We start from the raw sequence: 56,463 nt of genomic DNA on the forward strand, positions 1-56,463 counted from the left end.
GTAGGTTTTCCCAAAACAAAGGTAAACGACATGCCTAAGAGGGCAGAAAGGGGGACCATGCGATGGATTCGTAAACACGACCTGCTCTTTGTTAAGTGGATGGATGCCAGAGAGGTGGTCATGTGCTCCAGTATCCACAAATCCTTCAGTGGCGATCACGTCAACAGGCGTGTGAAGGACGCTAATGATGCATGGACCACTAAAGATGTCCCCATTCCTGCTGCTGTGAAGGATTACAACAAGAGCATGGGAGTTGTGGACCTGTCAGGCGCTCTGCTGGGCTACAACAATGTTCTCCACAAGACAATGAAATGGTACAGGACATTGTTCTATCATTTCATCGACATCGCTGTGGTGAATGCATTCATCCTTCATGAGGAAATGGCTCAGAGCTGTGGACAGACCCCCATGACACCGCTAGCCTTCAGAGAGCTGCTCATCCAGGAGCTTGCTGACTGCGGCACAAAGTCCACTGCAGAACCTTCTGTCCGCTCTACTCCTGTCCGCTCTACTCCTGTCCCCTCTACTCCTGTCACCAGTGGTGTTCACCTGCCAAAATGCATCACTGCAGACCTGAATGTGCCTCAGGGCCAAAAGAGTAAAGCAGGCAGGCGTCGTTGTGTTCTGTGCCACAAGAAATCTCCCGTCACCTGCACTGTTTGTGCTGTTACCCTCTGCTTCACAGCAGAAAGAGACTGCTATGGGACTTGGCATCAGCAGCACAATCTTGTGTAGACGACTGTGGGTTTAAAAATCAAATTGTAAATTGTTTTTTTCCTTCTCACTTGTTGGCCCTTGTTGGCCCTCACTTGTGGTGCGTTTATGACATTGGGTCAGTGTTGGCTGCTAACTTGGCCCTTATCTTAAATAGTTCACACTTCTGTGTTGGGAGGCGTTGGATCACCGTTCTCGTCTCATGGATCAGCGTTCTCGTCTCATGTTAGTACCTTTTACGTAGGGAAGCTAATGATCCATCATGTATGACATTCCTGGGTGTGTGTCAACGTAATTTTTATTTTTTATTGCCATAGCATTTTAGTATGTTCTCTATAGTCATTCACTTTTGGGCAAACTCATGAAGGACACCTGGGAGAACGTCATACTAAAATATGATGTAGCGCTCTCATTCTTCAATGTATCAGTCTGACACTCATGAAGGACACCTGGGAGAACGTCATACTAAAATATGATGTAGCGCTCTCATTCTTCAATGTATCAGTCTGACACTCATGAAGGACACCTGGGAGAACGTCATACTAAAATATGATGTAGCGCTCTCATTCTTCAATGTATCAGTCTGACACTCATGAAGGACACCTGGGAGAACGTCATACTAAAATATGATGTAGCGCTCTCATTCTTCAATGTATCAGTCTGACACTCATGAAGGACACCTGGGAGAACGTCATACTAAAATATGATGTAGCGCTCTCATTCTTCAATGTATCAGTCTGACACTGTGCACACACACTGCTGCCATGTTGTGGACAACAGCAAAATGATCCTATCAGCTTCCTGTCTCAATGTAAGGCCTTTATTTTAATTTCAACAATTATCAAATAAAAATAGGAAACAAATGTTTTTCTGTTTGTTTTATCTGATTTTAGATCTATTGGCTCCCGAGTGGCGCAGCGGTCTTAGGTACTACAGACCCTGGTTCGAATCCGGGCTGTATCACAGCTGTCTACGGCATCTTGCTTCTCGGTGCGAGAGGCGTTACTGCAGTCCCTGGTTTGAATCCAGGCTGCCTCACATCCGGACGTGATTGGTCCTATAGGGCGGCGCACAATTGGCCCAGGGTTCGCAGGGTTTGGCCGGGATAGGCCGTCATTGTAAATAAGAATTTATTCTTAAAGGTTAAATCAAATATTGTTATTTTCTCCTACATAAACAGCTGGGGGCTGGAGAAATGTAACCAATCTGAAATTCATAGAGAAAGCTATTATATCAACCGTAACCCTAAACCTAGCGACCTAGTAAACCTAAACCTAGTTCAGACATTTTGGTGTTGACAGTCGCTGGACCCAGGTTTGAGTTCAGCTCAGGGCCTTGCTCTGAATTCACTACACTATGAATACAAGGACTGGCCATCCATGATGTCATAATGATTGTTTAACCAGGTTTCTAGGCTGTATAGTATATTCTAGAATTCATCCATGATGTCATAATGTTAGTTTAACCAGGTTTCTAGGATATATAGTATATTCTAGAATTCATCCATGATGTCATAATGTTAGTTTAACCAGGTTTCTAGGATATATGGTATATTCTAGAATTCATCCATGATGTCATAATGATAGTTTAACCAGGTTTCTAGGATATATGGTATATTCTAGAATTCATCCATGATGTCATAATGTTAGTTTAACCAGGTTTCTAGGATATATAGTATATTCTAGAATTAATCCATGATGTCATAATGATATGACCATCCATAAGGTCAAAATTATAGGTTTAACTAGATTTCGAGGCTATACAGTGTTAGTTTACCAACAGTGGCGATATGCCAGATTATGTTTTGGTTTCTGATGGGGAAATACAGTTAAACATTTGAGGCTATTTTAAGTTATATTCTTCAAGAATCAATCGCTATTATGGCTGAGCCCATGTAGTTGATTGTTCTGGTCGATAGGCGGCTGTTCGACCAAGATTTATGTTGTCCAACAGTCTCAAATATATACGTATGCACATACGGTCACTATATTCACACGTGTTAGTGTCCATTACATACATTTCCCCTGGTGGCATTCATACGTGTTAGTGTCCATTACATACATTTCCCCTGGTGGCATTCATACGTGTTAGTGTCCATTACATACATTTCCCCTGGTGGCATTCATACGTGTTAGTGTCCATTACATACATTTCCCCTGGTGGCATTCATACGTGTTAGTGTCCATTACATACATTTCCCCTGGTGGCATTCATACGTGTTAGTGTCCATTACATACATTTCCCCTGGTGGCATTCATATGTGTTAGTGTCCATAACTTACATACATTTCCCCTGGTGGCATTCATACGTGCTAGTGTCCATTACATACATTTCCCCTGGTGGCATTCATACGTGTTAGTGTCCATTACATACATTTCCCCTGGTGGCATTCATACGTGTTAGTGTCCATTACATACATTTCCCCTGGTGGCATTCATACGTGTTAGTGTCCATTACATACATTTCCCCTGGTGGCATTCATACGTGTTAGTGTCCATTACATACATTTCCCCTGGTGGCATTCATACGTGTTAGTGTCCATTACATACATTTCCCCTGGTGGCATTCATACGTGTTAGTGTCCATTACATACATTTCCCCTGGTGGCATTCATACGTGTTAGTGTCCATTACATACATTTCCCCTGGTGGCATTCATACGTGTTAGTGTCCATTACATACATTTCCCCTGGTGGCATTCATACGTGTTAGTGTCCATTACATACATTTCCCCTGGTGGCATTCACACGTGTTAGTGTCCATAACTTACATACATTTCCCCTGGTGGTATTCACACGTGTTAGTGTCCATTACATACATTTCCCCTGGTGGCATTCATACGTGCTAGTGTCCATTACATACATTTCCCCTGGTGGCATTCATACGTGTTAGGGTCCATTACATACATTTCCCCTGGTGGCATTCATACGTGTTAGTGTCCATTACATACATTTCCCCTGGTGGCATTCATACGTGTTAGTGTCCATTACATACATTTCCCCTGGTGGCATTCATACGTGCTAGTGTCCATTACATACATTTCCCCTGGTGGCATTCATACGTGTTAGTGTCCATTACATACATTTCCCCTGGTGGCATTCATACGTGTTAGTGTCCATTACATACATTTCCCCTGGTGGCATTCATACGTGCTAGTGTCCATTACATACATTTCCCCTGGTGGCATTCATACGTGTTAGTGTCCATAACTTACATACATTTCCCCTGGTGGCATTCACACGTGCTAGTGTCCATTACATACATTTCCCCTGGTGGCATTCACACGTGCTAGTGTCCATTACATACATTTCCCCTGGTGGCATTCACACGTGCTAGTGTCCATTACATACATTTCCCCTGGTGGCATTCATACGTGCTAGTGTCCATTACATACATTTCCCCTGGTGGCATTCATACGTGTTAGTGTCCATTACATACATTTCCCCTGGTGGTATTCATACGTGTTAGTGTCCATTACATACATTTCCCCTGGTGGTATTCATACGTGTTAGTGTCCATTACATACATTTCCCCTGGTGGCATTCATACGTGTTAGTGTCCATTACATACATTTCCCCTGGTGGCATTCACACGTGTTAGTGTCCATTACATACATTTCCCCTGGTGGCATTCACACGTGTTAGTGTCCATTACATACATTTCCCCTGGTGGCATTCATACGTGTTAGTGTCCATTACATACATTTCCCCTGGTGGCATTCATACGTGTTAGTGTCCATTACATACATTTCCCCTGGTGGTATTCATACGTGTTAGTGTCCATTACATACATTTCCCCTGGTGGCATTCACACGTGTTAGTGTCCATTACATACATTTCCCCTGGTGGCATTCATACGTGTTAGTGTCCATTACATACATTTCCCCTGGTGGCATTCATACGTGTTAGTGTCCATTACATACATTTCCCCTGGTGGCATTCATACGTGTTAGTGTCCATTACATACATTTCCCCTGGTGGCATTCACACGTGTTAGTGTCCATTACATACATTTCCCCTGGTGGTATTCATACGTGTTAGTGTCCATTACATACATTTCCCCTGGTGGCATTCATACGTGTTAGTGTCCATTACATACATTTCCCCTGGTGGCATTCATACGTGTTAGTGTCCATTACATACATTTCCCCTGGTGGCATTCATACGTGCTAGTGTCCATTACATACATTTCCCCTGGTGGCATTCATAAGTGTTAGTGTCCATAAGTTACATACATTTCCCCTGGTGGCATTCATACGTGCTAGTGTCCATTACATACATTTCCCCTGGTGGCATTCATACGTGCTAGTGTCCATTACATACATTTCACCTGGTGGCATTCATACGTGCTAGTGTCCATTACATACATTTCCCCTGGTGGCATTCATACGTGCTAGTGTCCATTACATACATTTCCCCTGGTGGCATTCATACGTGCTAGTGTCCATTACATACATTTCCCCTGGTGGCATTCATACGTGTTAGTGTCCATTACATACATTTCCCCTGGTGGCATTCATACGTGTTAGTGTCCATTACATACATTTCCCCTGGTGGCATTCACACGTGTTAGTGTCCATTACATACATTTCCCCTGGTGGCATTCATACGTGTTAGTGTCCATAAGTTACATACATTTCCCCTGGTGGCATTCATACGTGTTAGTGTCCATTACATACATTTCCCCTGGTGGCATTCATACGTGTTAGTGTCCATAAGTTACATACATTTCCCCTGGTGGCATTCATACGTGCTAGTGTCCATTACATACATTTCCCCTGGTGGCATTCATACGTGTTAGTGTCCATAAGTTACATACATTTCCCCTGGTGGCATTCATACGTGTTAGTGTCCATTACATACATTTCCCCTGGTGGCATTCATATGTGTTAGTGTCCATAACTTACATACATTTCCCCTGGTGGCATTCATACGTGTTAGTGTCCATTACATACATTTCCCCTGGTGGCATTCATACGTGTTAGTGTCCATTACATACATTTCCCCTGGTGGCATTCATACGTGTTAGTGTCCATTACATACATTTCCCCTGGTGGCATTCATACGTGTTTCCACGTCTTGAAAAGGAACAACAGAGATTTTTACTCCACACGAGGAAAGACAGACAATCAAAAAAGCCAAAGAGAAACGTGCTGCTGAAATGTAACAAGAAAGCAGTAAGTTCAAAGACAGATCACTGAACCTTAGAACGTGTGTAACGGATGTGAAACGGCTAGCTTAGTTAGCGGTGCGCGCTAAATAGCGGTTCTATCGGTGACGTCACTTGCTCTGAGACCTTGAAGTAGTAGTTCCCCTTGCTCTGCAAGGGCCGCGGCTTTTGTGGAGCGATGAGTAACGATGCTTCGTGGGTGACTGTTGTTGATGTGTGCAGAGGGTCCCTGGTTCGCCCCCGGGTATGGGCGAGGGGACGGTCTAAAGTTATACTGTTACACTTGTACAACATACACTTTATTAGAATCATGTCGAATTACTAAACTAGCAATGGAATGTTCCTCAAAATGGAAGAAGATGGGACTTTATAACAGGGTGTCCCAACTCTGTGGTCACTAAAGATCCCATGGCACTGATGAAGCTGGTCATCTGATTGGTCGAGGAGGCGGGCCTTCTGACTTTGTGGTTGTGGTTGCTAAATATCCAATGGCACTGATGGAGCCGGTCAGCACACACACTCTCTCATCTGATTGGTCAAGGAGGCGGGCCTTCTGACTTTGTGGCTGTGGATCCCATGGCACTTATTGAAACAATATGTAAGTGTGGTTAGGGAGCTGAGTTTCCCTGTACACTGTAAAGAGCTTTTGGGCGTCTAGAAAAGTGCGATGTAATTCCAAACAATTATTATGTTTTGCCATCTTCCACAGCTTGAAGATCATTCCTTTGTACAGAGACAGAAATTGATACATAACACTTCAAAGGTGAACTGCAAGGCAATATTAAACAGCGCCCACGTTATCTGCTTTCCCGGTTTGCAGGTAAATATGAGGAAGTACATCAACTTACTGTTTACTAAGTAAAAATCTCCAGATGTTAAATAAATGACTATAAGAAGGTGCCAGAGTGGCACATAAAAGTTAAAAGGTTTTCATCTTAATATCAGACAAAAAAAAATCTGTCTATTTCAAACATTTTAATTGTTGTGCACATTTTAAATAAAAATATATTATAAAAAAAACAATGCGGATATCAAATCAAATCAAATGTTATTTGTCACATACACATGGTTAGCAGATGTTAATGCGAGTGTAGCGAAATGCTTGTGCTTCTAGTTCCGACAATGCAGTAATAACAAGTAATCTAACTAACAATTCCAAAACTACTCTCTTGTACACAGTGTGAGGGGATAAAGAATATGTACATAAGGATATATGAATGAGTGATGGTACAGAGCAGCATAGGCAAGATACAGTAGATGGTATCGAGTACAGTATGTACAAATGAGATGAGTATGTAAACAAAGTGGCATAGTTAAAGTGGCTAGTGATACATGTATTACATAAGAATACAGTCGATGATATAGAGTACAGTATATACGTATGCATATGAGATGAATAATGTAGGGTAAGTAACATTATGTAAGGTAGCATTGTTTAAAGTGGCTAGTGATATATTTACATCATTTCCCATCAATTCCCATTATTAAAGTGGCTGGAGTTGAGTCAGTGTCAGTGTGTTGGCAGCAGCCACTCAATGTTAGTGGTGGCTGTTTAACAGTCTGATGGCCTTGAGATAGAAGCTGTTTTTCAGTCTCTCGGTCCCAGCTTTGATGCACCTGTACTGACCTCGCCTTCTGGATGATAGCGGGGTGAACAGCAGTGGAAGAGAATTCTCTTGGTAGATAATGCGGTCTACATTTGATTGTGAGGAATTCTAAATCAGGTGAACCGAAGGATTTGAGTTCCTGTTTCTTTCATCACACCATGTCACGTTAGCCATAAGGCATACGCCCCCGCCCCTCTTCTTACCAGAAAGATGTTTGTTTCTGTCTGCGCGATGCGTGGAGAAACCCGTTGGCACCGCCTCGGATAGCGTCTCTCCAGTGAGCCACGTTTCCGTGAAGCAAAGAACGTTACAGTCTCTGATGTCCCTCTGGAATGCTACCCTTGCTCGGATTTCATCAACCTTGTTGTCAAGAGACTGGACATTGGCAAGAAGAATGCTAGGGAGTGGTGCACGGTGTGCCCGTCTCCGGAGTCTGACCAGAAGACCGCCTCGTTTCCCTCTTTTTCGGAGTCGTTTTTTTTGGTCGCTGCATGGGATCCGCTCCGTTGTCCTTTTTGTAAGGCAGAACACAGGATCCGCGTCGCGAAAAACATATTCTTGGTCGAGTTGACGCTGATCTTATATTCAGTAGTTCTTCTCGACTGCATGTAATGAAACCTAAGATGACCTGGGGTACTAATGTAAGAAATAACACGTAAAAAAACAAAAAACTGCATAGTTTCCTAGGAACGCGAAGCGAGGCGGCCATCTCTGTCGGCGCCGGAAGTAAACCTATTTTAGGTTAGGACAAGTAAGAGCCAACATCATTTGGGTTAGGACAAGTAAGTAGCCAACATCATGATGAGTTTGCAAGCTGAGTTTGAATAAGACGTCCAATTACCATTTTGTATTTATAACGGTTGGTGTTATTATAGATAATAAATAACCACATCATTGATGGATCATTTATAACGGTTGGTTTTATTATAGCTGATAAATAACCACATCATTGATAGATCATTTATAACGGTTGGTTTTATTATAGCTGATAAATATCATTGATGAAACGCTGGATAAAATACATGCTTGTCTCTTGTCTGCCCCTGCAAGCCTGTCGGCATACGCGTCATCACACACCCTCATCTGATTGGTCATTTCCCGAGAGCAGTAAAGCGGTATTAGTGTCGTCACACGAGTAGGCGGGCCTTCTGACTTTGTGACTTTTATGGCCGATATGAACAAAAAGAAAAAGAGAATGGAGCCCTTTTACTGACACAATTTACAGGTGATTATGTACGGTGTCATTTTTTCAATATATATTTTTTTACCTTTATTTAACTAGGCAAGTCAGTTAAGAACACATTCTTATTTACAATGACGAACTAGGAACAGTGGGTTAATTGTCCGGTTCAGGGGCAGAACGACAGAGTTCACCTTGTCAGCTCGGGGATTCGATCCAATCTTTTGGTTACTCGTCCAACGCTCTTACCACCTGCCGCCCCAATACGATAGGAATACACACAAAATAAATGTTGACCATTTAGATAAAAAAATATATATACATAACAATAACAAATAAATCACATTATTTTGCATCATTTTCTCACTAATTATTCATTTAGAAAGTATACAGGGCAGGACTCTTATTCTGAAGGATTCTACATATCTGCGACCCGGAAGTACTTAGTTCATCTTACCTGTTTCACGACAGTCTAGTCAGTCACCTCTGTGGCTTGCTATCCAACATAGTCAAAACATTGGAGCTCTTTAGACGCTTTCGGTGTATATTTGCCTCTGTGTTTTAAACTTCTTTCGTGTAGCTAGTTGCCCCATTTAAGTTCATATTTACGTTGTTAGACAGTTAGCTAGCTAGCTAAGTTAGCTTAGCACCAGGCTACTCGTTAATGCTAACTAGCATCACCAACCATGAGCTCACTAAGCTACTCCCCTCTTGCTAAAGAAGAGGAGGTCTGCTGGACGGAGAAAGAAGCTCTGGGGCTGAACGTTGTCGTAAAAGAAGAGGAGGAAGATGTTTCAGTAAAAGGAGAGGAAGAAGCTTTCAGAATGAAAGAGGAGGAAGAGGTAGAGGAATCTTTTAGATGGAAAGAGGAAGAGGGGATAGAGGCTGTCACAGTGGAAGAAGAGGAGATAGACGTTTTCAGAATGAAAAAGGAGGAAGAGGAGGCCATAACATTGAAAGAAGAAGAGGAGGATGTTATAGTGAAAGAAGAGGAAGAACCTTTTAGAGTGAAAGATGAAGAGGGGATAGAGGCTGTCACAGTGAAAGAAGAGGAGGTAGAAGCTGTCAGAATGAAAACTGAGGAAGAGGAGGATGTTATAGTGAAAGAACCTTTTGGAGAGGAAGAGGAGGCTATCTTACATAAAGAGGAGGAGGAAGACGTATTGGGAGATGAAGAGGAGGTGGAAGGAGAGGAAGATGAGACTGAAGATCTGATTATCACCAGTGAGTACCGTCTTAAAAGCAGAGCCACAAACTGCCCTTGTTGAATTAATGTATTGTTTTAATATCTGGCTCTGGGCCTCGCCATTGATTCTGGGAGAATATAACTTATAAATGTCCACTGAGCTCAGAACCTAAAAGATAAGCTTGTTTGTAATATGTTATGATGTATTAATAGAATTGTAATACAGTGGGGCCAAAATAAGTATTTAGTCAGCCACCAATTGTGCAAGTTCTCCCACTTAAAAAGATGAGAGAGGCCTGTAATTTTCATCATAGGTACACTTCATCTATGACAGACAAAATGAGAAGAAAAAAATCCAGAAAATCACATTGTAGGATTTTTAATGAATTTATTTGCAAATTATGGTGGAAAATACGTATTTGGTCAATAACAAAAGTTTATCTCAATAATTTGTTATATACCCTTTGTTGGCAATGACAGAGGTCAAACGTTTTCTGTAAGTCTTCACAAGGTTTTCACACACTGTTGCTGGTATTTTGGCCCATTCCTCCAAGGCAGCAGCTACTCTTCCTAGGGTTTATTATGGATCCCCATTAGTTCCTGCCAAGGCAGCAGCTACTCTTCCTGGGGTTTATTATGGATCCCCATTAGTGTTGCCAAGGCAGCAGCTACTCTTCCTGGGGTTTATTATGGATCCCCATTAGTTCCTGCCAAGGCAGCTGCTACTCTTCCTGGGGTTTATTATGGATCCCCATTAGTTCCTGCCAAGGCAGCAGCTACTCTTCCTGGGGTTTATTATGGATCCCCATTAGTGTTGCCAAGGCAGCAGCTACTCTTCCTGGGGTTTATTATGGATCCCCATTAGTTCCTGCCAAGGCAGCTGCTACTCTTCCTGGGGTTTATTATGGATCCCCATTAGTTCCTGCCAAGGCAGCTGCTACTCTTCCTGGGGTTTATTATGGATCCCCATTAGTTCCTGCCAAGGCAGCAGCTACTCTTCCTGGGGTCCAAACACATTAAGGCACTTACATTACACAGAAAACAAAATATAAAACAGTACATCATATAACATTATTACACCACTACGTATCTACAACACAATACAGCAATATCACAATGCATGTGTCTCTGTACCTTTGTGTTTGTCTCTTCACAGTCCCCGGTATTCATGCTGTCCCCCAGCCACTCAGCAACAATGTTATTCATGCTGTCCCCCAGCCACTCAGCAACAATGGTATTAATGCTGTCCCCCAGCCACTCAGCAACAATGGTATTCATGCTGTCCCCCAGCCACTCAGCAACAATGGCATTAATGCTGTCACCCAGCCACTCAGTAACAATGGTATTCATGCTGTCCCCCAGTCACTCAGTAACAATGGTATTAATGCTGTCCCCCATTCACTCAGTAACAATGGTATTCATGCTGTCCCCCAGCCACTCAGCAACAATGGTATTAATGCTGTCCCCCAGCCACTCAGCAACAATGGTATTAATGCTGTCCCCCAGCCACTCAGTAACAATGGTATTAATGCTGTCCCCCAGCCACTCAGTAACAATGGTATTAATGCTGTCCCCCAGCCACTCAGCAACAATGGTATTAATGCTGTCCCCCAGCCACTCAACAACAATGGTATTAATGCTGTCCCCCAGCCACTCAGCAACAATGGTATTAATGCTGTCCCCCAGCCACTCAGCAACAATGGTATTCATGCTGTTTCATGTTATCTGTTGTGTGTCTCTCCTCCATGTTCTCTGTTGTGTGTCTCTCCTCTATGTTCTCTGTTGTGTGTCTCTCCTCCATGTTCTCTGTTGTGTGTCTCTCCTCCATGTTCTCTGTTGTGTGTCTCCTCCATGTTCTCTGTTGTGTCTCTCCTCTATGTTATCTGTTGTGTCTCTCCTCCATGTTATCTGTTGTGTGTCTCTCCTCCATGTTCTCTGTTGTGTCTCTCCTCCATGTTCTCTGTTGTGTCTCTCCTCCATGTTCTCTGTTGTGTCTCTCCTCTATGTTCTCTGTTGTGTGTCTCTCCTCTATGTTCTCTGTTGTGTGTCTCTCCTCCATGTTCTCTGTTGTGTGTGTCTCTCCTCCATGTTCTCTGTTGTGTGTCTCTCCTCCATGTTCTCTGTTGTGTGTCTCTCCTCCATGTTCTCTGTTGTCTCTCCTCCATGTTCTCTGTTGTGTGTCTTTTCCATGTTCTCTGTTGTGTCTCTCCTCCATGTTCTCTGTTGTGTGTCTCTCCTCCATGTTCTCTGTTGTCTCTCCTCCATGTTCTCTGTTGTGTGTCTCTCCTCCATGTTCTCTGTTGTCTCTCTTCCATGTTCTCTGTTGTGTGTCTCTCCTCCATGTTCTCTGTTGTGTGTCTCTCTTCCATGTTCTCTGTTGTGTCTCTCCTCCATGTTCTCTGTTGTGTGTCTCTCCTCCATGTTCTCTGTTGTGTCTCTCCTCCATGGTCTCTGCTGTGTGCATTTCCACATTTTGTTACATTACAGCCTTATTCTAAAAGTGATTCAATCGTTTTTTCCCTCTCATCAATCTACACAATGCCCCATAATAACAAATCAAAAACAGGTTGTTTATAATTTTTTTGTTAATTATAACAAAAATAAAAACTGAAATATGACATTTACATAAGAATTCAGTACTTTGTTGAAGCACCTTTTGGCAGCGATTACAGCCTCAAGTTTTATTGGGTATGACGCTACAAGCTTGGCACACCTGTATTTGGGGAGTTTCTCCCATTCTCTGCAGATTCTCTCAAGCTCTGTCAGGTTGGATGGGGAGGGTCGCTGCACAGCTATTTTCAGGTCTCTCCAGAGATGTTCGATCAGGTTCCAGTCCGGGCTCTGGCTGGACCACTCAAGGACATTCCGAGACTTGTTCCGAAGCCACTCCTGCGTTGTCTTGGCTGTGTGCTTAGGGTCGTTGTCTTGTTGGAAAGATGAGGACCCCAGTCTGAGGTCCTGAGCACTCTGGATCAGGTTTTCATCAAGGATCTCTCTGAACTTTGCTCCATTCATCTTTCCCTCGATCCAGACTAGTCTCCCTGGCCCTGCCGCTGAACGACATTCCCACAGTATGATTCTGTCACTACCATGCTTCACCGTAGGGCTAGTGCTAGATTTCCTCCAGATGTAACATTTAGGCCAAAGAGTTCAGTTTTGGTTTCATCAGACCAGATAATCTTGTTTCTCATGGTCGGACAGTCCTTTAGGTGCCCTTTGGCAAACTCCAAGCGGGCTGTCATGTGCCTTTTACCGAGGAGTGGCTTCTGTCTGGCCACTCTACCATAAAGGCCTGATTGGTGTGCTGCGGAGATGGTTGTCCTTCGGGAAGGCTCTATATAGACAGGTGTGTGCCTTTCCAAATGATGTCCAGTCAATTGAATTTACTGCAGGTGGAGTCCAATCAACTTGTAGAAACATCTAGGATGATCAATGGAAACGGGATGCAACGGAACTCAATTTAGAGTCTTATAGCAAAGGGTTTGAATACTTATGTAAATAAGGTATTTCTGGGTTTTTTTAAAACCTGTTTTCACTTTGTCACTATGGGGTATTGTGATGTCATTATGGGGTACTGTGATGTCATTATGGGGTATTGTGATGTCATTATGGGTTATTGTGTGTAGATTGATGAGGATAAACATTTAATCCATGTTTAGAATAAGGCTGTAACGTAACAAAATGTGGACAAAGTCAAGGGGTCTGAATATTTTCCGAAGGCACTGGAGGTCTCTCCATTGACCCAACTGTTGGCCAGACTATGTTAGAGCTGCTATCTGACCTTGTTACCTAACAGAACGCCCTGGTTGGTTTAAAACTTGTTCTGTAATGTGGACAAGACTAAATACATGTTGTTCTGTAGTTCTCTCCAGGATGTTTCAGATGGACTATATATTTATTCACTGGATGGTTTTCCCATCGATCGGGTTCCTATAAATATCTGGGCATTTGGATTGACAAAGACTTCATGTTTTTTTTTTTTTACATATGGATGAGATAGTTTAAAAAATCTCAGATTTAAAGTGGGCTTTTAAAAAAATATATTTTTTTTAGATCTTGCCTCTCTCTCCCTTAACAGCAGAAAGCAGATTGAACAGTGACCTCATGGCACAGTGTGGGTGGGTTTACATTTGTTTGTTTTATTATTGTTTATACATTATCAGAAAGCCTAAATATTCCCCTAAAAAAAATAGGATGGATGGAACTTTTAAAAGGCATTACCTGAGATTATCGCGAATATCAACCAATCAGCATTTTATAATGATTTTATATTGAAGGATCTAGTCTGGATTAAACCTCATAGGAAAACAGTTTAATCATTCATTCAGGTCTCTGTTTAACAAAATAATCTGTTTTTATCTTTGGCAGGAGAGAGACCAGACTCTCACTCTGACAGTGGGAAGAGTCCTTCAGAGAATCCAGACCCAGAGATTCCCAAACCAGCGACACGACACAATTGCTCCCAGTGTGGAAAGAGTTTTAAGTGGTTATCTAAGTTCAAAGAGCATGAGAGAACACACACAGGAAAAAAGCTCTTCCAATGTTCCCATTGTGAAAAGAGATTTAACCAGTCATCACTTCTGAAAGAGCATGAGAGAATACACACAGGAGAGAAGCCTTTCCAATGTCCCCAGTGTGGAAAGGGTTTTACATGGTTAAGGCACCTGAAAGAGCATGAGAGGATACACACAGGAGAGAAGCCTTTCCATTGCTCCCAGTGTGGAAAGCGTTATACCCGATTAGCACACCTAAAAATACATGAGAGAATTCACTCTGGAGTGAAGGCTTACCTCTGTTCCCAGTGTGGAAAGAATTTTAGGTGGTTAGAGAACCTGAAGCAGCATGAAAGGACACATACGGGGGAGAAGCCTTACCATTGCGCTCAGTGTGGAAAGGATTTTACCACATTAGGGAACGTAAAAGAGCATAAGAAGAAACACACAGGAGAAAAACCTTTACAATGTTCCCAGTGTGGAAAGAGATTTACACATTTAGGAAATCTGAAAAGGCATGAAGGAATACACACGAGAGAAAAACTCTACCACTGCTCTCATTGTGGAAAGCGTTTTACCCAGTTAGGGTATTTGAAAAAACATGAGAAAATACACTCTGAAGAAAAGCCTTACCCCTGTTCCCACTGTGGGAAGAGTTTTCGGTGGTTAGGGGACCTGAAAGAGCATGAGAGGACGCACACAGGGGAGAAACCTTACCATTGCTCTTTGTGCGGTAAGGATTTTACCAAGTTAGGGAACCTAAAAGAGCATAAGAAGAAACACACAGGAGAAAAGCCTTACCAATGCTCCATGTGTGAAAAGACTTTTACCCAGTTAGGGGGCCTGAAATATCACGAGGGGACACACACAGAAAAAAAGACCTACCACTGCACTCAGTGTCAAAAGACATTTACCCGATTAGGGAACCTGAAAAAGCATGAGAGAATACACACACTCAGGTGATAAGACCGTCCACTGCTCCCAGAACCTGAAAGAGCATAAGAAGAAACACACAGGAGAAAAGCCTTACCAATGCTCCTTAACCTCTTAATGACTTTAACCTTTCATGAGTGTGGCCGTGTCATCTGACCATGCCACCGATTTTAATCCAAGTGCCAAAGAACTGTACCCAGAACTGTACCCAGTACCACAACATTTTATTTTAGCCAAAAACCTGGCATTGCCAGGAAGCTGACACTTGAGGCCACTGTGTTCTTGGGAACCTTCAATGCTGCAGACATTTTTTGGTACCCTTCGTCAGATCTGTGCCTTCCAGCTCCTGTCTCGGAGCTCTTCGGACAATTCTTTCGACCTCATGGCTTGGTTTTTTGCTCTTACGTGCACTGTAAACCTTTTTATAGGTTGTCCTTCTGGAAGGTTCTATATAAACAGGTGTGTGTCTCTTTCCAAATCGTGTCCATTCAGTTGAATTTACCACAGGTGGAGTCCAATCAAGTTGTAGAAACATCTCAACGATGATCACTGGAAACAGGATACACCGCCGCTCAGTTTGGAGTCTCATAGCAAAAGGGTCTGAATACTAATGTAAAGAAGGTATTTCCATTTCGAATTTGTAATAAATTTGCAAAAAAAATGTAAAAACCTGTTTTCTCTTTGTCATTAGGAGGTTTTGTGTGTAGATTAGTAAAAAGTGTTTAATCCATTTTAGAATAAGGCTGTAACGTAACAAAATATGGGGAAAAAGTGAAGGGGTCTGAATTCATCCCGAAGGCACTGTATAGATAGATGGTGATGCTAGGAATTCTGGGTAATGTTTGTGTTTGCGGGTGCAGGATAGGTAGCCTACTTCCTGCTGGTAGCTACCCTCGCTAGCTGTATTATTGTGGTCTGGCCTTTTTGAGAGGTTTCGGAGGTTAAACTGATTAGCATCCTGTCTTGGGTCAACAGTGTCTTAACTTTACTGCAGAAAGACATTGTTTCTGTTTCCTGTTACCTTCTGGACAGCAGAGCATTAGTATAGCGAGTAGACAAGGTTATGTAACATTACTTAGTCCTAACCTGCTATAGTGGGTTTTAAATTCATTGAGCATTAGTATAGCGAGTAGACAAGGTTATGTAACATTACTTAGTCCTAACCTGCTATAGTGGGTTTTAAATTCATTGGTATTCACACATTTGTTGTTGAGGTAGAATTGTCATACTTGAATAAAAGTATAGATGCCTTTAATAGAAAGTTACTCAAGTAAAAATCAGCCAGTGGAAAAACTACTTGAGTAAAAGTCTAAAAGTATTTGGTTCTAAATATACTTAAGTATCAAAAGTAAAAGTATAAATCATTTCACATTCCTTCTATTAAGCAAAGCAGGCAGGACAATGTTCTTGTTTTCATTCTTTTGGAATGTAGTAAAGTAAAAGTTGTCAAATATATAAATAGTAAAGTACAGATACACCAAAAAACTCCTGAAGTAGTACTTTAAAGTAATAATAGAATAGGTCTGGTAGTCATAATAGAATATGGAGATCTATGATAATAGAATGTGGAGATCTCTGATAATAGAATATGGAGCTCTCTGATAGTCATTATAGAATATGGAGCTCTCTGGTAGTCATAATAGAATATGGAGCTCTGGTAGTCATAATAGAATATGGAGCTCTGGTAGTCATAATAGAATATGGAGCTCTGATAGTCATAATAGAATATGGAGAGCTATGATAATAGAATATGGAGATCTCTGATAATAGAATATGGAGATCTCTGATAATAGAATATGGAGCTCTCTGGTAGTCATTATAGAATATGGAGCTCTCTGATAGTCATAATAGAATATGGAGCTCTGGTAGTCATTATAAAATATGGAGCTCTCTGGTAGTCATAATAGAAAATGGAGCTCTCTGGTAGTCATTATAGAATATGGAGCTCTCTGATAATAGAATATGGAGCTCTGGTAGTCATTATAGAATATGGAGCTCTCTGATAGTCATAATAGAATATGGAGCTCTGATAGTCATAATAGAATATGGAGCTCTCTGATAATAGAATATGGAGCTCTGATAGTCATAATAGAATATGGAGCTCTGGTAGTCATAATAGAATATGGAGCTCTGGTAGTCATAATAGAATATGGAGCTCTCTGATAGTCATTATAGAATATGGAGCTCTGGTAGTCATTATAGAATATGGAGCTCTCTGGTAGTCATAATAGAATATGGAGATCTCTGATAGTCATAATAGAATATGGAGCTCTCTGATGGTCATAATAGAATATGGAGCTCTGATAGTCATTATAGAATATGGAGATCTCTGATAGTCATAATAGAATATGGAGCTCTCTGATAATAGAATATGGAGCTCTGATAGTCATTATAGAATATGGAGATCTCTGATAGTCATTATAGAATATGGAGCTCTCTGATAATAGAATATGGAGCTCTCTAATAGTCATAATAGAATATGGAGCTCTCTGGTAGTCATTATAGAATATGGAGCTCTCTGATAGTCATTATAGAATATGGAGCTCTGGTAGTCATAATAGAATATGGAGATCTCTGATAGTCATTATAGAATATGGAGCTCTCTGATAGTCATTATAGAATATGGAGCTCTCTGAATAGAATATGGAGCTCTCTGGTAGTCATAATAGAATATGGAGGTCTCTGGTAGTCATTATAGAATATGGAGCTCTCTGATAGTCATTATAGAATATGGAGCTCTCTGGTAGTCATAATAGATATGGAGCTCTCTGATAGTCATTATAGAATATGGAGCTCTGATAGTCATTATAGAATATGGAGCTCTCTGGTAGTCATAATAGAATATGGAGCTCTCTGGTAGTCATTATAGAATATGGAGCTCTCTGGTAGTCATAATAGAATATGGAGCTCTCTGATAGTCATTATAGAATATGGAGCTCTGATAGTCATTATAGAATATGGAGCTCTGATAGTCATAATAGAATATGGAGATCTATGATAATAGAATATGGAGATCTCTGATAATAGAATATGGAGATCTCTGATAATAGAATATCGAGCTCTCTGGTAGTCATTATAGAATATGGAGCTCTCTGATAGTCATAATAGAATATGGAGCTCTGGTAGTCATTATAAAATATGGAGCTCTCTGGTAGTCATAATAGAAAATGGAGCTCTCTGGTAGTCATTATAGAATATGGAGCTCTCTGATAATAGAATATGGAGCTCTGGTAGTCATTATAGAATATGGAGCTCTCTGATAGTCATAATAGAATATGGAGCTCTCTGATAGTCATTATAGAATATGGAGCTCTCTGATAATAGAATATGGAGCTCTGGTAGTCATTATAGAATATGGAGCTCTCTGGTAGTCATTATAGAATATGGAGCTCTCTGATAGTCATTATAGAATATGGAGCTCTGATAGTCATAATAGAATATGGAGCTCTCTGATAAAAGAATATGGAGCTCTGGTAGTCATTATAGAATATGGAGCTCTCTGGTAGTCATACTAGAATATGGAGCTCTCTGATAGTCATAATAGAATATGGAGCTCTGGTAGTCATTATAGAATATGGAGCTCTCTGGTAGTCATTATAGAATATGGAGCTCTCTGATAGTCATTATAGAATATGGAGCTCTGGTAGTCATAATAGAATATGGAGCTCTCTGATAGTCATAATAGAATATGGAGCTCTCTGATAGTCATAATAGAATATGGAGATCTCTGATAATAGAATATGGAGCTCTCTGGTAGTCATAATAGAATATGGAGCTCTGATAGTCATAATAGAATATGGAGCTCTCTGATAATAGAATATGGAGCTCTGGTAGTCATAATAGAATATGGAGCTCTCTGGTAGTCATAATAGAATATGGAGCTCTGATAGTCATAATAGAATATGGAGCTCTGATAGTCATTATAGAATATTGAGCTCTCTGATAATAGAATATGGAGCTCTCTGGTAGTCATAATAGAATATGGAGCTCTCTGATAGTCATTATAGAATATGGAGCTCTGGTAGTCATTATAGAATATGGAGCTCTCTGGTAGTCATAATAGAATATGGAGATCTCTGATAGTCATAATAGAATATGGAGCTCTCTGATGGTCATAATAGAATATGGAGCTCTGATAGTCATTATAGAATATGGAGATCTCTGATAGTCATAATAGAATATGGAGCTCTCTGATAATAGAATATGGAGCTCTGATAGTCATTATAGAATATGGAGATCTCTGATAGTCATTATAGAATATGGAGCTCTCTGATAATAGAATATGGAGCTCTCTAATAGTCATAATAGAATATGGAGCTCTCTGGTAGTCATTATAGAATATGGAGCTCTCTGATAGTCATTATAGAATATGGAGCTCTGGTAGTCATAATAGAATATGGAGATCTCTGATAGTCATTATAGAATATGGAGCTCTCTGATAGTCATTATAGAATATGGAGCTCTCTGAATAGAATATGGAGCTCTCTGGTAGTCATAATAGAATATGGAGGTCTCTGGTAGTCATTATAGAATATGGAGCTCTCTGATAGTCATTATAGAATATGGAGCTCTCTGGTAGTCATAATAGATATGGAGCTCTCTGATAGTCATTATAGAATATGGAGCTCTGATAGTCATTATAGAATATGGAGCTCTCTGGTAGTCATAATAGATATGGAGCTCTCTGGTAGTCATAATAGAATATGGAGCTCTCTGGTAGTCATTATAGAATATGGAGCTCTCTGGTAGTCATAATAGAATATGGAGCTCTCTGATAGTCATTATAGAATATGGAGCTCTGATAGTCATTATAGAATATGGAGCTCTCTGGTAGTCATAATAGAAAATGGAGCTCTCTGGTAGTCATTATAGAATATGGAGCTCTCTGATAATAGAATATGGAGCTCTGGTAGTCATTATAGAATATGGAGCTCTCTGGTAGTCATAATAGAATATGGAGCTCTCTGATAGTCATTATAGAATATGGAGCTCTGATAGTCATAATAGAATATGGAGCTCTCTGATAATAGAATATGGAGCTCTGGTAGTCATTATAGAATATGGAGCTCTCTGGTAGTCATAATAGAATATGGAGTTCTCTGATAGTCATTATAGAATATGGAGCTCTGATAGTCATAATAGAATATGGAGCTCTCTGATAATAGAATATGGAGTTCTCTGATAGTCATTATAGAATATGGAGCTCTGATAGTCATAATAGAATATGGAGCTCTCTGATAATAGATAATGGAGTTCTCTGATAATAGAATATGGAGCTCTCTGATAGTCATTATAGAATATGGAGCTCTGATAGTCATAATAGAATATGGAACTCTGATAATAGAATATGGAGATCTCTGGTAGTCATAATAGAATATGGAGATCTCTGATAGTCATTATAGAATATGGAGCTCTCTGAATAGAATATGGAGCTCTCTGGTAGTCATAATAGAATATGGAACTCTGATAATAGAATATGGAGATCTCTGGTAGTCATAATAGAATATGGAGATCTCTGATAGTCATTATAGAATATGGAGCTCTCTGGTAGTCATAATAGAATATGAAGCTCTCTGATAGTCATTATAGAATATGGAGCTCTGATAGTCATTATATAATATGGAGCTCTCTGATAGTCATTATAGAATATGGAGCTCTAATAGTCATTATAGAATATGGAGCTCTCTGGTAGTCATAATAGAATATGGAGCTCTCTGGTAGTCATTATAGAATATGGCGCTCTCTGGTAGTCATAATAGAATATGGAGCTCTCTGATAGTCATTATAGAATATGGAGCTCTGATAGTCATTATAGAATATGGAGCTCTCTGGTAGTCATAATAGAAAATGGAGCTCTCTGGTAGTCATTATAGAATATGGAGCTCTCTGATAATAGAATATGGAGCTCTGGTAGTCATTATAGAATATGGAGCTCTCTGGTAGTCATAATAGAATATGGAGCTCTCTGATAGTCATTATAGAATATGGAGCTCTCTGATAATAGAATATGGAGCTCTGGTAGTCATTATAGAATATGGAGCTCTCTGGTAGTCATAATAGAATATGGACCTCTCTGATAGTCATTATAGAATATGGAGCTCTGATAGTCATAATAGAATATTGAGCTCTCTGATAATAGAATATGGAGCTCTGGTAGTCATTATAGAATATGGAGCTCTCTGGTAGTCATAATAGAATATGGAGCTCTGGTAGTCATTATAGAATATGGAGCTCTCTGGTAGTCATAATAGAATATGGAGTTCTCTGATAGTCATTATAGAATATGGAGCTCTCTGATAATAGAATATGGAGTTCTCTGATAGTCATAATAGAATATGGAGCTCTCTGATAATAGAATATGGAGCTCTCTGATAGTCATTATAGAATATGGAGCTCTGATAGTCATAATAGAATATGGAGCTCTCTGATAATAGAATATGGAGTTCTCTGATAATAGAATATGGAGCTCTCTGATAGTCATAATAGAATATGGAGCTCTGATAGTCATAATAGAATATGGAGATCTCTGATAGTCATTATAGAATATGGAGCTCTCTGAATAGAATATGAGCTCTCTTGTAGTCATAATAGAATATGGAGGTCTCTGGTAGTCATTATAGAATATGGAGCTCTCTGAATAGAATATGGAGCTCTCTGGTAGTCATAATAGAATATGGAGCTCTCTGATAGTCATAATAGAATATGGAGGTCTCTGGTAGTCATTATAGAATATGGAGTTCTCTGAATAGAATATGGAGCTCTCTGGTAGTCATTATAGAATATGGAGCTCTCTGATAGTCATTATAGAATATGGAGCTCTGATAGTCATTATAGAATATGGAGCTCTCTGATAGTCATTATGGAATATGGAGCTCTGATAGTCATTATAGAATATGGAGCTCTCTGGTAGTCATAATAGAATATGGAGCTCTCTGGTAGTCATTATAGAATATGGAGCTCTCTGGTAGTCATAATAGAATATGGAGCTCTCTGATAGTCATTATAGAATATGGAGCTCTGATAGTCATTATAGAATATGGAGCTCTCTGGTAGTCATAATAGAAAATGGAGCTCTCTGGTAGTCATTATAGAATATGGAGCTCTCTGATAATAGAATATGGAGCTCTGGTAGTCATTATAGAATATGGAGCTCTCTGGTAGTCATAATAGAATATGGAGCTCTCTGATAGTCATTATAGAATATGGAGCTCTCTGATAATAGAATATGGAGCTCTGGTAGTCATTATAGAATATGGAGCTCTCTGGTAGTCATACTAGAATATGGAGCTCTCTGATAGTCATTATAGAATATGGAGCTCTGATAGTCATAATAGAATATGGAGCTCTCTGATAATAGAATATGGAGTTCTCTGATAATAGAATATGGAGCTCTCTGATAGTCATTATAGAATATGGAGCTCTGATAGTCATAATAGAATATGGAGCTCTGATAGTCATAATAGAATATGGAGATCTCTGATAGTCATTATAGAATATGGAGCTCTCTGAATAGAATATGAGCTCTCTTGTAGTCATAATAGAATATGGAGGTCTCTGGTAGTCATTATAGAATATGGAGCTCTCTGAATAGAATATGGAGCTCTCTGGTAGTCATAATAGAATATGGAGCTCTCTGATAGTCATAATAGAATATGGAGGTCTCTGGTAGTCATTATAGAATATGGAGTTCTCTGAATAGAATATGGAGCTCTCTGGTAGTCATTATAGAATATGGAGCTCTCTGATAGTCATTATAGAATATGGAGCTCTGATAGTCATTATAGAATATGGAGCTCTCTGATAGTCATTATGGAATATGGAGCTCTGATAGTCATTATAGAATATGGAGCTCTCTGGTAGTCATAATAGAATATGGAGCTCTCTGGTAGTCATTATAGAATATGGAGCTCTCTGGTAGTCATAATAGAATATGGAGCTCTCTGATAGTCATTATAGAATATGGAGCTCTGATAGTCATTATAGAATATGGAGCTCTCTGGTAGTCATAATAGAAAATGGAGCTCTCTGGTAGTCATTATAGAATATGGAGCTCTCTGATAATAGAATATGGAGCTCTGGTAGTCATTATAGAATATGGAGCTCTCTGGTAGTCATAATAGAATATGGAGCTCTCTGATAGTCATTTTAGAATATGGAGCTCTCTGATAATAGAATATGGAGCTCTGGTAGTCATTATAGAATATGGAGCTCTCTGGTAGTCATACTAGAATATGGAGCTCTCTGATAGTCATTATAGAATATGGAGCTCTGATAGTCATAATAGAATATGGAGCTCTCTGATAATAGAATATGGAGCTCTGGTAGTCATTATAGAATATGGAGCTCTCTGGTAGTCATAATAGAATATGGAGTTCTCTGATAGTCATTATAGAATATGGAGCTCTCTGATAATAGAATATGGAGTTCTCTGATAGTCATAATAGAATATGGAGCTCTCTGATAATAGAATATGGAGCTCTGGTAGTCATTATAGAATATGGAGCTCTCTGGTAGTCATAATAGAATATGGAGTTCTCTGATAGTCATTATAGAATATGGAGCTCTCTGATAATAGAATATGGAGTTCTCTGATAGTCATAATAGAATATGGAGCTCTCTGATAATAGAATATGGAGTTCTCTGATAGTCATTATAGAATATGGAGCTCTCTGATAGTCATTATAGAATATGGAGCTCTCTGGTAGTCATAATAGGATATGGAGCTCTGAGTCGTACTAAAAAATCATAACTAATCAATCAACACATTATTTTCTTTGTAAAAGTGTTAATATATTATTTAATAGACAAAAAATAAACATTCCCTCAACTGCGTTTCCTCCCTCCAGACAGCAGATGGCGATAGGTGTCTTTCAGGCGATGTTTCTACTGTGACGTATAATCTAGTGGACGGAACGCTTCTTCAACAACTGCAGCCACCTCGGTAGCTCGCTAGACAACAAAGTCAAGTTCAAGTTCTTTAGACTATTTCCTGGTTTATTTGCCACTATGTTTTACACGTACTTTTGTGGAAACAACTAGCTACCCCATTTAATTTCATATTGACGTTGTTGTCAGTCGGCTGGTTTAGTTAGCACTAGTTTAGCTAACATCCCCGACCATGAGTTTACTAAAATACTCTCTTCCTGCTGAAGAAGAGGTCTGCTGGACGGAGAAAGATGCTCCCGTGAAAGAGGAGGAGGAAGAGGAGGCTGTTACAATACAAAAACAAGTAGAGTGTGAGGCTTTTACCGTGAAAGAAGAAGTTAAGGGCGAGGCTGTTACGGCGAAAGAAGAGGAAGGCGCGTTCAAAGTGAAAGAGGAGGAAGACGAGGAGGTTACTGTCACAGTGAAAGAAGAGGATTACGATTTTGGAGTGGAGGAGGAAGATAAGGATATTACTGTCACATTGGAGGAGGAAGAAGCAGAAGAAGAGAAGACTGGAGATCTGATTAACTCCAGTAAGTACTATCTTAAACAGGGACACAAACTCTGCAGTTGTTGAACTAATGTGTGATTTTTAAAAGGACACTACACTTGGTTATGTTTTTCTGTATCGTAGGAATTGTTAAAGACGTCCTCAGGTGATTTTTTAAAACTTTTACTGTTGAAAAGCGATATATAAATACACTAAAGAACAACATAGTGTGTGATTTTTTTAAAGACACAATTGCAAATTTCAAGGAGTTTGATGGGAAGACACCAGCTAGAACTCCAGGCAGCGTTCTGCATATTCTCCCGACAGATTTCAGCCGGCGACTGGCTCATGTGAACTACAATCAAGAAGCGTGTGTTACAACCTGGCCTCAGAAGGGGAGGGGTTAGCTCACATGCTAAGTCGTTGCAAACTAGCTAAAAAAAAGAGTAGTAAGTAGTTCAAAAGTAGCTAATTAGCTAAAAATGCTGAAGTTATCCGTGTTGAGATTCGAACTCGCAACCTTTGGGTTGCTAGAGGTTCGTGTTATACGCTCACTCACCCACACCAGTCAACCACCATACCTTCATTTTTGCCTTAAATAACCATCTGTCTTATGTAACCAAACATCATACTAATTTCAGTGTCCTGGATGTAAATGTACTATGTTTAGTCTGAGACAAGCCGTGTGTGTTTTAGAAAGTCAATCATTACTTGCGACACGGCTTTTGAAACGGCGTGAAAGAATCCTTCAACTTAAAAATATACTTTGTGTAGCAGTTACAGATCCATACAGCTATGGAGCCTCCATCCTACTAAACTACACTGTAGCAGTTACAGATCCATACAGCTATGGAGCCTCCATCCTACTAAACTACACTGTAGTAGTTACAGATCCATACAGCTATGGAGCCTCCATCCTACTAAACTACACTGTAGCAGTTACAGATCCATACAGCTATGGAGCCTCCATCCTACTAAACTACACTGTAGCAGTTACAGATCCATACAGCTATGGAGCCTCCATCCTACTAAACTACACTGTAGCAGTTACAGATCCATACAGCTATGGAGCCTCCATCCTACTAAACTACACTGTAGCAGTTACAGATCCATACAGCTATGGAGCCTCCATCCTACTAAACTACACTGTAGCAGTTACAGATCCATACAGCTATGGAGCCTCCATCCTACTAAACTACACTGTAGCAGTTACAGATCCATACAGCTATGGAGCCTCCATCCTACTAAACTACACTGTAGCAGTCACAGATCCATACAGCTATGGAGCCTCCATCCTACTAAACTACACTGTAGCAGTTACAGATCCATACAGCTATGGAGCCTCCATCCTACTAAACTACACTGTAGTAGTTACAGATCCATACAGCTATGGAGCCTCCATCCTACTAAACTACACTGTAGCAGTTACAGATCCATACAGCTATGGAGCCTCCATCCTACTAAACTACACTGTAGCAGTAACAGATCCATACAGCCTCCATCCTACTAAACTACACTGTAGCAGTTACAGATCCATACAGCCTCCATCCTACTAAACTACACTGTAGCAGTTACAGATCCATACAGCCTCCATCCTACTAAACTACACTGTAGCAGTTACAGACCCATACAGCTATGGAGCCTCCATCTTACTAAACTACACTGTAGCAGTAACAGATCCATACAACCTCCATCCTACTAAACTACACTGTAGCAGTTACAGATCCATACAGCCTCCATCCTACTAAACTACACTGTAGTAGTAACAGACCCATACAGCCTCCATCCTACTAAACTACACTGTAGCAGTTACAGATCCATACAGCTATGGAGCCTCCATCCTACTAAACTACACTGTAGTAGTTACAGATCCATACATCTATGGAGCCTCCATCCTACTAAACTACACTGTAGCAGTTACAGATCCATACAGCCTCCATCCTACTAAACTACACTGTAGCAGTTACAGACCCATACAGCTATGGAGCCTCCATCCTACTAAACTACACTGTAGCAGTAACAGATCCATACAGCCTCCATCCTACTAAACTACACTGTAGCAGTTACAGATCCATACAGCCTCCATCCTACTAAACTACACTGTAGCAGTTACAGACCCATACAGCTATGGAGCCTCCATCCTACTAAACTACACTGTAGCAGTAACAGATCCATACAGCCTCCATCCTACTAAACTACACTGTAGCAGTTACAAATCCATACAGCCTCCATCCTACTAAACTACACTGTAGTAGTAACAGACCCATACAGCCTCCATCCTACTAAACTACACTGTAGCAGTTACAGACCCATACAGCTACGGAGCCTCCATCCTACTAAACTACACTGTAGTAGTTACAGACCCATACAGCTACGGAGCCTCTATCCTACTAAACTACACTGTAGCAGTTAGATCCATACATCTATGGAGCCTCCATCCTACTAAACTACACTGTAGTAGTTACAGACCCATACAGCTACGGAGCCTCCATCCTTCTGAACTACACTTTAGTAGTTACAGATCCACACAGCTTCGGAGCCTCCATCCTACTAAACTACACTGTAGTAGTTACAGATCAATACAGCTTCCATCCTACTAAACTACACTGTAGTAGTAACAGATCCATACAGCTTCCATCCTACTAAACTACACTGTAGTAGTTACAGACCCATACAGCCTCCATCCTACTAAACTACACTGTAGTAGTTACAGATCCATACAGCTATGGAGCCTCCATCCTACTAAACTACACTGTAGCAGTTACAGACCCATACAGCTTCCATCCTACTAAACTACACTGTAGTAGTTACAGATCAATACAGCTTCCATCCTACTAAACTACACTGTAGTAGTTACAGATCAATACAGCTTCCATCCTACTAAACTACACTGTAGTAGTAACAGATCCATACAGCTTCCATCCTACTAAACTACACTGTAGTAGTTACAGACCCATACAGCTTCCATCCTACTAAACTACACTGTAGCAGTTACAGATCCATACAGCCTCCATCCTACTAAACTACACTGTAGCAGTTACAGATCCATACAGCCTCCATCCTACTAAACTACACATCAATACATCCAGTCAATACAACAGCACTACATCCAGTCACTACAACATCACTACATCCAGTCACTACAACATCACTACATCCAGTCACTACAACATCACTACATCCAGTCACTACAACATCACTACATCCAGTCACTACAACATCACTACATCCAGTCACTACATCCAGTCACTACAACATCAATACATTCAGTCACTACAACATCACTACATCCAGTCACTACATCCAGTCACTACAACATCACTACATCCAGTCACTACAACATCACTACAACATCACTACATCCAGTCACTACAACATCACTACATCCAGTCACTACATCCAGTCACTACATCCAGTCACTACAACATCACTACATCCAGTCACTACATCCAGTCACTACAACATCACTACATCCAGTCACTACATCCAGTCACTACAACATCACTACATCCAGTCACTACAACATCAATACATCCAGTCACTACAACATCACTACATCCAGTCACTACAACATCAATACATCCAGTCACTACAACATCACTACATCCAGTCACTACAACATCACTACATCCAGTCACTACATCCAGTCACTACAACATCACTACATCCAGTCACTACAACATCAATACATCCAGTCACTACAACATCACTACATCCAGTCACTACAACATCACTACATCCAGTCACTACAACATCACTACATCCAGTCACTACAACATCAATACATTCAGTCACTACAACATCACTACATCCAGTCACTACATCCAGTCACTACAACATCACTACATCCAGTCACTACATCCAGTCACTACAACATCACTACATCCAGTCACTACAACATCAATACATCCAGTCACTACAACATCACTACATCCAGTCACTACAACATCACTACATCCAGTCACTACAACATCACTACATCCAGTCACTACAACATCAATACATCCAGTCACTACAACATCACTACATCCAGTCACTACAACATCACTACATCCAGTCACTACAACATCACTACATCCAGTCACTACAACATCAATACATTCAGTCACTACAACATCACTACATCCAGTCACTACAACATCAATACATTCAGTCACTACAACATCACTACATCCAGTCACTACAACATCAATACATTCAGTCACTACAACATCACTACGACCAGTCACTACATCCAGTCACTACATCCAGTCACTACAACATCAATACATCCAGTCAATACAACATCACTACAAACAGTCACTACAACATCACTACGAACAGTCACTGCAACATCACTACGAACAGTCACTACAACATCACTACGAACAGTCACTGCAACATCACTACATCCAGTCACTACAACATCACTACATCCAGTCACTACAACATCAATACATCCAGTCACTACAACATCACTACGACCAGTCACTACATCCAGTCACTACATCCAGTCACTACAACATCAATACATCCAGTCAATACAACATCACTACGAACAGTCACTACAACATCACTACGAACAGTCACTGCAACATCACTACGAACAGTCACTGCAACATCACTACGAACAGTCACTACAACATCACTACATCCAGTCACTGCAACATCACTACGAACAGTCACTACAACATCACTACATCCAGTCACTACAACATCACTACAACATCACTACATCCAGTCACTGCAACATCACTACGAACAGTCACTACAACATCACTACATCCAGTCACTACAATACCACTAGTGACTGGTTGTAGTGACTGGTCGTAGTGACTGGTTGTAGTGATGATGTAGTGATGTTGTAGTGACTGGTCGTAGTGATCTTGTAGTGACTGGGTGTAGTGATGTTGTAGTGACTGGTCATAGTGATCTTGTAGTGACTGGGTGTAGTGATGTTGTAGTGATGATGTAGTGACTGGTTGTAGTGACTGGTCGTAGTGACTGGTCGTAGTGATGTTGTAGTGGTGTTGTAGTGACTGGTGGTAGTGATGTTGTAGTGACTGGTAGTAGTGATGTTGTAGTGGTGTTGTAGTGACTGGGTGTAGTGATGTTGTAGTGGTGTTGTAGTGATGTTGTAGTGACTGGTGGTAAAGAATAATAATTCAAATTGAACTTTTAGGTATTACCTGGGATTATCTAACGGCTATCAACCAATCAGCATCCAGAATCCATATTTACCATTTTATAATGAGGGATCTAGTCTGGATTAAACCTCATGGGAAGACAGTTCAATCATGTGGAGGTTTTATTCATGCCTCTCTGTTTAACCAAATACTCTGTTTTATCTTTGCCAGGAGAGAAACCAGACTCTCACTCTGACAGCGGGAAGAGTCCTTCAGAGAATCCAGACCCAGAGATTCCCAAACCAGCGACAGGACACAACTGCTCCCAGTGTGGAAAGAGTTTTAAGTGGTTATCTAAGCTCAAAGAGCATGAGAGAACACACACAGGAGAAAAGCTCTTCCAATGCACCCATTGTGAAAAGAGATTTAACCAGTCATCACATCTGAAAGAACATGAGAGAATACACACAGGAGAGAAGCCTTTCCAATGCTCCCAGTGTGGAACGAAATTTACACGGTTAAGGCACCTGAAAGAGCATGAGAGGATACACACAGGAGAGAAGCCTTTCCAATGCTCCCAGTGTGGAAAGGGTTTTACACGGTTAGGGAACCTGAAAGAACACAAAATAATACACACAGGAGAGAGGCCTTACCATTGCTCCCAATGTGGAAAGAGTTTTACCCGAGTAGGGCACCTAAAAATACATGAGAGAGTACATTCTGGAGTGAAGCCTTACATCTGTTCCCAGTGTGGAAAGAATTTTAGGTGGTTAGAGAACCTGAAGCAGCATGAAAGGACACACACAGGGGAGAGGCCTTACCATTGCTCTTACTGTGGAAAGGATTTTACCACATTAGGGAATGTAAAAGAACATGAGATGAAACACACAGGAGAAAAACCTTTCCAATGTTCGAAGTGTGGAAAAAGTTTTACACATTTAGGAAGCCTGAATAGGCATGAAGCAATACACACAGGAGAAAACCCCTACCACTGCTCTCAGTGTGGAAAGAGTTTCCCCCAGTTAGGGTATCTGAAAAAACATGAGAAAATACACACCGGAGACAAGCCTTACCACTGTCCCCACTGTGGGAAGAGTTTTACCCGGATAGGGAGCCTTAAAGAGCATGAGAGGATACATACGGGAGAAAAGCCTTTCCAATGTTTCCAGTGTGGAATGAGTTTTACCCATTTAGTGAGCCTGAAAAATCATGAAGGAATACACACAGGAGTGGAGAAGACCTACCACTGCTCTCAGTGTGGAAAGAGTTTTACCCACTTAGGGAACCTGAACAAACATAAGAGAATACACTCTGGAGAGAAGCCTTACCCCTGTTCCCATTGTGGAAATAATTTTAGATGGTTAGGAGACCTGAAGGTGCATGAGAAGACACACACAGGGGAGAAACCTTACCACTGCTCCTTGTGCGGAAAGGATTTTACCAAGTTAGGGAACCTAAAAGAGCATAAGAAGAAACACACAGGAGAAAAGCCCTACCAATGCTCCCTGTGTGGAAAGACTTTTACCCAGTTAGGGGGCCTGAAATATCACGAGAGGACGCACACAGAAAAAAAGACCTACCACTGCTCTCAGTGTCAAAAGACATTTACCCGATTAGGGAACCTGAAAAAGCATGGAGAGAATACACACACTCAGGTGAGGATAAGACCGTCCACTGCTCCCAGTGTGGAAAGAGTTTAGGTCAGTTAGGGAACCTAAAAGAGCAGGAAAAACACATACAGCAGAGAACCATTACTACTGCTCTAATTACGGAAAGACATTTTCCCGGTCAGAGGACCTGAAATCACAAGACAGAATAGAGGCTGTGTTCTGAAATGTGTTTTGTTTATATGAAATCATATTGTGCAGCTTTCCCAGGATGGCCGAGCACCAGAAATACCTGTAGAGACGCACGAGATTGAACTTCACTTCACTTTTTACTTTGCCCCGTTAACACTATAAACGTTTCCCACTACTGAAACGGGGAATTATTATTATTATTATATTACTGTGGGAATTGTGGTTGAATCAACCTAATATCAGCCCCCTTTCAAAAAACAAATGAACTATGCAAGACTGTCTTTGATTTTATTTTTTAGGTAGAGTGCATCGGAGGAGGATTCTAATTGCACTGAAAAGTCAAGTGGGGCAGTGAGTGGATGTGCTTGTTTTGAAATCAAACCATGTAGCCGTGTGTACACAGTTGTTTATTTTCTTTGCTAGTTATTAGCCCAGTTGTAGCTCATTTCTGGTCAGCAATGGGGAGTGATGGCTTCCTACGGGTACATACACAGGAGGAGAAGACATACCACTGCTCTCAGTGTGGAAAGACATTTTCCCGGTCAGAGGACCTGAAATCACATGAGAGAATGGAGAGGCTGTGTTCTGACTTGTGTTTTTTTTATTTTAATTTTAATAACCTTGCAAAAATTTATACAAAACAGTTTTTGCTTTGTCATTGTGGGGTATTGTGTGTAGATTGAGTAACAAAAAAATGTTTTAATACATTTTAGAATAAAGCTGTAACGTAACAAAATGTGGAAAATGTCAAGGGGTCTGAATACTTTCCGAAGGCCCTGTATGCATTCGAAATACCACAGTCACCCCACTTTTACTGCAGTTATTCTGCACCCGAAATACCACAGTCACCCCACTTTTACTGCAGTTATTCTGCACCCGAAATACCACAGTCACCCCACTTTTACTGCAGTTATTCTCTATCCGAAATACCACAGTCACCCCACTTTTACTGCAGTTATTCTGCACCCGAAATACCACAGTCACCCCACTTTTACTACAGTTATTCTGCATCGGAAATACCACAGTCACCCCACTTTTACTGCAGTTATTCTCTATCCGAAATACCACAGTCACCCCACTTTTACTGCAGCTATTCTCTATCCGAAATACCACAGTCACCCCACTTTTACTGCAGTTTCAAAATCGCATTTGTTGTTGTTGTTGTTGTTGTTGTTGTTGTAAGGGTGTAAACACATCTTGCTTTAACGATTTAACATTTCCAAAACAGCACCACCGTGGCAACTGTGCAGCCTCACGCTACCCGTGATATCAAAGTAACTTTTGATAAAGGCACAAAAAAATGAAATAAAATGCACGACTCATCTGAGTTTTTGTTTTTCACGCACGCAAATTCAGGAGGAAACTGGAGAGCGGATGGCTGGACAGCGTTTAGCGAGTGTCCGCTCACTTGACCGCAGTGAAACACTGAAGAACTTTGATTTTGCCGCTATTTTTGGCAACGGAAGGTGACCGACTAGCTGTTGTTGTTGGGTCGTCACTAGTTACCACAGCCACAAATAGATAAACCCTCCCTATTTCTAAACAAGTTATTATTAAAATCTGATTTAACACCTAACCTTAACCACACCTTATAAGATGGGTTGGTTGTAGCAACAAACCCGACACGTGCTCAAATATGGGGCAAAACAGACGGGGTTGGTCTAGATTATTCCCAACATGTACACTATATTTCTCAAATTGTTGATTGAAAAACATAAATAAATTGGCACAATGAGCACCTGTTGTGTCTCAGATACATTGTTACAGTTGGTTAACCAGCTAGCGAAGTTTAACATAGATGTGCCGTCAGTCAAAACACCTCAAAACGAGACACGTGTCAAGAATAAGATGAAACTAATTTAAAGGAGCCGCCTACGACTCCCCACATCGCAGCTTCTTGTCATTGTTCATCGCTATCTGTCCATCCAGAATCACAACAGCACACTGACTTCTGCCCCATGGATGCACATCGTTTTCATCATGTCAGTTAACCTGTCGAACTCTAACCTTAAATTCAGACTAAAAAGCGCATTTATTATTTTTTTTTTTTTTAAAGAAGAAGCGTCTCGTCCTCTAGATGACGTCACGCTAGAAGCATCGCCTGAAAGACGCACATCGCCATCTGCTGACTGGAGTGGGTACAGGAATTGTTTAATTTATTTTTTTAAATTCTTTCAAAAGTTTAATATTATATTGAGACTTAGAAAGACACGTTTTTGTTGATCGATTAGTGAGGATTTAAAATAAACTTAACATCTGTATTCAATGCAAATTCTGATTCAGTCAAATAAACAACTCGCTCTATACTGCTTCTACATAGTGGATGGGAACATTCATGTTTTTCATGTCAACAACTTATCCATGTTCTTATAAAAACACCACCACATTGTCATCTTCCTTTATCATGACGACTAGTAAACAAATTAACTCAATGAAACAAAATGACTAAATTCAAGAGGTTTAAAACTTCAAAATCAAGAAATGCACATTCTATTAATTTATTCAATCATTTACATGGTGCAATATCTAAATCATGTAATACAGCCAGATCACATCACATTCAAGAGGATCAACATTAGAATCAAGAAATCCAAAACTCCATTAATCTATATAATAATATCCCCAAATTATAATGAACAACAGAGGGTTTATAGTTGTATCCATTAAAGTTCATAATCAAAACAAAATACAAAATGTGTTTAATCTGATTTTAGACATGTCTCAGGTCTCCAGATGAAAATTTAAACAAAAGTAGGTCTATTTTGTTAATGATTTCATATAAACAGTAGGATTTCATTTGGCATAAACAAAAACCTAAATTCTCAGTCAAAAACACAAGTCAGAACACAGCGTCTCTATTCTCTCATGTGATTTCAGGTCCTCTGACTGGGAAAATGTCTTTCCACAATGAGAGCAGTGGTATGTCTTCTCCTCCTGTGTATGTATTATTGCATGCTTATTCAGATGTCTTAAATTGATAAAACTCTTTCCACACTGGGAACATTGGAAAGGCTTTTCCCCTGTGTGTATCCTCTCATGCTCCTTCAGGCTCCTTAACCAGGCGAAACTCTTTCCACACTGGGAACAGTTGAACGGTTTCTCTCCAGAGTGTATTATCTTATGCTCCCTGAGGTTTCCTAACAAAGTAAAACTCTTTCCACACTGGGAACATTGGAAAGGCCTTTCTCCTGTGTGTGTCCTCTCATGCCGTTTTAGGTCCCATGATAGGGAAAATCTCTTTTCACATTGGGAGCAGTGGTGTTGTCTCCCTGGTTTGGGTGTCTCTGGGTCTGGTTCCCCTGAAGGACTCTTCCCGCTGTCAGAGTGAGAGTCTGGTCTCTCTCCTGCCAAAGACAAACAGATTATTTAGTTAAATACTTAGAGACCTGAATAAAACTTCTACATTATAAAACTGGTTCCATGTTAGAGGAGGAGCCTGGTGAAGAGCTCCGGTCTGAGAAACTGACTGACGCTGACATCTCTGCCCCCTCTGTGACATCGCTGCCCCCTCTGTGACATCGCTGCCCCCTCCTGTGACATCTCTGCCCCCTCCTGTGACATCTCTGCCCCCTCCTGTGACATCTCTGCCCCCTCCTGTGACATCTCTGCCCCTTCCTGTGACATCTCTGCCCCCTCCTGTGACATCTCTGCCCCCTCCTGTGACATCTCTGCCCCCTCTGTGACATCGCTGATCCCTCCTTTTAAACTACTGCCCAGCCTTTCTGAACTGTCTGACTGAACAACACATCATCTGAATCTGTGGAAGACCATCACCAAGACCTGCCAGATCTCTACATGTGTTTTGGCAGTTTTTACAGTCTGAGATGGTCTTTGTAATGAAAAGTGTTGTATATAAAACATTAATTACTGCTATTGTTATACTATCAGGTTTAGTCCCCCAATCACCTCATGAATTTAAAAAAAAATCTTACTGGTTGGTAGGTGATCAAATACTTACTTATATGTCATGCAATAAAATGCTAATTAATTACTTAAAAATCATACAATGTGATTTTCTGGATTTTTGTTTTAGTTTCCGTCTCTCACGGTTGAAGTGTACCTATGATAAAACATTACAGACCTCTACATGCTTTGTAAGTAGGAAAACCTGCAAAATTGGCAGTGTGTCAAATACTTGTTTTCCCCACTGTATATATAAGAATAAATAAATATAATGATAAATGATAAATAATGATATAATGATAAATATATATAGTGATAAATATATATAATGATAAATAATGATATGATAAATAATGATATAATGATAAATAATGATATATATATAATGATATGATAAATAATGATATATAATGATAAATAATGATATATATATATAATGATATGATAAATAATGATATATCATGATAAATAATGATATATATATAATGATATGATAAATATTGATATATAATGATAAATCATGATATATAATGATAAATATATATAGTGATAAATAATGATATATAATGATAAATATATATAGTGATAAATAATGATATATAATGATATGATAAATATATAATGATATATATATAATGATAATGATAAATAATGATATATATATATATATAATGATAAGGATAAATAATGATATATAATGAAAAATAATGATAAATATACATAATGGATTTTCATTGTTACAATCTACATTTATCCACTTTGAGGAGGGCATATCATTTACCCACTTTGAGGAGGGCATGTCATTTACCCACTTTGAGGAGGGCATATCATTTACCCACTTTGAGGAGGGCATGTCATTTACCCACTTTGAGGAGGGCATGTCATCTACCCACTTTGAGGAGGGCATGTCATTTACCCACTTTGAGGAGGGCATACCATTAACTTGAAGGAGAGGTCTCCTTGAGGCCCAGTGGTTCTGGTGTTAAAACGACTTGGTGGCTTTAATAACAATGATAATGTAGAGCTTCAAATCTTCCTCTCATGGAACGGCCTGGTTCTAGGCTGAGTAAAGCACTCTAACAGGGTCCTTCCACCAAAAAGACTGCATATGGCCGTCCCTTTGATATTTTAAGTAGAAATTGTGCACCAATATTGAATTCTGAAAAGCCTGTTCTATGAAATGAAGTGCCCTTTTAATATAGACCACATGGACAATTCAATACATTCTTTATATGAATAAAAGCTTGCTAGAATGACCAAAGTCAGCATTTTGACATGTCCCTCTGTCAAACATGGATCACTTCCAGGATCATTTTAACCCACTTAACCCCCCCCCCCCCCATCGATTCACATTTAGATGTAGTACTTGTCTGTTTTGGAGCCACTTCGCCTCAAAGCAGAACATGTCTGGTCCTTGGACTATACTGAGTCACGTCAGACTTCTTTCGCCCATTAGTGGGCTAACAGAGGTTGTGATCCTGTTATTAAGAAAGTACTTACTGGTCTTAATCAGATCTTCTGTCTCCTCCTCGTCGTCTTCTTTCAATGTGACAGTCATCTCCCCCTCATCTCCTGCATCCTCCTCTTGCTCTTCCTCCTCTTCTTTTACTGTAACATTCTCCTCCTCTTTCACTCTGAACGCGTCTTCCTCTTCTTTCACAGTAACGTATTTCTCTTCGTCTTTAACCGGAACAGACTCAACCTCCTCTTTCACTCTGAACGCGTCTTCCTCTTCTTTCACAGTAACGTCTTTCTCTTCGTCTTTAACCGGAACAGACTCAACCTCTACTTGTTTTTTAACGGTGACATCCTCCTCTTCTTTCTCCTCTTTCACGACAACATTCAGCCACAGACCCTCTTCCTCCGTCCAGCAGACCCCCTCTTCTTTATCAGGAGGAGAGTAGCTCAGTGAACTCATGGTCGGGGATGTTAGCTAGGTAGCATTAGCGACTAGCCTAGCTCTAAGCTAACTTATTAAGCCAGTTAGCTGAGTAACAATGTACATATAACATTAAATAAGGTAACTAGCTAAACGACAGAACTGTACAACACCAAAACAGTGTAAAGAGCGTGAATGTTGTAGCTATGTTTGCCAGAAAGCTACCGAGGTGTCTGACTAGCTGTTGTTGGTGAAGGAACGTCCTGTCCACTAGATTATACGTCACACTGGCAGCGTCGCCTGAAAGACGCTCATCGCCATCTGCTGACTGGAGTTGGTAAACGCCGTTGAGAGTAAAAGTGTATTTTATTTCATTTAAAACATACTTTCCATCTGCTACGTATCGGACTGCATTTAAGGAAATGTCATATTAATTCAGTCAAACAAACAAATCTGCACCATGGTTTAACAGTGATCTACGTTCTATGAAAGCGGCTGGGAGCAAACTGGAGAATAGATGAACAGGATGCTCTCAGTGGCATATCTGTATAAGTTTGTTAGGGTCTTAGGTGACAGGCCAAATTTCTTCAGCCTCCTGAGGTTGAAGAGGCACTGTTGCTCCTTCTTCATCACACTGTCTGTGAGGATGGACCATTTTCAGATTGTCAGGGATGTGTACGCTAAGGAACCTGAAGCTTTTCACCTTCTCCACTGCGGCTGGTCTCCTGAAGTCCACGATCAGATCCTTTGTTTTTGTTGACGTTGAGGGAGAGGTTATTTTCTTGGCACCACTCCACCAGGGCCCTCACCTCCTCCCCGTAGGCTGTTTTGTCATTGTTGGTAATCAGGCCTATCACTGTTGTGTCGTCTACAAACTTGATGATTGAGTTGGAGGCGTGGCCATGCAATCATGGATTCATTGTAGGACCAGAGGACCTTGTGCATTTCAGATATTATAACAACCCAATGTTTATATCCTAGGATAAATTAGCTAGCAACAGCAAGCGAACTAGCTAAATTGTCATGAATGCTTTTCGACCTGTCCCAAAAATTAATTTACTTGGTTCAGAGTTCATTTTGATATTTCAACCTGCGTGTCCTGATCGCGTCTGGTGTGGATGGACAAAATTAACATGCATAAATTTATTAGACCTAATGGATAAATAGACTAGTCAGTATAGGTTACATTTATGGTGCCTTATAATGTATTAGATACTATGGAGCCTTATTATATTATAATGTATTAGCTAACATGGTGCCTTATTATGTATTAGCTACCATGGAGCCTTATTCTATTATAATGTATTAGCTAACATGGAGACTTATTATAATGTATTAGCTACCATGGAGCCTTATTATATTATAATGTATTAGCTACCATGGAGCCTTATTGTATTATAATGTATTAGCTAACATGGTGCCTTATTATAATGTATTAGCTACCATGGAGCCTTATTCTATTATAATGTATTAGCTAACATGGAGACTTATTATAATGTATTAGTTACCATGGAGCCTCATTCTATTCTAATGTATTAGCTACCATGGAGCCTTATTCTACTCTACTGTATTAGCTACCATGGAGCCTTATCATATTATATTGTATTAGCTACCATGGTGCCTTATTCTACTCTACTGTATTAGCTACCATGGAGCCTTATTCTACTCTACTGTATTAGCTACCATGGAGCCTTATCATATAATATTGTATTAGCTACCATGGTGCCTTATTCTACTCTACTGTATTAGCTACCATGGAGCCTTATTCTACTCTACTGTATTAGCTACCATGGAGCCTTATCATATAATATTGTATTAGCTACCATGGTGCCTTATTCTACTCTACTGTATTAGCTACCATGGAGCCTTATCATATAATATTGTATTAGCTACCATGGTGCCTTATTCTACTCTACTGTATTAGCTACCATGGAGCCTTATTCTACTCTACTGTATTAGCTACCATGGAGCCTTATAATATAATAATGCATTAGCTACCATGGTGCCTTATTCTACTTTCTATTTTTCATTTCTTTCAAAAGTTTAATATTATATTGAGACTGACAAAGACACGTTTTTGTTGATCGATTGGTGAGAATTTAAAATAAACTTCACATCTACTACACATCTGTATTCAATGCAAATTCTGATTTATTCAGTCAACAGATAATATCAAAGTAAACAACTCTATACTGCTTCTACATAGTGGAATTGGTGGGAACATTCATGTTTTTCAGGTCAACAACTTATCAATGTTGTTATAAAAACGCCATCACATTTTCATCGTCCTTTAGCTTGACGACTAGTAAACAATGAAACAAAACGACTCAATTCAAGAGGTTTCAATGTGGGGCGGCAGGGTAGCCTAGTGGTTAGAGCGTTGGACTAGTAACCGGAAGGTTGCAAGTTCAAACCCGCCATCTGTCGTTCTGCCCCTGAACAGGCAGTTCCTAGGCCGTCATTGTAAATAAGAATTTGTTCTTAACTTGCCTAGTTAAATAAAGGTGAAAAAAAAAAAAAACATTGAAATCCTAAACTCCATTCATCTATATAATAATGAACATTTAGCAATATCCCCAAAACATAATGAACAATATTAGAGGGTTTATACTCGTATGCAATGGATGAATGGTAGTATTTATCATCTCCAGATGAAAACTTGAAAAGAGTAGGTCTATTTTGTTAATGATTTCATATAAACAATAGGATTTCATTTGGCATAAACAAAAACCTAAATTCTCAGGTCAATAACACAAGTCAGAACACAGCCTCTCTATTCTCTCATGTGTTTTCAGGTCCTCTGACTGGGAAAATGAGAGCACTGGTAGATGCATGCTTATTCAGATGTCTTAAGTTGGTAAAACTCTTTCCACACAGGGAGCATTGGTAGGGCTTTTCCCCTGTGTGTATCTTTTCATGCTTCTTCAGGCTACTTAAGCGGGTAAAACGCTTCCCACACTGGGAACATCGGAAAGGCTTTTCCCCTGTGTGTGTCCTCTCATGCTCCTCCAGGCTCCTTAAGCGGGTAAAACGCTTTCCACACTGGGAACATTGGAAAGGATTTTCCCCTGTGTGTATCCTCTCATGCTCCTCCAGGCTCCTTAAGCGGGTAAAACGCTTCCCACATTGGGAACATTGGAAAGGCTTTTCCCCTGTGTGTGTCCTCTCATGCGTCGTCAGGCTCTTTAAGCGGGTAAAATGCTTTCCACACTGGGAACATTGGAAAGGATTTTCCCTTGTGTGTGTCCTCTCATGCGTCGTCAGGCTCCTTAAGTGGGTAAAACGCTTTCCACACTGGGAACATTGGAAAGGATTTCCCCCTGTGTGTGTCCTCTCATGCCTCTTCAGCCTGCTTAAGCAGGCAAAACGCTTCCCACACTGGGAACATTGGAAATAATGTGTGTGTATCCTCTCATGCGCCTTCAGGTTGCTTAAGCGGTTAAAACACTTTCCACACTGGGAACATTGGAAAGGCTTTTCCCCTGTGTGTGTCCTCTCATGCCGTTTTAGGTCCCCTGATTGGGAAAATCTCTTTTCACATTGGGAGCAGTGGTGTTGTCTCCCTGGTTTGGGCGTCTCTGGGTCTGGTTCCACTGAAGGACTCTTTCCGCTGTCAGAGTGGGAGTCTGGTCCCTCCCCTGCCAAAGACAAACAGATCATTTAGTTAAATACTTAATCGAGACCCGAATAAAACTTCTACATGATAAAACTGGCTCCATGTTAGAGGAGGAGCCTGGTGAAGAGCTCCGGTCTGAGTAACTGACATCGCTGCTCCCTCTGTGACATCGCTGCCCCCTCTGTGACATCGCTGCCCCCTCTGTGACATCGCTGCCCCCTCTGTGACATCGCTGCCCCCTCCTTTTAAACTACTGCCCAGCCTTTCTGAACTGTCTGACTGAACAACACATTATCATCTGAAGCTGTGGTAGACCATCACTACAATTGTTATACTATCAGGTTTAGTCCCCCAATCACCTCATGAATTAAAATATTACTCTGAATTACTCTGAATTTTTTTTTTTCAGTCCTTGATTTTCCATCAATAAGTCTAAATAATGATATATAATGATAAATAATGATATATATATATATGAATAAAAGCTTGCTAGAATGACCAAAGTCAGCATTTTGACATGTCCCTCGGTCAAACATGTATCACTTCCAGGATCATTTTAACCCACTTAATCCCCCCCCCCCCCCCCCCCCCAAAAAAAATGCTGTAAATTTCCCCATCATTGTAAAGCCCAAAAGGTTTAATTGCTACCTTTATAGGGTTACCGTTCCCACATGGCCATATTTCCATGTTTCAGCGCGTTGGAGGAAAACAGATGGAAGACAGATGATAGACAGTGGCGTACCTGGCCGACTCAGCGACTCCTAACACCTGTGTGTAAACGGAAAACGGACGCCACAAAGGTGTTGTCGCTGAAAAAACGCTGTCGGCTGCAACTGTGTTAAAACCGGTTAGAACAGTATGCTGCAGTAAGAGTATATTTGTGAAATTATGTTTGATGCGATATGAAAGTGGAGAGATTTATGTTTCTGGAACCGTACCACAATTGAGAATGGATTCACATTTAGATGTAGTATTTGTCTGTTTTGGAGCCACGTCGCCTCAAAGCAGAACATGTCGGGTCCTTGGACTATACTGAGTCACGTCAGACTTCTTTCGTCCATTATTGGGCTAACAGAGGTTGTGATCCTGTTATTACGAAAGTACTTACTGGTCTTAATCAGATCTTCTGTCTCCTCCTCGTCGTCTTCTTTCAACGTGACAGTCATCTCCCCCTCCTCTCCTGCATTCGCCTCTTGCTCTTCCCCCTCTTCTTTCACTGTAACATCCTCCTCCTCTTTCACTGTAACATCCTCTTTAACCGGAACAGACTCAACCTCTACTTGTTTTTTAACGGTGACATCCTCCTCTTCTTTCTCCTCTTTCACGACAATGTTCAGCCACAGACCCTCTTCCTCCGCATCTTCTTTATCAGGAGGAGAGTAGCTCAGTGAACTCATGGTCGGAGATGTTAGCTAGGTAGCATTAGCGACTAGCCTAGCTCTAAACTAACTTATTAAGCCAGCTAGCTGAGTAACAATGTACATATAACATTAAATAAGGTAACTAGCTAAACGACAGAACTTTAAAACACCAAAAACAATGTAAAGAGCGTGAATGTTGTAGCTATGTTTGCCAGAAAGCTACCGAGGTGTCTGACTAGCTGTTGTTGTTGAAGGAACGTCCCGTCCACTAGATTATACGTCACACTGGCAGCGTCGCCTGAAAGACGCTCATCGCCATCTGCTGACTGGAGTTGGTAACGCAGTTGAGAGTAAAAGTATTTTATTTAATTTAAAACATACTTTCCATCTGCTACGTATCGGACTGCATTTAAGGAAATGTCATATTAATTCAGTCAAACAAACAAATCTGCACCATGGTTTAACAGTGATCTACGTTCTGTGAAAGCGGCTGGGAGCAAACTGGAGAATAGCTAGAGGAAATCAAAGCTAAATGAAAATACATATGAAGAGTGTAAAACAGTATTTAAACATTATTATAGTGACCAGTGTTCCATTATTAAAGTGACCAGTGTTCCATTATTAAAGTGACCAGTGTTCCATTATTAAAGGGACCAGTGTTCCATTATTAAAGTGACCAGTGTTCCATTATTATAGTGAACAGTGTTCCATTATTATAGTGACCAGTGTTCCATTATTAAAGTGACCAGTGTTCCATTATTAAAGTGACCAGTGTTCCATTATTAAAGTGACCAGTGTTCCATTATTAAAGGGACCAGTGTTCCATTATTATAGTGACCAGACTCCTGAGGTTGAAGAGACACTGTTGCACATTCTTCACCACACTGTCTGTGAGGATGGACCATTTTCAGATTGTCAGGGATGTGTACGCTAAGGAACCTGAAGCTTTTCACCTTCTCCACTGCGGCTGGTCTCCTGAAGTCCACGATCAGATCCTTTGTTTTTGTTGACGTTGAGGGAGAGGTTATTTTCTTGGCATCACTCCACCAGGGCCCTCACCTCCTCCCCGTAGGCTGTTTGGTCATTGTTGGTAATCAGGCCTATCACTGTTGTGTCGTCTACAAACTTGATGATTGAGTTGGAGGCGTGGCCATGCAATCATGGATTCATTGTAGGACCAGAGGACCTTGTGCATTTCAGATATTATAACAACCCAATGTTTATATCCTAGGATAAATTAGCTAGCAACAGCAAGCGAACTAGCTAAATTGGCATGAATGCTTTTCGACCTGTCCCAAAAATTAATTTACTTGGTTCAGAGTTAATTTTTATATTTCAACCTGCGTGTCCTGATCGCGTCTGGTGTGGATGGACAAAATCAACATGCATACATTTATTAGACCTAATGGATAAATAGACAACTCAGTATAGGTTACATTTATGGTGCCTTATTCTATTATAATGTATTAGCTACCAAGGAGCCTTATTCTATTATACTGTATTAGCTACCAATGTGCCTTATTCTGTTATAATGTATTAGCTACCATATAGCCTTATTCTACTCTACTGTATTAACTACCATGGAGCCTTATTCTATTATAATGTATTAGGTACCATGGAGCCTTATTATATTATAATGTATTAGCTACCATGGAGCCTTATTCTATTATAATGTATTAGCTACCATGGAGCCTTATTCTATTATAATGTATTAGCTACCATGGAGCCTTATTCTATTATAATGTATTAGCTACCATGGAGCCTTATTCTACTCTACTGTATTAGCTACCATGGAGCCTTATTCTATTATAATGTATTAGCTACCATGGAGCCTTATTCTATTCTAGTGTATTAGCTACCATGGTGCCTTATTATAATGTATTAGCTACCATGGTGCCTTATTCTATTGTAATGTATTAGCTACCATGGAGCCTTATTATATTATAATGTATTAGCTACCATGGTGCCTTATTCTATTATAATGTATTAGCTACCATGGTGCCTTATTATAATGTATTAGCTACCATGGAGCCTTATTCTATTATAATGTATTAGCTACCATGGTGCCTTATTCTATTATAATGTATTAGCTACCATGGTGCCTTATTATATTATAATGTATTAGCTACCATGGAGCCTTATTATATTATAATGTACTAGCTACCATGGAGCCTTATAATATTATAATGTATTAGCTACCATGGTGCCTTATTATATTATAATGTATTAGCTACCATGGAGCCTTATTATATTATAATGTATTAGCTACCATGGAGCCTTATTATATTATAATGTATTAGCTACCATGGAGCCTTATTATATTATAATGTATTAGCTACCATGGAGCCTTATTCTATTATAATGTATTAGCTACCATGGTGCCTTATTATAATGTATTAGCTACCATGGAGCCTTAATATATTATAATGTATTAGCTACCATGGAGCCTTATTATAATGTATTAGCTACCATGGAGCCTTATTATAATGTATTAGCTACCATGGAGCCTTATTATATTATAATGTATTAGCTACCATGGATCCTTATTATAATGTATTAGCTACCATAGAGCCTTATTATATTATAATGTATTAGCTACTGTAGAGCCTTATTATATTATAATGTATTAGCTACCATGGAGCCTTATTATATTATAATGTATTAGCTACCATGGAGCCTTATTATATTATAATGTATTAGCTACCATGGAGCCTTATTATATTATAATGTATTAGCTACCATGGAGCCTTATTATAATGTATTAGCTACCATGGAGCCTTATTATATTATAATGTATTAGCTACCATGGTGCCTTATTATATTATAATGTATTAGCTACCATGGAGCCTTATTATATTATAATGTACTAGCTACCATGGAGCCTTATAATATTATAATGTATTAGGTACCATGGTGCCTTATTATATTATAATGTATTAGCTACCATGGTGCCTTATTATATTATAATGTATTAGCTACCATGGTGCCTTATTATATTATAATGTATTAGCTACCATGGTGCCTTATTATATTATAATGTATTAGCTACCATGGTGCCTTATTCTATTATGATGTATTAGCTACCATGGTGCCTTATTATATTATGATGTATTAGCTACCATGGAGCCTTATTATATTATAATGTATTAGCTACCATGGAGCCTTATTATATTATAATGTATTAGCTACCATGGAGCCTTATTATAATGTATTAGCTACCATGGAGCCTTATTATAATGTATTAGCTACCATGGAGCCTTATTATATTATAATGTATTAGCTACCATGGAGCCTTATTATAATGTATTAGCTACCATGGAGCCTTATTATAATGTATTAGCTACCATGGAGCCTTATTATATTATAATGTATTAGCTACCATGGTGCCTTATTCTATTATAATGTACTAGCTACCATGGAGCCTTATTATATTATAATGTATTAGCTACCATGGAGCCTTATTATATTATAATGTATTAGCTACCATGGAGCCTTATTCTATTATAATGTATTAGCTACCATGGAGCCTTATTTTATTATAATGTATTAGCTACCATGGAGCCTTATTATATTATAATGTATTAGCTACCATAGAGCATTATTATATTATAATGTATTAGCTACTGTAGAGCCTTATTATATTATAATGTATTAGCTAACATGGAGCCTTATTATATTATAATGTATTAGCTACCATGGAGCCTTATTATATTATAATGTATTAGCTACCATGGAGCCTTATTATATTATAATGTATTAGCTACCATGGAGCCTTATTATATTATAATGTATTAGCTACCATGGAGCCTTATTATAATGTATTAGCTACCATGGAGCCTTATTATATTATAATGTATTAGCTACCATGGAGCCTTATTATATTATAATGTATTAGCTACCATGGAGCCTTATTATATTATAATGTATTAGCTACCATGGAGCCTTATTATACTATAATGTATTAGCTACCATGGAGCCTTATTATATTATAATGTATTAGCTACCATGGAGCCTTATTATATTATAATGTATTAGCTACCATGGAGCCTTATTATATTATAATGTATTAGCTACCATGGAGCCTTATTATAATGTATTAGCTACCATGGAGCCTTATTATATTATAATGTATTAGCTACCATGGTGCCTTATTATATTATAATGTATTAGCTACCATGGAGACTTATTATATTATAATGTACTAGCTACCATGGAGCCTTATAATATTATAATGTATTAGGTACCATGGTGCCTTATTATATTATGATGTATTAGCTACCATGGAGCCTTATTATATTATAATGTATTAGCTACCATGGAGCCTTATTATATTATAATGTATTAGCTACCATGGAGCCTTATTATAATGTATTAGCTACCATGGAGCCTTATTATAATGTATTAGCTACCATGGAGCCTTATTATATTATAATGTATTAGCTACCATGGAGCCTTATTATAATGTATTGGCTACCATGGAGCCTTATTATAATGTATTAGCTACCATGGAGCCTTATTATATTATAATGTATTAGCTACCATGGTGCCTTATTCTATTATAATGTACTAGCTACCTTGGAGCCTTATTATATTATAATGTATTAGCTACCATGGAGCCTTATTATATTATAATGTATTAGCTACCATGGAGCCTTATTCTATTATAATGTATTAGCTACCATGGAGCCTTATTATATTATAATGTATTAGCTACCATGGAGCCTTATTATATTATAATGTATTAGCTACCATAGAGCATTATTATATTATAATGTATTAGCTACTGTAGAGCCTTATTATATTATAATGTACTAGCTACCATGGAGCCTTATTATATTATAATGTATTAGCTACCATGGAGCCTTATTATATTATAATGTATTAGCTACCATGGAGCCTTATTATATTATAATGTATTAGCTACCATGGAGCCTTATTATATTATAATGTATTAGCTACCATGGAGCCTTATTATAATGTATTAGCTACCATGGAGCCTTATTATATTATAATGTATTAGCTACCATGGAGCCTTATTATATTATAATGTATTAGCTACCATGGAGCCTTATTATATTATAATGTACTAGCTACCATAGAGCCTTATAATATTATAATGTATTAGCTACCATGGTGCCTTATTAAATTATAATGTATTAGCTACCATGGTGCCTTATTATATTATAATGTATTAGCTACCATGGTGCCTTATTCTATTCTACTGTATTAGCTACCATGGTGCCTTATTCTATTATAATGTATTAGCTACCATGGTGCCTTATTCTAATGTATTAGCTACCAATCAGCCTTATTATATTATAATGTATTAGCTACCATGGTGCCTTATTATATTATAATGTATTAGCTACCATGGTGCCTTATTCTATTCTACTGTATTAGCTACCATGGTGCCTTATTCTATTATAATGTATTAGCTACCATGGTGCCTTATTCTAATGTATTAGCTACCAATCAGCATTATTATATTATAATGTATTAGCTACCATGGAGCCTTATTATATTATAATGTATTAGCTACCATGGTGCCTTATTATATTATAATGTATTAGCTACCATGGAGACTTATTATATTATAATGTACTAGCTACCATGGAGCCTTATAATATTATAATGTATTAGGTACCATGGTGCCTTATTATATTATAATGTATTAGCTACCATGGTGCCTTATTCTATTATGATGTATTAGCTACCATGGTGCCTTATTATATTATAATGTATTAGCTACCATGGAGCCTTATTATATTATAATGTATTAGCTACCATGGAGCCTTATTATATCATAATGTATTAGCTACCATGGAGCCTTATTATAATGTATTAGCTACCATGGAGCCTTATTATAATGTATTAGCTACCATGGAGCCTTATTATATTATAATGTATTAGCTACCATGGAGCCTTATTATAATGTATTGGCTACCATGGAGCCTTATTATAATGTATTAGCTACCATGGAGCCTTATTATATTATAATGTATTAGCTACCATGGTGCCTTATTCTATTATAATGTACTAGCTACCTTGGAGCCTTATTATATTATAATGTATTAGCTACCATGGAGCCTTATTATATTATAATGTATTAGCTACCATGGAGCCTTATTCTATTATAATGTATTAGCTACCATGGAGCCTTATTATATTATAATGTATTAGCTACCATAGAGCATTATTATATTATAATGTATTAGCTACTGTAGAGCCTTATTATATTATAATGTATTAGCTACCATGGAGCCTTATTATATTATAATGTATTAGCTACCATGGAGCCTTATTATATTATAATGTATTAGCTACCATGGAGCCTTATTATATTATAATGTATTAGCTACCATGGAGCCTTATTATATTATAATGTATTAGCTACCATGGAGCCTTATTATAATGTATTAGCTACCATGGAGCCTTATTATATTATAATGTATTAGCTACCATGGAGCCTTATTATATTATAATGTATTAGCTACCATGGAGCCTTATTATATTATAATGTACTAGCTACCATAGAGCCTTATAATATTATAATGTATTAGCTACCATGGTGCCTTATTATATTATAATGTATTAGCTACCATGGTGCCTTATTATATTATAATGTATTAGCTACCATGGTGCCTTATTCTATTCTACTGTATTAGCTACCATGGTGCCTTATTCTATTATAATGTATTAGCTACCATGGTGCCTTATTCTAATGTATTAGCTACCAATCAGCCGTATTATATTATAATGTATTAGCTACCATGGTGCCTTATTATATTATAATGTATTAGCTACCATGGTGCCTTATTCTATTCTACTGTATTAGCTACCATGGTGCCTTATTCTATTATAATGTATTAGCTACCATGGTGCCTTATTCTAATGTATTAGCTACCAATCAGCCTTATTATATTATAATGTATTAGCTACCATGGAGCCTTATTATATTATAATGTATTAGCTACCATGGAGCCTTATTATATTATAATGTTTTAGCTACCATGGAGCCTTATTATATTATAATGTATTAGCTACCATGGAGCCTTATTCTATTATAATGTATTAGCTACCATGGTGCCTTATTATAATGTATTAGCTACCATGGAGCCTTAATATATTATAATGTATTAGCTACCATGGAGCCTTATTATAATGTATTAGCTACCATGGAGCCTTATTATAATGTATTAGCTACCATGGAGCCTTATTATAATGTATTAGCTACCATGGAGCCTTATTATTTTATAATGTATTAGCTACCATGGATCCTTATTATAATGTATTAGCTACCATAGAGCCTTATTATATTATAATGTATTAGCTACTGTAGAGCCTTATTATATTATAATGTATTAGCTACCATGGAGCCTTATTATATTTTAATGTATTAGCTACCATGGAGCCTTATTATACTATAATGTATTAGCTACCATGGAGCCTTATTATATTATAATGTATTAGCTACCATGGAGCCTTATTATATTATAATGTATTAGCTACCATGGAGCCTTATTATATTATAATGTATTAGCTACCATGGAGCCTTATTATAATGTATTAGCTACCATGGAGCCTTATTATATTATAATGTATTAGCTACCATGGTGCCTTATTATATTATAATGTATTAGCTACCATGGAGCCTTATTATATTATAATGTACTAGCTACCATGGAGCCTTATAATATTATAATGTATTAAGTACCATGGTGCCTTATTATATTATAATGTATTAGCTACCATGGTGCCTTATTATATTATAATGTATTAGCTACCATGGTGCCTTATTCTATTATAATGTATTAGCTACCATGGTGCCTTATTATATTATAATGTATTAGCTACCATGGTGCCTTATTCTATTATGATGTATTAGCTACCATGGTGCCTTAGTATATTATGATGTATTAGCTACCATGGAGCCTTATTATATTATAATGTATTAGCTACCATGGAGCCTTATTATATTATAATGTATTAGCTACCATGGAGCCTTATTATAATGTATTAGCTACCATGGAGCCTTATTATAATGTATTAGCTACCATGGAGCCTTATTATATTATAATGTATTAGCTACCATGGAGCCTTATTATAATGTATTAGCTACCATGGAGCCTTATTATAATGTATTAGCTACCATGGAGCCTTATTATATTATAATGTATTAGCTACCATGGTGCCTTATTCTATTATAATGTACTAGCTACCATGGAGCCTTATTATATTATAATGTATTAGCTACCATGGAGCCTTATTCTATTATGATGTATTAGCTACCATGGTGCCTTATTATATTATGATGTATTAGCTACCATGGAGCCTTATTATATTATAATGTATTAGCTACCATGGAGCCTTATTATATTATAATGTATTAGCTACCATGGAGCCTTATTATAATGTATTAGCTACCATGGAGCCTTATTATAATGTATTAGCTACCATGGAGCCTTATTATATTATAATGTATTAGCTACCATGGAGCCTTATTATATTATAATGTATTAGCTGCCATGGTGCCTTATTCTATTATAATGTACTAGCTACCTTGGAGCCTTATTATATTATAATGTATTAGCTACCATGGAGCCTTATTATATTATAATGTATTAGCTACCATGGTGCCTTATTCTATTATAATGTACTAGCTACCATGGAGCCTTATTATATTATAATGTATTAGCTACCATGGAGCCTTATTCTATTATGATGTATTAGCTACCATGGTGCCTTATTATATTATGATGTATTAGCTACCATGGAGCCTTATTATATTATAATGTATTAGCTACCATGGAGCCTTATTATATTATAATGTATTAGCTACCATGGAGCCTTATTATAATGTATTAGCTACCATGGAGCCTTATTATATTATAATGTATTAGCTACCATGGAGCCTTATTATAATGTATTGGCTACCATGGAGCCTTATTATAATGTATTAGCTACCATGGAGCCTTATTATATTATAATGTATTAGCTGCCATGGTGCCTTATTCTATTATAATGTACTAGCTACCTTGGAGCCTTATTATATTATAATGTATTAGCTACCATGGAGCCTTATTATATTATAATGTATTAGCTACCATGGAGCCTTATTCTATTATAATGTATTAGCTACCATGGAGCCTTATTATATTATAATGTATTAGCTACCATGGAGCCTTATTATATTATAATGTATTAGCTACCATAGAGCATTATTATATTATAATGTATTAGCTACTGTAGAGCCTTATTATATTATAATGTATTAGCTACCATGGAGCCTTATTATATTATAATGTATTAGCTACCATGGAGCCTTATTATATTATAATGTATTAGCTACCATGGAGCCTTATTATATTATAATGTATTAGCTATCATGGAGCCTTATTATATTATAATGTATTAGCTACCATGGAGCCTTATTATAATGTATTAGCTACCATGGAGCCTTATTATATTATAATGTATTAGCTACCATGGAGCCTTATTATATTATAATGTATTAGCTACCATGGAGCCTTATTATATTATAATGTACTAGCTACCATAGAGCTTTATAATATTATAATGTATTAGCTACCATGGTGCCTTATTATATTATAATGTATTAGCTACCATGGTGCCTTATTATATTATAATGTATTAGCTACCATGGTGCCTTATTCTATTCTACTGTATTAGCTACCATGGTGCCTTATTCTATTATAATGTATTAGCTACCATGGTGCCTTATTCTAATGTATTAGCTACCAATCAGCCTTATTATATTATAATGTATTAGCTACCATGGAGCCTTATTATATTATAATGTATTAGCTACCATGGAGCCTTATTATATTATAATGTTTTAGCTACCATGGAGCCTTATTATATTATAATGTATTAGCTACCATGGAGCCTTATTCTATTATAATGTATTAGCTACCATGGTGCCTTATTATAATGTATTAGCTACCATGGAGCCTTAATATATTATAATGTATTAGCTACCATGGAGCCTTATTATAATGTATTAGCTACCATGGAGCCTTATTATAATGTATTAGCTACCATGGAGCCTTATTATAATGTATTATCTACCATGGAGCCTTATTATTTTATAATGTATTAGCTACCATGGATCCTTATTATAATGTATTAGCTACCATAGAGCCTTATTATATTATAATGTATTAGCTACTGTAGAGCCTTATTATATTATAATGTATTAGCTACCATGGAGCCTTATTATATTTTAATGTATTAGCTACCATGGAGCCTTATTATAATGTATTAGCTACCATGGAGCCTTATTATATTATAATGTATTAGCTACCATGGAGCCTTATTATATTATAATGTATTAGCTACCATGGAGCCTTATTATATTATAATGTACTAGCTACCATAGAGCTTTATAATATTATAATGTATTAGCTACCATGGTGCCTTATTATATTATAATGTATTAGCTACCATGGTGCCTTATTCTATTCTACTGTATTAGCTACCATGGTGCCTTATTCTATTATAATGTATTAGCTACCATGGTGCCTTATTCTAATGTATTAGCTACCAATCAGCCTTATTATATTATAATGTATTAGCTACCATGGTGCCTTATTATATTATAATGTATTAGCTAGCAATCAGCCTTATTCTATTATAATGTATTAGCTACCATGGTGCCTTATTATATTATAATGTATTAGCTACCATGGTGCCTTATTCTATTCTACTGTATTAGCTACCATGGTGCCTTATTCTATTATAATGTATTAGCTACCATGGTGCCTTATTCTAATGTATTAGCTACCAATCAGCCTTATTATATTATAATGTATTAGCTACCATGGAGCCTTATTATATTATAATGTATTAGCTACCATGGAGCCTTATTATATTATAATGTTTTAGCTACCATGGAGCCTTATTATATTATAATGTATTAGCTACCATGGAGCCTTATTCTATTATAATGTATTAGCTACCATGGTGCCTTATTATAATGTATTAGCTACCATGGAGCCTTAATATATTATAATGTATTAGCTACCATGGAGCCTTATTATAATGTATTAGCTACCATGGAGCCTTATTATAATGTATTAGCTACCATGGAGCCTTATTATAATGTATTAGCTACCATGGAGCCTTATTATTTTATAATGTATTAGCTACCATGGATCCTTATTATAATGTATTAGCTACCATAGAGCCTTATTATATTATAATGTATTAGCTACTGTAGAGCCTTATTATATTATAATGTATTAGCTACCATGGAGCCTTATTATATTTTAATGTATTAGCTACCATGGAGCCTTATTATACTATAATGTATTAGCTACCATGGAGCCTTATTATATTATAATGTATTAGCTACCATGGAGCCTTATTATATTATAATGTATTAGCTACCATGGAGCCTTATTATATTATAATGTATTAGCTACCATGGAGCCTTATTATAATGTATTAGCTACCATGGAGCCTTATTATATTATAATGTATTAGCTACCATGGTGCCTTATTATATTATAATGTATTAGCTACCATGGTGCCTTATTATATTATAATGTACTAGCTACCATGGAGCCTTATAATATTATAATGTATTAGGTACCATGGTGCCTTATTATATTATAATGTATTAGCTACCATGGTGCCTTATTATATTATAATGTATTAGCTACCATGGTGCCTTATTCTATTATAATGTATTAGCTACCATGGTGCCTTATTATATTATAATGTATTAGCTACCATTGTGCCTTATTCTATTATGATGTATTAGCTACCATGGTGCCTTAGTATATTATGATGTATTAGCTACCATGGAGCCTTATTATATTATAATGTATTAGCTACCATGGAGCCTTATTATATTATAATGTATTAGCTACCATGGAGCCTTATTATAATGTATTAGCTACCATGGAGCCGTATTATAATGTATTAGCTACCATGGAGCCTTATTATATTATAATGTATTAGCTACCATGGAGCCTTATTATAATGTATTAGCTACCATGGAGCCTTATTATAATGTATTAGCTACCATGGAGCCTTATTATATTATAATGTATTAGCTACCATGGTGCCTTATTCTATTATAATGTACTAGCTACCATGGAGCCTTATTATATTATAATGTATTAGCTACCATGGAGCCTTATTATATTATAATGTATTAGCTACCATGGAGCCTTATTCTATTATAATGTATTAGCTAACATGGAGCCTTATTATATTATAATGTATTAGCTACCATGGAGCCTTATTATATTATAATGTATTAGCTACCATAGAGCATTATTATATTATAATGTATTAGCTACTGTAGAGCCTTATTATATTATAATGTATTAGCTACCATGGAGCCTTATTATATTATAATGTATTAGCTACCATGGAGCCTTATTATATTATAATGTATTAGCTACCATGGAGCCTTATTATATTATAATGTATTAGCTACCATGGAGCCTTATTATATTATAATGTATTAGCTACCATGGAGCCTTATTATATTATAATGTAATTGCTACCATGGTGCCTTATTATATTATGATGTATTAGCTACCATGGAGCCTTATTATATTATAATGTATTAGCTACCATGGAGCCTTATTATATTATAATGTATTAGCTACCATGGAGCCTTATTATAATGTATTAGCTACCATGGAGCCTTATTATAATGTATTAGCTACCATGGAGCCTTATTATAATGTATTAGCTACCATGGAGCCTTATTATAATGTATTAGCTACCATGGAGCCTTATTATATTATAATGTATTAGCTACCATGGAGCCTTATTATATTATAATGTATTAGCTACCATGGAGCCTTATTATATTATAATGTATTAGCTACCATGGAGCCTTATTATATTATAATGTATTAGCTACCATGGAGCCTTATTATACTATAATGTATTAGCTACCATGGAGCCTTATTATATTATAATGTATTAGCTACCATGGAGCCTTATTATATTATAATGTATTAGCTACCATGGAGCCTTATTATATTATAATGTATTAGCTACCATGGAGCCTTATTATAATGTATTAGCTACCATGGAGCCTTATTATATTATAATGTATTAGCTACCATGGTGCCTTATTATATTATAATGTATTAGCTACCATGGTGCCTTATTATATTATAATGTATTAGCTACCATGGTGCCTTATTCTATTATAATGTATTAGCTACCATGGTGCCTTATTATATTATAATGTATTAGCTACCATGGTGCCTTATTCTATTATGATGTATTAGCTACCATGGTGCCTTATTATATTATAATGTATTAGCTACCATGGAGCCTTATTATAATGTATTAGCTACCATGGAGCCTTATTATAATGTATTAGCTACCATGGAGCCTTATTATATTATAATGTATTAGCTACCATGGAGCCTTATTATAATGTATTAGCTACCATGGAGCCTTATTATAATGTATTAGCTACCATGGAGCCTTATTATATTATAATGTATTAGCTACCATGGTGCCTTATTCTATTATAATGTACTAGCTACCATGGAGCCTTATTATATTATAATGTATTAGCTACCATGGAGCCTTATTATATTATAATGTATTAGCTACCATGGAGCCTTATTCTATTATAATGTATTAGCTACCATGGAGCCTTATTCTATTCTACTGTATTAGCTACCATGGAGCCTTATTATATTATAATGTATTAGCTACCATAGAGCATTATTATATTATAATGTATTAGCTACTGTAGAGCCTTATTATATTATAATGTATTAGCTACCATGGAGCCTTATTATATTATAATGTATTAGCTACCATGGAGCCTTATTATATTATAATGTATTAGCTACCATGGAGCCTTATTATATTATAATGTATTAGCTACCATGGAGCCTTATTATATTATAATGTATTAGCTACCATGGAGCCTTATTATAATGTATTAGCTACCATGGAGCCTTATTATATTATAATGTATTAGCTACCATGGAGCCTTATTATATTATAATGTATTAGCTACCATGGAGCCTTATTATATTATAATGTATTAGCTACCATGGAGCCTTATTATATTATAATGTACTAGCTACCATAG

General features: G+C 38.1%; 3 protein-coding genes across 3 annotated transcripts in view; 2 read left to right on the top strand and 1 right to left on the bottom strand.

The window, feature by feature from the left end:
* Positions 1-1,580, top strand: part of LOC139395716 (piggyBac transposable element-derived protein 4-like) — a 5,117-nt gene extending 3,537 nt beyond the window's left edge. The window contains exon 4 of the mRNA XM_071143059.1: positions 1-1,580. This exon is cut by the window's left edge and continues 1,072 nt beyond it. Coding sequence (XP_070999160.1) covers positions 1-735 — 735 coding nt within the window. The 3' untranslated portion in view covers positions 736-1,580.
* A 7,693-nt stretch (positions 1,581-9,273) lies between these two features.
* Positions 9,274-31,501, top strand: LOC139395714 (zinc finger protein 431-like). Its single transcript, XM_071143056.1, has 3 exons — positions 9,274-9,893; positions 30,033-30,170; positions 30,255-31,501. The coding sequence occupies exons 1-3, from the start codon at positions 9,356-9,358 to the stop codon at positions 31,499-31,501; spliced, it is 1,923 nt and encodes a 640-aa protein (XP_070999157.1). The 5' UTR covers positions 9,274-9,355.
* Positions 31,502-34,229: 2,728 nt separating this feature from the next.
* LOC139395717 (zinc finger protein ZFP2-like) lies at positions 34,230-42,467 on the bottom strand. Its single transcript, XM_071143060.1, has 3 exons — positions 42,107-42,467; positions 40,205-41,020; positions 34,230-34,884 (listed from the first exon to the last, which is right to left on the bottom strand). The coding sequence occupies exons 1-3, from the start codon at positions 42,393-42,395 to the stop codon at positions 34,427-34,429; spliced, it is 1,563 nt and encodes a 520-aa protein (XP_070999161.1). The 5' UTR covers positions 42,396-42,467; the 3' UTR covers positions 34,230-34,426.
* Between the last annotated feature and the right edge of the window lie 13,996 nt (positions 42,468-56,463).

This window comes from Oncorhynchus clarkii, unplaced genomic scaffold, assembly GCF_045791955.1.
Source record: "Oncorhynchus clarkii lewisi isolate Uvic-CL-2024 unplaced genomic scaffold, UVic_Ocla_1.0 unplaced_contig_456_pilon_pilon, whole genome shotgun sequence".
In the NCBI taxonomy this organism is placed as follows: Eukaryota; Metazoa; Chordata; class Actinopteri; order Salmoniformes; family Salmonidae; genus Oncorhynchus; species Oncorhynchus clarkii.

What these genes read in the sequence shown, in the direction of transcription:
- LOC139395714 (XM_071143056.1), top strand. Translation starts at nt 9,356, where the DNA reads ATGAGCTCACTAAGCTACTCCCCTCTTGCTAAAGAAGAGGAGGTCTGC. An exon ending in TGAAGATCTGATTATCACCA is followed by an intron (nt 9,894 to 30,032) that starts GTGAGTACCGTC and finishes TATCTTTGCCAG; the next exon opens with GAGAGAAACCAGACTCTCAC. An exon ending in GTTATCTAAGCTCAAAGAGC is followed by an intron (nt 30,171 to 30,254) that starts ATGAGAGAACAC and finishes ATCTGAAAGAAC; the next exon opens with ATGAGAGAATACACACAGGA.
- LOC139395717 (XM_071143060.1), bottom strand. Translation starts at nt 42,395, where the DNA reads ATGAGTTCACTGAGCTACTCTCCTCCTGATAAAGAAGATGCGGAGGAA. An exon ending in AGAAGATCTGATTAAGACCA is followed by an intron (nt 41,021 to 42,106) that starts GTAAGTACTTTC and finishes TGTCTTTGGCAG; the next exon opens with GGGAGGGACCAGACTCCCAC. An exon ending in GAATAAGCATGCATCTACCA is followed by an intron (nt 34,885 to 40,204) that starts GTGCTCTCATTT and finishes AACCAGACCCAG; the next exon opens with AGACACCCAAACCAGGGAGA.